The 60,234-nt window shown below is 39.8% G+C and overlaps 2 protein-coding genes across 2 annotated transcripts; one reads left to right on the top strand and one right to left on the bottom strand.

The window, feature by feature from the left end:
• The first annotated feature begins 26,910 nt into the window (after positions 1-26,910).
• LOC119890271 (cathepsin D) lies at positions 26,911-37,000 on the top strand. Its single transcript, XM_038701449.1, has 9 exons — positions 26,911-27,071; positions 30,832-30,988; positions 32,090-32,213; positions 32,318-32,436; positions 32,524-32,723; positions 34,124-34,246; positions 34,717-34,861; positions 36,112-36,210; positions 36,448-37,000. The coding sequence occupies exons 1-9, from the start codon at positions 27,010-27,012 to the stop codon at positions 36,607-36,609; spliced, it is 1,191 nt and encodes a 396-aa protein (XP_038557377.1). The 5' UTR covers positions 26,911-27,009; the 3' UTR covers positions 36,610-37,000.
• A 957-nt stretch (positions 37,001-37,957) lies between these two features.
• LOC119890268 (cadherin-related family member 5-like) lies at positions 37,958-53,852 on the bottom strand. The gene is given in 15 exon segments (XM_038701446.1): positions 37,958-40,914; positions 42,160-42,320; positions 42,877-42,943; positions 43,033-43,146; positions 44,412-44,618; positions 44,768-44,865; positions 46,577-46,667; positions 47,241-47,426; positions 47,514-47,618; positions 49,997-50,083; positions 50,169-50,215; positions 50,218-50,257; positions 50,452-50,511; positions 51,598-51,770; positions 53,626-53,852. Coding segments are annotated over 15 exon segments (2,109 nt in total). The 5' UTR covers positions 53,717-53,852; the 3' UTR covers positions 37,958-40,332.
• Positions 53,853-60,234: the final 6,382 nt, after the last annotated feature.

The raw sequence follows: 60,234 nt of genomic DNA, 5'->3' as shown, positions 1-60,234 counted from the left end.
ACACTATCTTTATCTGTCCATCTCTCCTTTTCTCTATTTATCTCTCCCTCTTTCTCTCTTAATATACATATCTCTATATGTATTGTATATATCTATCTATATCTTCATCTCTCTGTATCCCTCCCCCTCTTTCTCTCCCTCTCTCTCTTTATCTCTCTCCATCCCTCTGTCTCTCTCTTATATGTGCTTGTCTTCTCAATTTAGAGCAGTGTGCCTAACTGCTGGCCCCTTATTACAGTAAAACCTTCAGGAAACTCACAGTTTAACATTCACAAATATATTCTGTCCTTAAGTTATTTTTAATTAAGGCACAATTTTGCCCTCAACAAAGCTTAGCAAAATCCATTTCCACCCATCATTATAGCTGATATAATGAGAGAAATCCCAACAGTGCTGAGTCATTAATTCTGAGGGCAGAAAGCTTAAGGTTTTTCTTGCAGCTACTACATATTGAGGAGGTGAAGTGGCAGATCTTCACAGTTGGTAACTTTTTCCTCCATCACCTTTCTGACTGACTGTTTGCCTTAGTTAGGAGTGTGGTTTTGTGTTCATGTCTTTCCTGTTTAAGTCTCTTTTTGGTTATGTGTTTCTCTGTGTAGCCTTGTTTATTATTTTATTCATTCACATGTTCTAGTTTACTTATCTGTTTTCATGGGTTTGGTTTTGGGTTCTGTGTTGGTTTAAGCTTTGATCTTGTCATGTTTAGGGTTTTGTAGCCTTAAGATTTGTTAGTATCTGCTCGCTCAAGTCAAGTCAAAAAGTCATCTTAGATTCATTACACACAAAGTGAAATATTTCAGGCCTTTTTTGTTTTAATCTTTATAATTGGGGTTTGCAGTTCATGGAAATTAAAAATCCATATCTTAAAATATTACAATAGTAGAATAAAGAATTTATAAACCTTTAATCTCCCAATCTGGTTCAGTGTACACACACACACACACACACACACACACACACAATCATGGGGATTGTACAGTAGGTCATTGCTGAATAGGGCCTATTCATGAAAAGTTGACAGTCTGGAGGATGAGAGGAGAGGCACAAAAGTGACTTGGGTTGCCATGTCATCTGCTGGTGTTGGTCAATGCAGCCGTCTACCAGGAGAATTTAAAGCACTTAATTCTTCCATCTTCCATTCATCTGACAAGCTTTATGGAGATGATGATTTTCTTTTCCAAAACCACCAGTAACTGGTTTTCTGACCATGGTGTTACTGTGCTGGATTAGCCAGATTGTCGAGAGGAAAGTGAGAGACACCAGAACAACAATACAGGCGAGCTGACGGGCCCTATCAAAGCAACGTGGGCTTCCACAACACCTCAGCAGTGCCACAGCCTGATGTGTGTCTCCACGCCACGCCACACTGATGCAGTAATTCGTGCAAAAGGAGCCCCAACCAAGTAATGAGTGCATAAATTAACCTTTTCCATAATTTTTAACTTTTCAGAGGGTCAACTTTTCTTCAGGTATGGCTTACCTGCAAAGCCACAGTTTCTGAACCCAAATCAGTTCTGCTCACATTGCTCACTGCTGCTTTGCACCTCATTTATTCTGTGGCCCTGCATTTCACAAACTCTCGTCTCTGTGTGGTCTGAATTAATAGGGCTCAGTTGGTTGTTTCTGACAGCTGTTCCAGGAGCAAACATCTGGAGTCAATGGAAAGTGAGTCTTAACCCCAGTTTTGATTTAAACAACGGGAGCTTGCAGTTAATGGCACGACTGAGAGCAGCATCAGGTGGGAAGTTATGAGCAGTGGGTTCATTTAAAAATTAAATGCTGCACTGGATGTCAGTGTGACAGACTTTTATAACAGATGTTGCTCTCATATGGCTAATCTGAATAAATAAAGTTACATATCAAAACAGTGTTTACTGATTCATCAGAGGAAACACTTTATTATTCTGCTTCATCCGTCTTAAATAACTGAAAAAGAAGGGAACAGCGCTCCTGTTGTTGTGTTATTTGAGGACTGTAGAGAGACACGACTTGTCATTTTATAGCTCAGAGGCTGTAAATCAACTTCTGCTTCAACTTGATTCAGCACTGGAGGAGCAGAGACATTTCACAGCCCCGTCTGCAGCTGACCTTGTTATGATATGTCAGTGCTGAAGAGCAATATTTTACTTTTATCTATGCTTGTTCTTGTAGCCGACCCGTTTTCAGGCCAGGGGCCTGTATCTGCATCCTGATGAAAGAAGTGTGAGGAAGGGGTTGAGAAGGTGACTGGGGTCATGTGCAATTATATGTGCTTTGCATTTGGTGGCTTTATTGCTGAGGTCTGATAGGTTGGGCCAAGTGACGCAAATTAGTTTGTTTCTATTGGTGGCAGTTAATATATTGAAGAAACAGGGGGAACAGTAGAGGAGAATGGGTTGGAGTATGCTCTTGTACAGTAGTAGGCAGAGTCACTGTTGACAGTGTTTATCAGGATGTCAGTGGTGTCACGATGGGTGATGTGTGGCGAAGGCCGAGGGCCCAAATGCAGGACACGAAGGCTGACAGATACAGTTCAATTATATTTATTAAACAACTATGAGAAAGCACACTTACTGAGAGTGTCTGAGTCTAGAAATTCAACATTCAAAAATCCACATGAACAGGCAGGGTATCAGAAGACGGCACAAAACACAGCACAAGAACATAACAAGCAAACATTTAACAGCAGGTAACGAGCAGGACGGGACCAAGACCAGGTGGAGGCAATCAAGACACAGACACAGTGATCAACAGGGGGAAACGGACAGAACACAGGTTACTCCACAACAAGACAGAACAGATAACTGAACAGAGCAGTGGCCTGTGGCCTGTACTACGAAGCGGGGTAACTGGCTTATCCAGGTAACTTCAGGACGTCGGGTGTAACTTCCCGATTAACCCGTACAACAAAAAGGTGGACAGGTGTTAACCGAGGTCTGTTGCCATGGCAATTTACGCAGTGTTACGTCCCCGCTCGCTAGGGGAGACATAAACATAAACCAGATGTTTTTGGTATGGGTGGAAAGATTTATTGAACAGAGGTAACAACAAAAGTCAAAACAGAAATTGGGCAAGCGGGTGCTGCGTAAAACAAAGAACAAAATAAATGAGGGATTATGAAACTAGCACAAAAAGAATAAACAAAAACCTCTCTAGTCGTGAAAATTGAAACACAGGGAGCGCAGCACCCCTAAACCTAGTGCAACTAAAACAGGTAATTACTAACAGGTGTAAGCAATATCAGTAACAAGTTTCTCCTGGCCCAATTCTGCAGACCAACCACTTAGTTCAAACTAAGGATGTGTTACCGACTCTCAGTAACACACTGACACAACTAACAAGGGAATGGTTTCCACTAAGGACACACACACAGGGTTCAATTTAATGACCAGCACGGAGGCAAACTACATGGAAAATGGTAGCTGCCCCAACACAGCAGCAGTCCAGCCTATTTGAACCGGAGGAAGCTTGAAGGCGGTCTTGCAGGCAGCTCAGGGATTGGAGGAGGGTTGTTACGCCGCTCCAATCGGGGACCTCTGATGTGGGAGGCGGGATCAGCCAGAACTTCCTCAAAAACCAGCCAATCCCCTACCGGAAATCTCAGCCTTATTACCATGTAGGGGAAACACAGCAGCAACAGTGACATACACAAGGGCAGCCGTAACAGCAGCATCTCTAAACTGCTCCGTGCAGGTTTTGTTCGTTGTTAACATGATCAAATAATAAACAAGGCAGGCACTACTAGCACTGGGCAGTCACGCAGACTGTTTCATCAGAGTGTTCAATTAAAGTATGTGGTGACAGGTGTGGGGCTGTCTAGATACTAGAGAGAGGGAAATACAGGGGCATTTAGCAAATGTGCTCTATGTTCTCAAATAATGGTATATGGAAACTCTTTATATAGTATCTGGCCGTACATACAGACAGCTGCTCGCTTTGGGAAAGGTTTTGTACCCTGCACTATAAGAGTGTTAAACTCAAGAAAAGTTAATGATGTCACTTCTGTCTAGATATGTGTACATTGTCTGTATATGTGTACTATATGTAGTTTGTGGGGGACAATAAAGAATGAATGTGAGTCTGAACTCCATATCGCTGAGCTCAATCAGTCTCTTTTCTTTCAACTGAGCAAAAATCTTCCTCTTGTGTCTTCGTGTGTCTACCGTCTCTGTGTTGTGTGTTCCCTATATGTTCATTCGTAAAGTTTCTTGTTTTACTTTGAAGTAGCTCTGTCTTTGGTGTCGTCGTCATGCTTTTACTTGCTGTCTTTATAGTCTCCTTATTGTCTTCACCTGTGCCTCATTATCCTCACGCTTCCTGTGTATATTCGTGGTTGTCTTCCTGTTGTGAGTTGTGATTTGCGTACTCATTGTTTAACTCGTGGATATTTCACCACTGTTTCCCTCAGGGTTGTTCGTAGTGTCACATTTTTAGCAGTATTCTTCATGCCTCTCTTGCTCTGTTGTTTCCCTGTGTCTGCACCATGGCAGAACATAACAGCCTCCCTTCATTTGGCTTCCAGCTAAACACAGAAACAATTTCAAAATTTACATCTTCAAGGCCTTCCACCTACCGCCCCCGCATATAAACAGTAGCAGAGATGATGGGCCCTATTTAAACTCTAGGCCACTCTGTGTTATGGCAGAAAATTGTGTCCTCTTACATTTAATATTTTATGTATGATCTTTTAATATTGTTATTATTACTATTATTGTTATGGCTTATAGATATATATGTATTGTGTTTTTTATTTTTTAACCTTTCCTTCTTCTATCCACCTTATGTTAGTCTGTCCACATTTACTAGGGTTTAAGTCAGAACTGTGAGATTGTTTTGGTGTTTTCCCCCCCTCTCCTGGATTGTTCATTCAAGGACGAGAGAGGATTTCTGTTCCCCAAAACATAGAAACCTAGACTGTGTAAATGATTATGCATTCCTTTGCTCAGGGCCAGACGTTAGTGATTGTCCTAGGAGTAGTGTTGTAGTACTCGAGACCGGTCTTGGTCTTTTTGCAATTTGTCTTTTAAGACCAGTTTTTGATGGTCTTGGTCTCGTCTCGGGCTCGACCGCATTTGTTCTCATTTGTTCGGACATTGAGGATTTTTATTTCAAGACCAGTCAAGACCATAACTTTGGGAATATCAATAAATTGCTTTTGCATTGTCTGATTTTTTAACATCCTAACTTTGATTGGAAGTAAAACATCAAGCTTCAAATGCAACCAATAACCCTAATTAACGACTGTCACCCCTCCCTACGATGCTTACGTTGATTTCAGCTCTTAGTGTTTGTATGTCAATTTGAGAAGTACCTATAATCTCGTCCCACATTTTATTGTGTGCCATGCAATGCAGGGAACTGGTCTTGGTCTTGACTCGGTCTCAGCCTCTAAAAGTCTTGGTCTTGTCTCGGTCTCGATAAACTCTGGTCTTGGTCTTGACTTGGTTTCTGTTTGGGTGGTCTTGCCTACAACACTACCTAGGAGACAGAACCTCTGGTCCAGCTGATTTATGTTGTAGTACTTCTCTGTTTATTCTCTTTTGTTAATAAATTCTTAAAAGTTATTGTAACTCAGTTATTTGCCCGATCCCTCACCAGGAATTTCCATGACATTGATCATCTGATCAAAGCCTTTTATCTCTTGCTGTTTTTAATTTCAATCCAGAGGTGGCCACACTTTTTCAGTTGTAGTTCCTAAACGTCCATCAGATCTGCTGAATGAAAACTTTAATTTCTCCAGCTTTTTTGCCTTTAATTTTGTTTATTTTGGCTTTGTATTATTGATTGATTTTACACATTAATAAGGATAAATTATTCATATACACACTCTGGTGGGGAGATGTCAGAGGTCGGCAGCTGAAAAGTTGCATCAGGTAAGCGCTCTAAAAATAAAAATGTTGGAGACATGATTTTTACCATTAGTGTCAAGCAGCTGTGTTTTTTCGTGTCTTCATGACTCCTGTTCAGTGTTCAACGAGCTGCCAGAAGAGTAATTTAGACTGATTGAAAAAGCAAACCACAGATCAACATTTCACACATAAGATAAATCCTGCCTTTCCTTGACAGACAAAATGATGGATTTTTATTTAAATCACTGGAAATGGCAGGTGCAATGTGTCTCAACATAACAAAGCAGTTTGCATGGTACGTTTGGCCTGTGTTTTATTTTGTTTCCTTTTTAACAAGAACACTAGCGCTTTAACTGTGTTTGTATGCCCACGTAAGCTGCTAATGTTGGCATTCCTGGATAACTAGCTTACCATTCACAATTGGGGCCAGACATAAGCAATGTTATTTACACCGTTAAGAAGAAAAGAAGCGTGCTAGTACTCATTTGAGATGTGTTGAAATGGCTGATCTGATTCACAATTTCATCAAGAGAGCAATTTCAAAGGCACAAGTAATTTCCCCATGGAGCGTTTAAGTGCCAAAGGCCACGTCCAACAGCGTGGGTCAGCTGATGAGCAGTCATTTAAAATTGGTGGCTGATGATGGTGATGTTGTTCTGACTGCTGATGATTATGTTGGTTGATGGATCCAGGATTTATGTTATGCTGCAACTTGATGTATATTGTTTTATGTGGGCTAGTATGTTGGGGTTTTTTGCAATTTGTTCATAGTTTTATTTTTTTTTATGTATATTTGATTGGTAATTTCACATTACTTCATTCTCAGACCTCTTCTGTTCAACATGCTCCCACTAGTTGTGTCATTCAAAGAACATTTCGTTCATTTCTTGTATGTGACTCAGTAGGAACGGGTTGTCTCAGTGAGTAATTCGTTCATTTTCACGCATGCGTGAATAGTCTTGGACTCTTACGTTCACTCGTTACACAGCAGCTGCAAGGTCTCCGTCAGCACAGGGAACAGAATTCATTAGTTCACGACTCTCAACTGTGGGTCTCTGGGTTTGGGTCGTTCATTTGTCACGTGACAGCTCGGCTGCAGGGCTGTAGTAAGCAGGCAGGAAACAGAACTGATTAGTTCACGTGACATCTCGGCTACTGTGGAGCAGGAATTAACTAATTGTTCAGCGCTCACATGGGTCCTCGGAGTCTGTCTTCACTCGGCTGGCTGACCTACTGCCAGCACCGGGGAATGAGAGGCAGGTCTGTTGTCAGGTAACAGTCACTGGACTGACATACAGTATATCTAATATCTATTTTGATCATTTGTGACATTTAATAAAGCATAACGTTATTACAGCGTAGTGATGTCGTGCCAAGTTATAGTTTTAACACAGCTGCACAGTAACTTTAGTTCTACCGGGAGCTGATTTACCACAGAGGTCGTCTCCTCTCCAAAACAAACGACACGGCTCATTAAAACATTAAAACACAGCCACACAGCAACGTTAGTGTTAGCCGTCTGACGTGTTTACAGCTAACAGCTGGTCCGGTTCGCCAGAGAACGCAACTTAACGTGCTGTTGTTTCACAGCTCCTGACTGGTGAACAACCTGCAGTGTTTCAGATTATTATTAAATATGTAAAATTTTAATAAGAGTAAATCTGATGTTAATATATAGATTTTACTCATGGATAGACGTTAGGCTGTTGTATGAATGAGCACTTTATAGATATAGTGATAGTAATTATATATATATATGTGTGTGTATATATATATATATATATATATATATATATATATATATATATATATATATATATATATATGTGTGTGTGTGTGTATATATGTATATGTGTATATATATATATATATATGTATATATATGTCTGGTCTAGTTGTATACTCAGGAAAGATTGTGAAAATGGACGGATTTAGCCGGAGTAGTGGCTTAATCGAATATTGACAACATATTTCTGTAGTTTTTACATGGTTTGAATTTGTTTGTGGCTCCATGGGGCTTTATAGAACCATGATAGAGAAAGATCAAGAGGTGAATTTGTGCTTTATACTTTGTCAATTAGAGCAAGCCAGGCAGCCTTCTGTGTTTGAGAACTGCGCTGTTTTTTTTTTTTAAATCACCCACTGGAGGGCTGCAGCTCCGCAATAACCAGCCTAGTTAAAATGAACGAAATGACACAAAAAAAGATTAGTTCATTTTAATGAACGAGATTTGGTGACTCGAGTCTTTCAAAAGAGTGACTTTTCCCATCAGTAGCTCCCACTTGCTTGGACTATGGAAAACAATATCTCACCATAATTATGCAGATGACACGCAGATTTATATAACGACATCACCATGGGACTATGGTGACGTGAAGGCCAAGCGCAGACACAGGTACCACACAAGCACTGAGTAACTGCATACAACAAACCAGTGATTGGTTGTTCAAAAAAAAATAAAATGGAAAGAAACAGCATCAGTTAAGTATAACCTTTAAAATTACATTAAGCATTTGAGGACTTTTTGCGAATCTTGCATTTCTTTTCAGTCGACTTCAGTCAACTATTGTAATACTGTCTTTACAAGTCGATCCAACAGATGCAGCTGATTCGGAGTCCTCACTAAGACCAGGAGAGGAGTTTTCAGATTTTGTCCCACCGGCTTCCTGTTTGTCAAATAATTTACTTTAGAGCGCTACTGTAGGTTTATAAATGGTTTAGGGCCAAAATAAATTTCTGATCTTCTGCTCTATGATGAACCATCCAAACCTCTCAGGTGGTCTGGGACAGGTCTGCTTTCTGTCCCCAGAGTCCAAATTAAATCCAGAGAGCCAGCATTCAGTTTTAATGCCTCACAGACACCACTGCCTTACACACACTGCATTTTAAGTTAAACTTAGGATTGTTTTTCTTCACATTATGCACAGCATTGTAGCTGCACTGTAATTTTTATTCTTCTGTCGGATTTGTCTTATTGTCATGTGGCATATTTGCATCCATCTCAATTTTTTTACATTGTCTTTTCATATTGCCTTGTGTTTCCTTTATATATTTTCTTAATTCCTTTCTTACGCCAAGCACTTTGAATTGTCTTACTGTGTCTTGTGTTTGGGTCTGTGCGTGCTTCACCTTCCTGCAAGGGAAATCTTCCCTTTGACCAGTAAAGCTTGTAGTTGGAAAAACATCTTTGTTTCCAACAGTGTCTAAAGATATCAGCGAAATTGAAGCAATCAAGGCAGATTTAGAGAAAATGACTTGGCCTCAAATGTAAATAACATTTTAACACAAAATAAGCTCTGAATTCACTGACCAGCATAGATTAAAGAAATAGTCTTGCTTTCTCCTTTAATAAGTTTATATTCTCAACATATATAAAAGTGAAATCATTTTTCACCAGCAGCTGAACCAGTCCGGCTTTGCCACCCAAACGTCTTTTATGTTTCACACACATATTAATCCCAATCCCCAGCAATTACCAGAATAATTATCATTGACTCCCACTCTAATTTAATTTGGAAGTCAGATCTTTAAGTCTTTAAGTCTCTTAAAACGAATTCCCTGGAACATTGATCAGCTATGCAAAGATGTGTGAAGGTGTGCAGCGACGGTGCTGATGAACTATTCAGCTGTGACGTTAAAACTGACAAATTTTTAATTTGATCACACCAAACCTGCTGTTTATCCACCCACCATCCCGCTCTTCTCTCTGTGCCCACATGTACAAACAAACATTTTGTTTTCTTCTACATCTGTTTGTTTTTTGTCCTGTATAATGTTTGAATTAAAGTTGGACTTTTACAGTGTGTACAGACATAACACTTTTGCTCTTAATTGGTTCCAAGCCCTCAGTCACAACCTGGTGATTTGGGGATTACAGGAAGTTTGCATTCAACTTGATATCAGAAAGTTGAGCCAACTTGACCAAGTAAAAACAAGGGAACTATTTGGGAATATTTGGCCTGTACTACGAAGGGAGTTCAACCTACTCCGAGTTAACTCAGGGTTATCAGGCAAACTCAATTAAACGGTACTACAACGGTGGATAAGATGTTGGTTAGTTGAGTCCGTGTTAACTTAACTGGAGTTGGTGCACGTTCGCATAAAAGGGGCGTGTTCGGCCGTGCAGGCAAAGCTTTGTCGCAACAGCGCATGCTCCGTATTTCTCCAGAGGAGTGCATGTTGGTAGTGTCAGGAAATTATGAATGTAAAGACAAGTTAACGGTTAAGTCTAATATCTTGGCGGACGACAAAGCCAGGGAGGCTTGTTGGCATCGCATTGAGTAAATGTGTAGCCTAATTATCTTCAGTGTTCTTATTGTAGTTCAAATCTCTATTATGCGTTTTATGCTTTATGTCCGTTAATAACCGAGAAAAAAAAATCCTAGATGAAAGTGTCAAATTTACAAAAAAGAAAATCGAAATTTCCCTCAAATTAATGTCACAAAAAATAACTCTGGTGTTTTCTTCTGAATACACCCAATCCATGGTAAAGGTGCATGATGAAGTGATTATGGGCTAAACTTTAGCCATATTTCCTCAATGCTAAATCCAATTGCAAACTTTAATATAACTTTCCATTGCATGCATAATACACGGCAGAGGTGTGTGTGTGATGTTGCAGCCTTGCAAAGTGACGTTTCTCTCATAAAATGTGTGACTATAATGTTACTTGTATATTAATCAAGGGAAATTAAATTTTGTCTCGGATTATTACCCCTCTCCACTTGCTCCTTTTTTGATTACAATGAACCTTATGTGCAGTTGTACCTTTACATCTTAATCATATTATTACACATAAAAGAAGAGCCCATAAAATACATAATAGAGATTTGAACTACAATAAGAACACTGAAGATAATTAGGCTACAAATTTACTCATTGCGATGCCAACAAACTGCACTGGCTTTGTCGTGCCGCGAGACCAGGCAATAGTGTGGTTCCAACTTTGTGCAGCCGAAGAAAGGCAACTGCAGGCGCCAAGTCCAGCAGCCGCCTTGCACCCCCAAGGTTTTAATGTCATGTGACATGGTGACGTTTTGCAGCACCGGCGAAAGTCGAACAGACTACTCAGGTTTTATTTCAGCATTGTATTTATATATTTAGTGCTATGTTATAGGGCGTATGTACACAATTAAATATAAATGTTGCAATTTGATGTATTGTACCACTCGGGCTGGGAGTCAATAGCAAATATTTGCTTTCATTCACCAAACATGTGATATCTTTATGGTTTGAACCAGACTTTGCACTGCCGCCTCAGACTCCAGGAGCAGCTTACTGGACTTCACACTGTCTTCGTCTCGTTGCGTCTCCCAAGTAAAAGTCTTTCATGTTATTTCTGCTTCTTGCTCTTCAACGACATTCCCATGAGTTTTACTTTGAAGATGCCTAAAGCGATGTGACGCCCAGCAACATGCTTCCTCATTCTGCGGTGGCGGTGTACAGTTTAGTGAGTCCAAATTTAAGAACTATTCTAATACGATTTTCAATGCTTTAGGTGTGTGCACATGCAGTATTAAATGCAGGCTAGATAGCAAGGCAGCGGGACAACATACAGGAACTGCTGCGGCAACTCTAGCACCAGAGGCTGTAACACTTCATTCTTAAAACACTCAAGTACACAGCACTCGGTCTGTCATCAGCTCAGTGTATTTAAGAATATTGAAGGTAGAACAAACTAAAATAATGCCAGAAAATCAATTCAACCTGTTACGCCAAGTTCTCTGTCAACAGACTGTAACATCCATCCATCATCTATAATCACTTATCCATGCAGGGTCAAGGGGGTGCTGACATTGGGCGAGAGGCGCGGTGCACCGTGGACAGGTTGCCAGTTCTTAAAGACAAACAATTATTCACACTGAAATTGAAACCTAAGGGCATTTTAGATTCACCAGTTAACTTACCTGCATGTCTTTGGACGGTGGGAGGAAGCACGAGCACCCGGAGAGAGAACCCATGCAGACGTCGGGAGAACACGCAAATTCCGCGATGACCAAGGTTTGAACCCAAGACCGTCTTGCTGTGAGGCCACAGTGCTCTCCACTGGATGTCAAATTGTTATAATATGTTATATATGTTCATGGTTTCATATTACAAATTATAAGGCATCCTCTTGGCAACCTTTAACCTCGCCCAATGCATGCTGGGAGAGGCTGCCGCAACCCTGACCCTGAAAATCTAATAAAAGTAGGTATTAAAAAAAATGGATGGATGGTAATATCATTTGATTTTGAATTGTCAGTAATGTTGTTTTCTGTCTGCAAAGAACAAACACACACAAACAAACATATCCGTTACATAAAATCTTTCCGTGCATTAATAACTCGTGCCCCAGCCTCAGCTGCAATCCAAACAGTTGAAGGACACTGGTAGTAAATATCTGCAACCTTAATTTATTTTAATATATTTTTTAATAATGCTAGTGTCACAGCTTCATATTTCACCATGCATCAAACCAGCTAGCCCAGATTTAATAGAATTTCCAATTTAAGGCTATTTTTCAGGGCAGTAATGGATGCCTTCAGAGAAATCACAACCTCATTAGTAAGACACATTACACAGCTGAGAGCCGAAGCTGCCAAACAGAGCTAAAGAGTCCTACAGGCTGCTGAGCTGTGCATTACCTGCTAGCTGGAGCAAATATGGCACTCATATCCACCTGAAACCCGTCAACATGAGCCTCTGCTGTTAATGCTTTATTTACACCGTACTGGCTCTAGTTTTTCACCAGTGTATCAGAAAAACACACACAGTCCCGATGTGCCTGTCTCCTCTGGAAAAGAAAAGTGAGCCCAGGTGTGTGAGATGTTTTATACAGCAAACTATCAGCTCAGCGTGCAAAATGGGAGGAAAAATGCTTTTCAACATCCTGAAAGGAGCGTGCAGAGGAGGCACAACAGCAACAATAGCTGTTAGGGACAATATTCAGCAGGCATTCCTCACATGGCACAATTAAGTATTCAATATCTTATCAGTCGTGTAGAGCAGGAATGAGAGTAACACATACCATTTATTATCGAGTACAACGATGACCGCAGCTTGCCGTGTGTGTTTGTCTGTATTTCACTGACAAAAATAGCTGGAGAAAAAAACACTTTAACCACAGCAGCACATATATTTGTTTAATATAAATACTGTACTGTAGGCCGCCCACATGATGTATACTTTGTCACTAAGTACATCTCCTATATACCAACATAGATGTTTCTCTGTCTTAACTGCTTAACTTTCCTTTCCTTTCCTTTCCTTACAGTAAAGGCTTTTATATTTAGGCTAAACAATGAATGCATAGTGTACAAACATGTACATACCTGGCATTATTTTCCAACCCCAAATGTACGATAGATGAACAAACAGCTAGTGTTCATGTGAGTGCATTTGAACAATTTCTAAAGCTCCTTTAAACAAGTTTGATACTGTGTTTTAGAAACAAAGTAGCAACGAAGAGCTAGAAGTGAATTAAAAGCCTTTAAATGTATCGGTAGTTAAAGCATTTTTTGCCACTTTGGGGGCAATAGACCACTCTGAAAACACAATATCCTGCAGTAACGAAGCAACCTTATTTTTCATTTGTGGTCATATTTGTCCACCTGATGAAAGAAAGTCCAAAAGTTTGCTGTTTAGCTCTGTTTTGGGTCTCTTTATTTGCTAAACACTCCACTATGTTCATCGTCTTCTAACGGTAGTTGCTAACTTTGCCTGCTGTTTGTTGCTGAAACTTGCAATAAGGCTGAGGAGAGTGGTGAGAGAGAAACAAAAGTAATATTAAAGCTGCAATGAGGTGAAAAATGGTTAAAAAAAAATCTCTGTAGAGCTGAGAGGAAATGATAATCCTCTTTAATCCCATTGGTTTTAGCCTCCTTGTCAGCGTGGCCGCCTCCCGTAACCGAGGTCGCCATTTCGACTCTGGACCGTGCAGTATACACTCGGGGGGCAGCCGGTTACACTCATACCTAAACGACAAAATATGTCGACTCCCAAAGCGACAAATACGACCGCTCCCCAAAACGACAAGCACTAACAACTAACAGTCCAGCCACTGGCGTAACAGACCTTAAATACTTTACGTAAGTCCTATGACTCTAAGTCACATTATGTGTAACACGTGGTAAACCTTGTAGATTAGTTAGGTTTAGGCAACAAAACCACTTGTTTAGGTTTAGGAAAAGATGGTGGACTTGGGTTCAAATAAGTACATTATGTAATTCACATACAAAACATTATTTAACTTAAACACAGACTTTATTGCTCTTTTATCTACGTCACCTGACTTTTTCTCACTAGAGGTTGCGGCCTAACTAAAAACTTCAAAATGAGCGTTATAAGCTGCTGCATAATCGACCTACCTTTTTCTGGTGAAGACGGCCTGCATGCATGTGTTAGAAAATTACTGAAATGTTCATGTAATGACTGTTATCATCTGGTGAATAACTCAGAAGGGTCTTGATTTAAGAGGAGGTTCAGACTGTTCAGTCCTGATGATAAGAAAACCTTGGGGTGTTGTCATTCTTGAGATGTGCTATTATGGAAACTGCTTCTGACTGGATTTTGTTGTTTAGGAAAGACGACATGATAGCTAAGAAGAGCCATAAACGCCCCTCTTTATGACCTTGTTCCATGGGTATATCTAGGCGAGTGGATTACTGTAATTTGCATGTGGAATCTGCCGGTGTCGCCGGTGCTTTAATAAATACGTTCACATAAGTTCAACAGAGACTGACAAGAGAGTGATTCTTTATTCATCATGAACAGAGAAAAAATATATTCACTCAGTGTTAACATGCTGTTATTTACAATAATGCAGATAGTCCTAGCCATTGAGCACTTAACACAAAGTAGCCTACAGCTGAGTCTGATGTGAAGTTCATTAGTTTTACAAACCAGTTTTGGCATGAAGGGCCATTAAATAGGGCTGGAAAATTAAGGAATAAAGTACATAATTGAAGAAAATGTGTTATTTGTTTTCAAAGCCCTTAATGGTTGGGCTCCACAATACTTTACAGATATGCTAATTTTATATTCTGCACCTACTTAGGTCATCTTCACAATAACTCCTCTTAGTATCCTTCTCACGCCTTACAACTAAAGGGGACCGGGCCTTTTCTGTTGCTGACCCCAGGCTTTGGAATTGACTTCTGTCTAACATCACGTCCTGCCCCACCATTAAGAACTTCAAATCAAATTTAATACCTACCTTTTTTCTCTGGCTTTTACCTGATTTTGACCCGTATTTTAAATCAGCCACTCACAGCATTTCAATCTGACATTTTTCTTTTATATTTCCTTTTAGTTCCTTTGAATGAGTACTCCATATTTCTTTTATTGATGTGTATTAGTGTACTAGTGTTTTATTGTGTATTTGGATACAATATACAGCTGGGTATGCAGTATAATAGGCCCCCTTTAGGTCACCTCCTCTACATGGATGACATCAAGCTGTATGCCAGAAATGAGCGAGACATCGACTCACTGATCCGTAATACCAGGATCTGCAGCAACGACATTGGAATGTTGTTCGGACTGGACGTGTGGTCGCATGGTATCAAAAAGAGGGAAAATTATCAGAACCGTGGGGACTGAACTACCAGAAGGCCACATTGCAGATGTTCAGGACAGCTTCAAATACTTTGGGGTGCCACAGGCTAAACCATGAGGAGGCAGCAAGGAAGTCCACCACAGCCAAATACCTACAGAGAGTGAGGCAGGTCGTGAAATGTCAGCTGAATGGGAAAGACAAGATCCTAGCCAGTATAAACTGGCCAAAGGAGGAGATGGGGCCACTGACATCAAGACAAGAGAGCTCCTCACAATGCATGGAGGGTTTCACCCCAAATCCAGCACCCTGTGACTGTACACCAAGCGTAGCGAGGGAGGCCGAGGGCTAGTGAGTGTCAAGACCACTGTCCAGGATGAAACGACGAAGATCCAGGAGTACATCAGGAAGATGGCCCCCAAAGATGAAGGGCTTAGTGAATACCTCAGGCAGCAGAAACCCGAAGGTGAGGACAAGGAAGATGAAGAACCTTCATGGAGAGACAAGCTGCTGCACGGCATGTACCACAGACAAATAGAAGAAGTGGCTGATATCAAGAAATCCTACCAGTGGCTGGAAAAGGCTGGACTGAAGGACAGCACAGAAGCACAAGAACAGGCACTCAGTACAAGATCAATAGAGGCTGGGGTCTACCACACCAGGCAGGATGCCCCTGAGACAGTACAGCACATAACAGCAGGGTGTAAGATGCAGGCAGGAAGTGCGTACATGGAACGCCATAACCAGGTAGCTGGCATAGTGTACAGGAAGATCTGCCATGAGTCAAAATGGAAGACGCCTCCTGAGGTAGTTGACAATGACTGAGCTAAGTTCCTGTGGGACTTCAAGATCCAGACTGACAAACTGGTGATGGCGAACCAACCAGACATCGTGTTGATCGACAAACAGCAGAAGAAGCCCTGCAGTGATGGATGTGGCGATCCCAAGCGACAGCAACATCAAGAAGAAGGAACACGAGAAGCTTGAGAAATACCAAGGGCTGAAAGAGGAGCTAGAAAAGATGTGGAAAGTAAGAGCAACAGTGGTGCCAGTGGTAATCGGAGCACTGGGGGCCGTGACCCCCAAACTGGGAGAGTGGCTACAGCAGATTCCAGGTGAAACCTCAGAGGTCTCTGTCCAGAAGAGTGCAGTCCTAGGAACAGCTAAGATCTGGTAGAGGACCCGAGCTTGAGGATGACACATACCACCCCGCAAGGAGGGTGAAAGGGGGATAAAACATGTACTGTTACTTACTGTACTGTTTCACGTAGACACTGTATCACCATTCATAATTCATGTTAACATGTTTGTAGGTGCGTCCTCAGCATGAGCCACAGTACTCAGTAAGTGTAAAAGTGTTTATAGTTTCAACCTAATGTTCCCTGGTTAGTCCCTTTCCTTCCCAAAGTTACAGTTACACAAACTTTCAACATCCCCTGAGTACCATGAATATTTATTACAAAGGTTCACAGCCATCTGGCATCTGGCCAGTGGCGGTCCATGTTTTAGTTTGGGACTAGAGTGTTTTAAATGGAAATCTGGTAAATTTGTTTCTCATTCGACCTGCAAAAGTTTCGCTTTCTGGAGTTTTGCTAGTTTTCATCTGAGTGTATTTCAAAGCACCAAAGGGCCACACACACACACACACGCCAGTCCATTTCAGAAGCGCTGACTGGTTTGGACTGGAAAATAATGTGATCTGAACAAGGACTCCTGTTCACTCGGTCGCTATGGAAACAAGATGTGGGTACTGGAGTGTCTACCTATCCGTCTGCAGCTGTGTGTATCTGCATGTATGTGTGGCGCGTCTGTGTGTGTGTGTGTGTGTGTTACCGTCTTTCTATCTGCCTGCCAATCAGTTTTCGGTACATCATCTCCTTTGAATTTCGATGAACCCGTACGTTTATCCACACGCGTGTCTGCTTCTCCTCGTGTAGTAGAGCTAAAAGGTTATTACTCTTTATTCAACACCACCTTGGAGATGAGACCTGATACTCAAGAGGAAAAGCCAGGTGAACATTTAGTACAAAAAAAACCCTCTCGTGTTGAATTTGTTTTATTTATACACTCGCTCTTCCCCAGCTGACACTCACTCAGTCCTCTTCACGTCTGTTTGAAGATGAATAACAAGCTGTAACGTGTGGAAGGAAGTCTCACTCTGATAAACAGTATTGAGCAAAATTTAACATATGGAAATCATTTGATTTGTGCGTTCTCTTGCGAAGTAATTCTGTAACCTACTGTGTTATATGTCTCAATATGCCAGATTAAGAAGTCAATTATCACGGCCCAGGACTCGAGGTGTTGGCATGGAGACCAATTAGCTGTAATTTTTCACACTCAGCTGTCATGTGGAAAATGCCACTTAATTTATGGAACTCACATTGTGCCAGTCATATTCAATTAATTAATTTATGAAGAAAAACATCTTTATCTCAAAGAAAAATCTGAGAAAAAAGTCTTATTCATGGTGTCATTAACTACAGGCTGAGACATCTGGATGAAAGAGGAAACCGATTTGTTGATTTATCTCTTTCTTCATCACTAATGAGGGTGATAAAGCAATTATAATTAAGCTTACCAACCAAGCAAAACATTTGTGTCAAATACAAAGGTTGAAATGTTTAAAGAAACTTTGATTTTGTGAAAATAATCGATTTATGTACTTTTTTAGCTCACCAAACCAGCAAGTTGAAATTACTCATTTTATGTAAACTCTGATAAAAGAGGGAACCTGCTGATACTCCAAAACAATTATAGTTTTTCACATGTTTTAACAAATAAATATTTAAGAGACCCATGCCAATTTATTTTTTTTTAAAAGTTAGATTTCTTGCGATAGTCTTGTAAGTCATTTTCCAGAAAGTGGTCCATTTTAGCAGACTCCACCCTACTTGTACTTGCAAATACTAGCATGCTAACATGCATAACTAAGATGGTGAACATTATACCTGCTAAACATTTAGCACAAAGCACTGCTATGCCTAAATGCAGCCTCACAGAGAGTCTAGTACTTGATTGTGCTTCCCTTCATGACACAAAGCAACTCTTAGCTTTGTTTGAAACAACAAACCACTTTAAATGTTACAGAGTAAATCAGGACATCATGCAGATCATTTTCAGAAGGGAAACTAAATTGAAGTAATCTCTTTGGGCGTTTTGGTGAAGTGTGACTTCTTCAAGGCTTGCATCCACAGGCTGGGTTCATCACAAGTAAGAAGTAAGTAAATTAACTTTTCAACAGTGAACAAGCCCTGAATAGGAGCACCCGTGCAATTCCCTTCAAAGACGCTGATTTTTCAAGGAGCCCTCTTACATACACCGAGGTGGTTGTGGAATATTTGATGAAAGGAAATGAGCCATGTAGTGTCAGTGTTGGGCTACATTCACACAGGAAGTAAAAGACCATTTTAACATCTGAATGACATCTTTTCATCAAATCTCAGCCACAGAGAGTTAAAAAATCATCTAATTTTACGTGAAGATTTGAAAGACAGGGGCCTCTCGCGCTTTCAGTCAATATTAAGTTTAGGGTTCTTTTTTGTGCCTTTTTGTGAAAGTAACCCGAAAAGGTACAATGAGTCAGAATTTAAGTATTTATAGAGTAGAGGGACGAGCCGAGAGAGAGGAGAGAAAATCAAGAGTTATAGGTACAAAATGAGAGAAAACAGACAAGCGAGAAAGAAAAAGCACTTTCATGTAATGACACATCCACCTCCTTCACAAACCAATGAATTTATAATGGACATGGACACGGTCGGTCAGTCTAATATAGAACACAAAATGTTTCCAAATGACATGGGTGAGATTTGTTCTGTTGCCGAGTTGCCTCCTTGTGAAGAGAGACAACAAGACACAGCAAGACAACTGCAGCTGTATTTGGCCTGCAGTATAGGCTGCAGAGAGGTACTAGTCAACAAGGTGCAGAGAGGAAGACTTCGTACCTAATGGATTTTTGATTAGATGCTCTTTGGCAGGCTAATTGTCCCGCAGCCTCGGCTCTGTTTCCTTTAATAGAATTCAGTGTATTAGGTGGCAGTTTATATGACTTGTTTTCCTAATGGCGGTTTCTGCTAAAGAGCTAACAAGGACTTGGAAGGGTTTTCAAGGCAATTTGATTTCCTAAGAAACACTGCAAGGAGCAGAGGAACTGTAAAATTACAGCATCATTATCATCAGCGTAGTGGAGGAAAATGTGCTGATTAAAAGTCTCAGTGTTCGGGTGGTTAACAGTCTAAAGAGAGTGGAAATATGTTAGACAAAGGAGTGTGTCTGTGTTTAACTGTCATGTGGTGTCATGAGGTTTTGTGCATAAAAGGGGAAGTTGTGAGCGCACGATTTATGATTCATCACATTTGACAAAGAAACAGAGTTTAACAACAAAGCATTTGGTAATTTTAAGCCTGAGTGCACGAGTGACAGCACAGAAACATCTTGCTTTGAACTATTTCTGGTGCAGGTGGTCTTTTTATAGCTGCTTAAACAGGGAGAAGTCACACAAAATCTGCTGTCTGTTTTCTGGGAAAGGGTGGTCAATGCTGGGAAAGGCTAAAATCCAATTTCAGAGCATGAATGATCTTCTGCTCTCATGTTTGTGCTTGGGGCCGGATCAATGGCTCCACACACTGGACCATCTGTTATCGTTCCCTTAATTCCACACAAGATGCCTCAGCACCTGCTCCAGGCAAATCACAACACCATGGAGAGGTTAATGCTCACTGCATTGTGTGCATTCAATAGTCAGGCAGCAAAGCTCCGCAGGACTTTTAAATTTGCCTTCCAGTGTTACCGCTCATCCTGAATAGTGTATGAATGAAGTTCTTTATCCAGTGCAGTGTGTCTGAAGGGTACGATATTCAGCATTCTGACAGATTGATGCAATTATTGCAGTATGGGTATACTTTGTTGAAGGAGAGGGGGAGGCAATGAAAGATGCAGCAACACCAGAAATATAAAATACAGATATTTCACCAGTATTTTTTAAGGAGCCGTGCAACGTGTTGGGAAATATGCTCTTTTGCCATTTCACAAAGATCCAATATGTGATAGTTGAAAATACTATAGCAATAATCATAGTTAGAGTTAATCTGCTGCTCCCCACTTCTCTTTTCAAGGGATTTGCTCCCACTCAGCCACAGGAGCATTAAGGCATCAGTATGCTTCAGACGAAGTGCTTGCTGGATCGTCAAACAGTGTCTGAAAACCCTTCTCTCTCTCTCTCCACAATTTTTCAGCATCAGAATTAGGGCAAGGCTGTGTCTGACAATTTGTTGTAGCTTTATAAAAACGACAAAGCGACATTAACACCGGCTTCACAGAGCGATTGAGTAGGTTGTGCAATCAGCCGTTAAAAGGGAACGGGCAGTTATTTTACTTTTAATTTGCAGCTTTTATTCATAAGGAATGTGTAATCAGGCGTTTAAGGGGATGGAACATTTTTTCATTTGCAATAGGTGGTATCAAACAGTTTGATTTACTGTGTTAAGCAATTTCTACCACTATAGCTGTTGTGGGTGAATGTGTGACTGTTGGGAATTATGAGGTAATCTAATGTTTTTGTACTCTGATTATACATGTAGATGGCTGCTAAATGTTATACTTGTGCGATTGTATATGATGGCACAGATGGATGTGTGCTGCCAGACACTTTGTTCTTTCCAATGCCCAAGGAAGACGATAAAGGCTAATCCTAAATGGGAAATGGTCTGCGCTTGTATAGCGCCTTTCTAGTCTTTGCGACCACTCAAAGCGCGTCTGCACTACATCACATTCACCCATTCACACACTGAATGGCTAAGGCCAAGATGCCAACTGCCATTAGAAATGGAAATATACATCCACGCGCTGATTGGATAATCATTGGGAGCAATGTGGGCTTCAATATCTCAAGGATACTTCAGGTTGCAGACTGGGGGGAACCAGGGATTGAACGAACAACCGCTCCACCCCCTGAGCTACAGCTGCCCCAGCATGTGCAGAGGTGAGACAATACAGTATATTTTTGGGGGGTATTTTTTATGCACACTACAGACCGTAGGGAGAGATGGCAGGAAACGAGGGGGAGAGAGAGACGCAACAAAGATCCCAAGCCAGACTCGAGTTGTGATTCATGGTTGGCGTCCTAAACCCTAAACTGCAGCGTTGTCTTGAAAGTAAGATTTGAACTTGGTGTCGTTTTTAATTCCTCACACTATCCTTATAAATTCATCACCATGATTGCCTTTGAGGAGAAACTCTCCAAAGGTTATTCCTATTTAAATGATTAATGCGTCTCGGGCTCGACAGGCTTTGCCCCCCCACCTTCTAGTGTGACCATTCAGAAGAACTTTAAACTCTTTTGTCAGCATGCGTGTTTGTACAAAGTAGCTAATTTGAATCGTGCTGAACCCTTTGGTGAGGTCGGCCACTGATGTTGGTGATCAGGTCTGGATCAGGTCAAGTCTGTGTTCCAGTTCATCACGAAGCTGTTAGATGGGGTTGAGGTCAGAGCTCTGTGCAGGCCAGTCAAGTTCTTCCACAGCAAACTAAAAAAACTTTCTGCTGCTGGCTTTATGCACCGTTATTAAAGCCCGACCGATATGGGATTTTTAAGACCGATACTGAATTTGATACTTGAGGATTTTAAAATCCCATCAGCTGATCTCTTTTTTAGTGATTCTTTTCAGAAACAAATAACATAAACAAAGATTATCCCTGACATGTGTAGCTATGACACCTGACTTAGATAACATGACATAATACAGCTTAAAAATAAACCTTTTTTATTGTTTGAACAAAGAACAGCCCTCACTATGATGACAGGCTTTGTCCCCATCTGAAGTGTGTTGGAGTTGCAGAGCGCTCTCTGGTGGACAATCTAGGCAAGACAAGCAACGGCAACATGATTTAAGGCTCCGTCTCTCCGTTCCTTTTTTGTCATTTATCGGCTGAATACCCATTTATCTGCATTCAGCTCATATCAGCTGATAATGATTAATCGTATGAATGTAACGATTTAACGGGTAGGCCTCTAATTGTTATGTTGAAACAGGAAAGGGAAAAATATAAACTGTTGCCTTAAAGAAAACAATAATAATAATAATAATTAATAATAATCACACAATGGTGTGCAATGAATAAAACATAAAACAAGTCGATATACAAATAATGGAGAAATAAATTACACATCACATATTGAAAGCTATTTTGTGTTAATGAGCCTGAAGAAGTGAGACAATTTTATTTTATAGCATTAAGACCATGGAAACCAGGACTAACAGCCCCAGACCAAAGGTTTTCCAATCTCTGGTTGAAATTTCAAGTCAAAGTGTTACAAAATTAAAGAATCGATTCCGGTGTGAGGTGAAAGTTTTATTAAACTGATTATTCAGTGTTTTCTGCCTGATTCAAACTGTTTATGAATATTTTTTATCTGGTCAGGAGTATGTGATAACTGTTGCAATCAGTATTTGTCAACCCGGTATTAAAGTAAAAATCAGTCAGATCCCTGTTGGTTAGTTTCAACTTGTGACCCTTGTTCCTCTTTGTTGTTGCATTTTATCGAATGTTCTCGTGATTTCCAAGACCTTTCCCATCAGCACTTAAAGTACTTTTTTCCGGCTGCTGTCTCATGTTGCTTTAAACGTTCACGTCAAAATGCTGATTGTCCGAACTGTCGACAAATGCCAGTCATCCCCAAACTGTGTGACACAGCTTTGGTGCAACTTTGTAATGATGATAAAGTTTATTTAAAGCTTGTTCTTTCCTTAAAGTGTACATAATGAATAGCTGTTTCAGATATTTCAGTCTGAGCGTGTTCGTTACCAAAGAGCAACACAGTTATTGTTAAACTTTTCAATTATGCAATTATACTTTGACATTCACAGCTGTTGTCAATCCTGTGTTCATCAGCTGAATGGAAACATTTCAGAGGCATGTGGCTCCAATCCAGCTGTGTTTAGTGTCATCTCTTGCTCTGAAAGACAACTTCTAAGCACTAATTTCTGCAAGAGCAGGCCAATGAAACATATGACACTGCTGGCACGAGCACCACGACCGATGTGCTCCTACCACGTGCATACTGTAAATCCTGACTGAGTCATCAGCTGAATTTCCATATTTCTAGTATGCCTTAGTCATACTCGGTAGTGAAAGTAACCATGAGGGTAATGGCAGGAATTTATACCTAAGGCATTTAAATCTAGTCAGAAAAAGGAAGCTTTCTATTAGCTTTCTAGAGCCTTTTGCAAGATATTATCCTAAAACTGAGATAAAGAGAGAAACTAAAATCGATTAATATATGATTATGTTTATTTCCACTGTATCTGTATCTGGTCATGTTAAAATTCCCCTTTCGAACATTTTATTGCATTTATCATTTTCATTCAGTGTAGTAAAAGATGAAGAAATCGATACCACTCTCTTTCTGTGCATGAAGTGTAAAGGACGATGGATTTAATTAGATATCTGTAGAGGTGTTGGTAGGCGTGTTTATAAACTTTGGACAGAGCCAGGCTAGTTGTACTTACATTGTTTATGCTAAGCTAAGCTAATCACCGCCCACGTCTAGCTCCATACCTAACACAAAGACTTAACAGTGGTATTAAGTGGAATCATCCAATAATTTACCAAAATGTCAAACTATAAGGTGATACGAAGGACCACAGCAGTTAATTATGAAACAAACCCAAAGCTACATGTGAAAGCTTTTAAAGAAGAGATTGGTTGTGTTTGCCTTCTGCTTTTTTAAGGCTTGTGGCTTTACAGACATCCTCAGGCTGGTGTAAAGCTCATCAAGATGACTTTCAACGGTTGATGAACTGATAGGGAGGAGGGCGGCGCTCAACATTTCCTGCCTTGAGAAGACAAACGGAAGAGCTCTAAATAATTCACGAATAGATAAAGATAATGCTCCGACCCTATTTTTGTTGGTTTGGTATTGATTTATTTGCCTTCTGATCTAGACTGGAGACTGTGGGGTATAAAATGTAATTTTACAGTATAAGTCTCTGTTTTGTTTAGAAACACAAATGCAAATGTTTCCCAGTATGTTTTAGAATTTATTTTAACCTCTTACTGTTGACTTTTAAGGCTCTTCATGGCCTCTCTCTCTACTATATATCTGACCTTGACGTAAACTCAGTGTGGGCAGCCATCTGCCTTTACCGGGTTTTAAAACTTAGTTTTATCTGAGAACTTTTCCTGATTTTACTTAATTTGCTGGTTTTATTTATTTGGTTTTTTGCTTGAAATTGTTTTATGATCTGCTCATTAGAAAGTTTCTGCCTTGTGTGAAGCACTTTGTAACATGGGTTTAGAAAAGTGTTTTATTTTTTGTTTTTATTTAACCCGTGTAACCGTGTATAAATAAATTATTATTATTATTATTTTTACATATGTAATCATACCCCCCGCGTCCCTGTACGCAGGACAAGCGGTTGACGATGGATGGATGTAATCATACCTTTCACTTATGTGGATACATTATTGATTGGGTTTTCAATAGTACTGTAATTTTCTTAAGTTATTATTAAGTGAAGCAATATGATAACAGCACAAATTCATGCACTTCACGAGGCAAGTCAGGAGACAGTGGAAGTGACAAACTTTTTATTAAACGACAGATGGAGTTTAAGGTCTTGCATTTTTGAATAGTCTGGCTTTTTTGCATTTGCAATTTATTTTTTAATTTTTCAATTTCAATTATACCAAGGCAAATGAAAATGCAATAAATGCAATAAATGCAATAAAACTGATTCTGCTTAATTTAATAAAATCTAATTACAGTATTTTCTTCATGCTGTCAAGCTCTCAGACCTCAAACCTGCTGTTTAATATCCCATTATCTGTTTTTGCATATATTCACTATCAGTATAGTAAATATGTTAAAAAGGAAGAAAGAACGTGTCTGTAATTGTGATCTTGTAGTAGCTCAGAGTTGCCCCTTGAGGTTTTATGAGAGAATGGTTTGATTGTACGCTCAGGCAGGATCCTGGACGGTGGGCTCTGATTTGTGGGACGAGGCAGCCACTCGCTGTTCAGTCCTCGTCATTGCAACTGTAAATTGGTGTGGCTCCAGCAACACGCCTGCTAAGACATCAGCAACCTGGACAGTGGTGGTTTTAATTATTAACATCTCATCTGAATAATGACAGAATGACTTGCAAGGCAGAAAAAATATAAATTAGATAAAGAATATATTTGTGAAAGTGCCAGTGGTTGAATATAACCAATTCAAACGTGTATTTAAGTGCAAATTTAAGATACATCAGAATCAGAATTTGGTTTATTGCCAGGTACATTTTTACATACTAGGAGTTTGCCTTGGTATAAATTGCTTGCAGTACACATAACATAAATAAAAATCTGACTATATAAAAAGTAAGGAGATTCAAAAAATGTACAAGTATGCAAAAATTACAATAATTATAGGTTCTGGAGAGATGGAAGTGACAACCAATCACCTTCTCTGCAGACCGAACGATGTGCTGCGGCCTGGACTCGATGATGGAGGTATTGAAGTGCACCTTGTGCCTTGTACCTTACTTTAGTATTTTCTATTCATGTAAAACATTTAATGGTTCCAGCCTCACAAATTTGAAGTTTTGCTGCTTTAATTGTTTTAATTGTTTTGATATAATGTTCATAATGTTGAGGTTTGGACTCTTGGTTGGACACAAGAAGCATTGTGAAGGTGCACGCTCTGGGTAACTGAGACGACGTTTGTCACTATTTTCAGAATTCTTTACAAACCAAACAATCAGTCAATTAATGGAGAAAATAATCAGCAGATTAATCATGAAGATAACCGATAAAAAATAGTTCTCCAAAAGAGCTCCAGCTCAACAATTACAACAACATGCATGAGGAATAATGATATGGTGGGATAGTATATAGTATAATAGTCAGGGAGCATTTTTTTATTTTAATTTTAGGTACATTTTCCTGATTATACTTACATACTTTAACTTAAGTAACATTTTCAATGCAGGTCTTTTACTTGATGTTGACATAATGAGGAGCACTTAACTGTATTTAAGTACAAATTGAGGAACTCAAACTTTACTTTATTAATTTTAATTAAACACTTTCCAGGCTCTACTGAGAAATTTTACGCACAAATTGATCTGTCGGCTGAATTGACCTGAGAACAGCATTATCAAGTTGCGTGCAAATCCTAGTTATAGTGCTGTACGATCCCTGTCACCTCTGTGGAAGCATTGGTAGGCTATATAAGTGTCATTTATACAAAAAAGTGCCAATGTTTATTTCATATTTTATTTGTGCTTTATTTTTTTTTTGCATGTGTTGGGTGTCCATAATGTTTTTCTAAAGTACCCTGAGTCTGACAATAAAATTGAACTGAACTGTACTTAACTAAAGTACAAATACTTCTAATCTGCACAGGAAATATACTTATTATACTGTCCACCACTGAGTATTACTTAAGGAAAGTATCTCCCTCCATGCTCTTCATCCAAACATAAGTCCCATGATCCATGAAGCCTCCATAATCTCCGGAAGTGACGTAATTCCCAGCCTTCACGTGACGGTGACTCGGCTCCTCCTGTCAGCTGATAAAAGTCGGAGCTGGTGTGTCGACAACAAGCCGAACTTGCCCAGTCATCGCCGTGTTTTCTGATTTTGTAATTCTCCCGGCTGTCAACGATGAGGATCTTGTGCCTGTTTGTTTTCGCGGCGTTGGCGCTGACGAACGACGCGCTTGTTCGGTAAGAAGAAACTTTAAAATGTTTTCAGTGTTTGCGAGCAGCAACGACAACAACAGCTTAGCTTACACAATGCAACGGCAATGGTATCTGTTACCCAACGCTTTAGGACAGAAAACGGCCTGGTTGCACGTTTAAAACCCGAGAATAGGCAACAGTATTGTTTAGTTATGTGATCTGTGTTGCAGCTGCAGTGAGACACTTAAACGTGGTTTAGTTATGGCTGCTGTGGCCGCACCGCTTCTCTGCAGGCTGAAGTGTCTTCCAGGAACACAGTTATCATCACATTTGCTGGTTTGCAGTATTTAAAATTACAGTGTCATTTTTTTTTTAAAAAACGGATGAAACATGTCAAATAAGCAATTTTCTGAGTCATGATAGGACAAGAACCAAGCAGAGAGGTGGAGAAATAAAACTATAGCCTAGTGATTTTAATCACTTACCCTTTTTTTTCCCCCCCTCAATAACAAATGTTGTAAATAATTCATTTGAATCACGTACAAATTAGCACTTTTCGTATTTTATAGATTTATTTTGTTAAGTATAAGGGTCTGAAAAAAGATTTTACTCGCGCGTATTTGTTGAAAAAAGGCGTTATCACAATTGTTTTTAATAATAAATAATTATAAATAATTTTTTTTAATGTTCTACCTCAGGATTTGTGAAGTGATCCACTGTTTGTCATCAAGGTGTTTGTTCTGACCATAAAGAGAAGTTTAAAACCACAATTAACAATTTGGTTTCTTCAACTTTCACTCAGGAGGAAAAAAAAACAGCCTTTAAACTTGAAAGAAAAAATAATTTGACAATTATTGTGCCCGGCCCCATCTATGAGGAAGCATTCAAGTAATTCAATCTATCCAGTAAAAGTAGATTAAAATACTCCATTACAAGTCAAATAAAGGGCTTGACTTGTTCACACCTTAAACTGTCCTGCACTGTCAGCTGTTGCGCTCACACTGTGTCAAACCCCAAACATGGGGACATTCATTTTGTTGGTTCATTGTTGCCCTCTTTTTATTTGAGCCAGTCAGAGGAGTTAAGGTTTTAAACTTTTACAGATCACAAGACAAAACGCTTTTTCAGCTGTCTGGCCTTGATAAACGTCACAGTCATGCAGCACAGCCTGTGGTCAGCAGAGTGTACATTTAGATCTTAAAGAATCTCTTTTTATCAGGTTAGTGCTTACTGCTCCCCCTGTGTTGTGCCTCTGTCATTACAGTGTGAATTAACATTTGATATGTGGAGACATTAAACTGGTTTCTGCCTCGTTCTGATGCTAAATGCTCCTTTCCTTCAGTGGATCACCTGTGGTTTGTTTAAGAAGCATCCTTGTGACATGATTGTGACACTTGATGATGGCTGAAAACATTTCTTCTGCAAATAAAGTGACTTCCTGTCATTTGTCGTCATTATTCAGCATAACGAGGATAAAGTGGATCGTTTTGTGAGTGCGTGGGAAACACATGTCAAATAATCAGGCACCAAATGAAAATGAGTACATTTCTGAATCATCGATGATTTAAGACCATTTTAAAATAAAGGCCGACTGTGTGCGTTTGAACTTTGGAATGTTTTAACAAACTTTTTAAAAGTTACTTGTAATACCTCGACATTGTAAACTGATGTCGTGTTATTTCTGTTTTGATTAGAGTTTCTTGCTAGTAAACTGCCTTTTTTGTTCTACAGGCATTTATTGGTAAGCAACTTTTCAAATCAAAAATAATTTATTGATCCCTGAGGGGAAGTTCTTTGTTACAGATGCACTCTTGCACATCAAGGCATAAAAGTAGAAGTTGAATGGATTAAAAATGTATTGGGACTGCGTAATCAATGTATTGAAACATACAATATTGCACTTTTAGTATTTTGTTCTGAATAATGCCACATTTTAATTTTGCACAATGTATTTTTTTTAAATATATTCTAAACTACATGATAAACAACTATCATATTATATGTATGTAAATGTATTTGATGGATTCATTGACGTTGACATCTCTCTTTAGCGACACACGTCATGTGCTTCCACTCAGTCTGTGGTGAGCAGTATGACTGTCTTCTACATCCTGCTTTTATTAAAACCACAGGGTTGCAATATGACGGCCGGTTGGTCTATTTAGTGAACTCTTTCTGCCACATTTACTTTATTTCATGGTCTCAGTTGAATCTAATGTTGATTCCTGTAAAAGCTTGTTGGTGTCCATCCAAAGACACACAAAGCTAATAGTATCAGCTGTCTTAGTTTCATAAACGGAGATGAAGCCTAATGCAATTAGTTGAATCTTTATAAACTCATAGCATTTTTTTTTTGTGGTGCTGTTGCTCTGTGTTTAGCCTAACCTCAGATAGATAGATAGATAGATATGAGATTTAAACACTATTTTCAAGAAACTTTTAATGCTGAATTACATTAATCTACAGGTTAATAAAACATTTTAACTTTTCTCATGCGATGTCATCTCTGATGAGTCAGCACACATGCTCGTGTGATTTTTAGTTTCCCCTTCTCTTGGGGAAGTAACCTCTTTAAATGTGATTGTATGAGAAATGAATTAATTTTTATTCAGTTAGAAACTCCTGGACTTTAAAAGCTCCTGTGTTTCAACTGTTGATCAGCCACCCAAACGAGCAGTAAAGGGAGGCTTCGGCAGACTGTGCTGGGCGCAGCGTGTGGGAGAAGCAGATAAACAAAAGCAAGACAAGCGATCAAACACCACAGCGAAGCAGATAGCTGCATGCTGGTTAGTGTTGGGGAAGATGTCGGTCTGAGGAACGTTCTTACTTTTACTCATACTCAATGTGTTAAAAGATTTTATCGTCGTTTAGAATGTCTTACCTCAGATTTGTGATGTGATCCACTGTTTGGCATCAAGTGTTGCCCATAAAGACGAGTTCAAACCACAATTAACCATCAGGTTTCTTCAACTTTCCCTCAATAGCAAAAGTCAGCCTTTAAACTCAAAAGAAATAAAGATTTGATACTTATCATGATAATTATCGAAAGATATGAAACTTTTTATCTACCTTCATCTAGTTTCGCGGGGATGCTCTCCATGCGAATTCCCTCCTGTTGATGTCCTATTTAGTAAACGGTAATAGACTAGTATTGTGATCCACTGTTTGGCATCAAGTGTTCTGACCATAAATCCACAATGAACCATCTGGTTTATTCAGCTTTCACTCAGGATAACCCTTAGAAATGCTAAGAAATAAAGATTTGACATTTATTGTGACGCCGGTGTCGCATCAGCTGGGTAGAGATGATTCATTCGGCGAGGGTTGTCTGTTTTTCACTGCATGAAAAAATGTATGTGTGGCATGACCGCATTTGTGAAAAATGTTAATTGCGTGACCGTTTCACCGACACCCTTTGGGTCTCTGTTAGAATAAGACAAGGAGGTGGAAACCGAAACTAACCGGCCACACAAATCCACAAACTGAAATTCCTTCAGTACCACACGGTCACGGCTGTCCGGACTCGCAGCGTGAGAGCAGGTTGACTCGATTTCTTCACGTCGTAAGCTGGCGTCACATCAGTGATGTACAACAAAATTTCAATTGTGTGAGAAGTATGTGGGTCAAAACCACCAGTTGTGTTTTACAGATGAATGAATTATGTTAAATTAATAAATTTCCACTGTTTTATATATTCAGATTACAAAAACAGAATCAGTTGTTTGTGGCGATTCACAGATCTGGAACCAGGCTACAGATTAATTCCTCTAAATCACTTTTTTTTTTTATGTTTTTCCCCTTTCAGAATTCCCTTGACTAAGTTCCGTACCATAAGACGGCAGCTGACTGACTCGGGGAGAAGAGTAGACGAGCTTCTGGCCGACAAGCACTCCCTTAAGTACAACTTTGGCTTCCCCTCCAGCAATGCACCCACTCCAGAAACCCTGAAGAACTACCTTGACGTAAGCATCACTTTCCAAACCACTGACCTGTGGACGTTCAAGTCTTCACTTTCCCTAATGCACTGTTCAAAAGCTGAGCGCCCAGCCGGGGGGAGAGCCACAACAAAGGTCTTCTTGTGTTGTGACCGCCTCGACCTTTTTTTCTGTAAATCCTCCCGGCTGAATGACAAACTAGACTTTGCCTGTGAAGACCAGGAAATCCTCTGCAAACGCAGCTTTTTAGACAGGCTGAGCAATTCTGATGTAGATTAATACCAGCGTTTAACTGTTGACACAGAATGACAGAAGAGGGAACCATATGACAGCTGAGTCAGTGTTACCACCTGATCTGTAAGCCTCTTGATCCTCGTCAGCTGATAGAAAGTTTGTTTGTTTGCTCTCGGTTTTACTTAACACATCGGCCAATCACCTTTTTGTATCTTCAGTAATGACATCAGACTTTCATTGTAAGGGAGGGAAGAAGCAAAAGGTATTGTGTGGCTCAGGCTTTCAAGTCAAACGCATCTAGCTGTTGTGCTTCAAAACGTTTTATAGCTTTTAAAAGTATGAGGCTGAAATCTGAAAGACTGATGCCTGAAAATCTGGCAAAAAAAAAACCAAGCTTTCAAATCTTGCTCAGAAAAAGGAAGTACTTTGAGGGCCTGCATGACTTGACAGAATTACGACAACGTGAGAAGTTTTGACATTGAGTCACACGAAAAAGAAGTTTGCTTCAGCTCCTAACTTTTTTTTTTTTTTTTTTTTCTTTTCTTTTGTGGCGTAATCATTTGTGTCACACTGACTGAACGATAAGAAGTGATTTATTGACTTGCCTGAGTAACTTTTTGACCTGCAAATATTCCTTGACACTAGCGGCTGCGAGGCCTCGTTTGCAATAAGAAAACAACAGACTGTGATTGTCATGTGTGAACTTGCTTTGTCAGACCTTGTCGATGTTGTTGTTTTAATCATTAAACCTGCTCGGCGTCTGACCGGTTTTCTGCCTTTAGGGATTATTGTAATCTCTTTTCCTGAAAGTCCACTAAATCTCCACAAAGTTTCAAGAAACTGGTTGTTGTTGATCATAAACATGTTCTTTTCCTTTTTTTTTTGTTTGAGCAGGCCCAGTATTACGGTGAGATTAGCCTGGGTACCCCTCCTCAGCTCTTCACTGTGGTGTTTGACACAGGTTCCTCCAACCTGTGGGTGCCCTCCGTTCACTGCTCCCTCTTAGACATTGCATGCTGTAAGTCCTACTGAGGTTATCACAAATACAGTCCTGCATGTCAGCTGCAGTGTACTCTGTTTTATTTAAATCTTTTAAATGTTTATTTTTTCTCTGCTCTCCAGTGCTTCACCACAAATATAATTCTGCCAAGTCCAGCACATACGTGAAGAACGGCACCGCCTTCGCCATCCAGTATGGATCTGGCAGTTTGTCTGGCTACCTCAGTGAGGACACATGCACAGTAAGCTCATCACACACATTAGCAGCACAGTAAACTGCTCATTTCAGTGAAATTCTCTAACTTGGGTGGTTTATTTATTTTCTCAAGATTGGAGACTTGTCAGTTGAAAAGCAGATTTTCGGAGAAGCAATCAAACAGCCCGGTGTGGCCTTCATCGCAGCCAAGTTTGACGGGATCCTCGGCATGGCCTACCCACGCATCTCTGTGGACGGAGTGGCTCCAGTCTTTGATAACCTCATGAGCCAGAAGAAGTTGGAGCAGAACGTCTTCTCCTTCTACCTGAACAGGTGGGGAAACAGAACTGTAACTACAGTACCTTGAATCTTTTGTTCATTCCAGTCTTTAACATCTGCTGCTGCCCAGGCTGTGTTCAAGCCTGTTTACCTGTAGGACGTGCGGGGGGGATCTTTATTTAGTTATTTTTGTTTTTTTTTCCCCATAGGTATCATTTACACTGGGGATGCTTTTTGAATTGGCTGATTTTTGGAAAGCATTTGTTAAAAATGTTCTTTTAAAAAAAAAAAAAAAAAAAAAAAATTGCTTTCAACAAGAAATGTTAAATAACAAATGAAATTGCTTTGAGAATTTTTATTTGCAAAATAAAAATAAACTTAAGCAACCAAAAAAAGCTACTGCATCCTGCATTATATTCGATTATATTTTGAATTGTCACCTGCCACCTGAATTTGTTTCCCTTCATATAAAAAAAAAAACATTTAGACTATAAATCAGTGCAGAAATGTCTCCAGAATGCAGGAAATTAAGAGTTTAAAGCTCAATCTTCTGTGTGACGTCACGTCTCATGAACCAAATATATCATCACGCCCCTAATCTGAACGCTTATGTCCTTGTTTTTTTTCCCCTTCATAAAAGTGAAACTTTTCAGTTAGTTGGTATATTATTTAATATTTCATATTTTTTTGTTTTAATCTTGATGATTACAGTTAATCTCCATGGACATTAAAAATCCATATCAAAAAAAAATATAGCATGTATAATACAGAAATGTCGACCTTGTGAAAGGTTGAAAGGTTCTGAAAATGGTCAGTTTATGCACTTGGTATTTGGTTGGGGGTCCTTTCGCAAGAATTACTGCATCACGGTGGCGTAGCATGGAGGTAATCAGCCTGCCGCACTGCTGAGGTGTTATGGAAGCCCAGGTCGCTTTGATGGCGCCCTTCAGCTTGTCTGTTTTGTTGGTCTGGTGTCTCATCTTCCTGACAAAACCCCGTAGATTCTCTGTTGGGTTCAGATACAGGGTGGCTGTGTGAATGAATGTTCTGTAGCACTTTAGTATGTGTGTGGGAATGGGTAGTGTAAAGTGCTGTGAGTGGTCGGAAAGACTAGAAAAGACTCTATACAAAAACAGACCATTTGCCATTCCGGTCAGGTGAGCTGGCTGGCTGGCTAATCAAGCTCAGTAACACCATGGTCAGCAAACCAGTTCCCAGTGGTTGTGGGCAGGTGCAAAGTCCTACTAGAAAAATTTTTGAAATGCACCTGTGTGGTTCACATGTATCCCTTTTTTCCACTGTGGGAACCTGGACTACACAAATGAGAACTCCTCTTTTTTTTTTTTTTTTTTTTTTTTTTCATACTGGGTTTACTTTAACAACCTCTTATCTTCCTGATGTTTGCCGTCAGTGGCAGCGATGTTTGTTTGAGTTCATGTCTTCGCTCTTGTCAGGAACCCGGACACCCAGCCCGGCGGCGAGCTGCTGCTGGGAGGAACCGACCCCAAATACTACAGTGGTGACTTCAGTTACGTCAACGTCACCCGCCAGGCCTACTGGCAGATCCACATGGACGAGTGAGTGCTTGCACTTAAAAAAAACATGGAGGTCATGATATTGATCAGTCTAATAAACCAGGCACGCTGGTTATGATTGACTAAAGATTTATCCCCATACTTTGACAAGATTAAGTAAAGATTTGTAGACCAGTCATCTGACAAAATAATAATAGACACTAATTCTCATTATCGTTTTTACTTATATTTACTGAAATGTAAGGGTTCTCCACTTTTTTTATTTTTTTTTTTTTTATGTCATAGTTGGAATAGATTTAGACAGTCGGACAAAACGAGCTATTTGGAGAAATCCCCTTTAGCTCTGGGAAACTGTGATAGGCATTTTTGGTTAACTGATAAATAATCACTATATGAGAGAATAATGAAAATAACATTGCGGCCTTCATAACCTCCATGACACAGTGATGCTGTGACTGCACTTTGAGTACTGAAACATGTGGTGTGTGTGTGTGTGTGTGTGTGTGAGACAGGATGACAGTGGGCACCCAGCTGAGTCTGTGTAAGAGCGGCTGTGAGGCCATCGTGGACACGGGGACGTCTCTGATCACCGGCCCCTCTGCGGAGGTCAAGGCCCTGCAGAAGGCCATTGGAGCCCTTCCACTCATCCAGGGAGAGGTGAGAGAAACTGTCCAACCTGCTGATAAAACAGGCCATTCTGATGACATATTGTATAACATTGTAGGCCAAACTATTAATCTAGAAAATAATCGATAGTTGCCCAGTGAAATTGGTATTTTTCAACCTGGACCTTACTTTCTGTACATGCAGCTTGTCGTGGAAAATTGTGGCATTACTGTCGAAGGATTGAGCAAATAATTGCGTTACAACAAACCGTTTTCTTCTGAAGAATTTCTTAATAAAAGAGAATAAACAGACGTACTATAACACAAATCAGCTGGGCCAGAGGTTCTGTCTCTGAGGACAGTCACTAACGTCTGGCCCCGAGCAAAGGGATGCATAATCATTTACACAGTCTAGGTTTCTATGTTTTGGGGAACAGAGATCCTTGACTGGTCCCAGTCAAAGCAAGGAGAAGAACAGCTGGCTAACTTCACATCCCTGACCTAAAACCCTACAGACTAGAATGAGTATACTAATAAAAGGAACGGGTTAAATATTAACCTGTCTTTTAAAGCAAGAAAATACTCTTGGTTAGTTAAGTCCCTTTTCCACCTGATGGTACCAGCTCGAGTACCCAGAGATGGTACTCCTCAATGTAGCCGGCTCGCTGACGTCCATGTGTTTGCCGAAGAGACAAATCATTTATAATTTGTTTTTACACTTTAATTGCTTTATTCAGCTCCAAAACTGAGCTTATGTTAGCTGCTGCTAACATGAAGGACAAGCTGCACACCAGCTCATAGCTAGGTTGTTTGGCGGGAAGGATTTGTTGTTGATTCTCTCTGACCAATTGGTTGTCTGCATTGTTTTCTTGTCACGTTTTGGTATCGCCTCAGCTTGCTAAAACCTCGACGGAGGTGATACCAAAACAATACTAGGTACCGGGTCCCAGATTTGCTCAATGGAAAACCATCCGGTGGAAAAGGGGCTATAGACACACAAACATGGGTCCTTTTTTTTTTTTTTTTAAGTGTGTTGAAATAAATGCATATTCAAATAAGTTTATTGTATTATATCTGTCTAGAGTTAAAATTTAATGAATTGGCAGGTTTTATTGTACAATTAGTGTATATTATCATTGTGAAAAAATGAAACACCGGCTACAAAATGCCTGTGTGTGTGTGTGTTTTTTTTTTTTTTTTTTTTTTTTTTTTTTTTTTATAGCTTCATGTCAGTTTGTAGTTTAAATAATCAATCGAACAAAAGAAGTGTGAATTGAGGAGTAAATTCTGGTTGTGTTTCAGTACATGGTGAGCTGTGACAAGGTCCCAACGCTGCCTGTCATCACCTTCAGCGTGGGCGGGCGGTCGTACACTCTGACCGGAGAGCAGTACATCCTCAAGGTGAGACTGTGTGCGTGTTATCCAGCAGGGGGCGTCAGACCAGGGACCTCCTGCAGTAACAATGCAACACTGTGACGACCTAAAACTAAACAAGTGCAGCTTTGTTTCACTTGGCAGGAGGAGGTCTGAGGAATGATTACTCAGAGACGCGTGTAGTTGTCTGTTTCTCATTCCTCTCTAACATTTCAGCAGCCCTGTCTCTGACTCTGTGTCCGTCTCCTCCTTCCAATTTTTCAGGTAAGTCAGGCCGGAAAGACCATGTGTCTGAGCGGCTTCATGGGTCTGGACATCCCCGCCCCCGCCGGGCCCCTGTGGATTCTGGGAGATGTATTCATTGGCCAGTACTACACCGTCTTTGATCGAGAGAACAACAGGGTGGGTTTTGCCAAGGCCAAATAAGCACATCCTGCGTTGGAGCAACACGTTAAAGTACAAAGCTAAAAGTTTTGAAAGACAAAAATCTGTGCTGCACATATTTTCTGTTGCTTTGCAATCAAACAATATTTAGCAATAGATTTTGTGTAGAGTTGAAATGCACTGATTTGAGGAATTTTCCAGCAGAGTTTGTGAGACAGACTGGAGACTTTATAGGTTGTGTGATGGCTGTACATGATCAGGGATCCGTTGATATGTATTGGTACTTCCCTTTTTAAGCATCTGAGTTTATTTTTAATCAGGGATTTGTTTTAAAAACACTTAATTTTAAAAGGAAGTTGTTCCTCCACTACTGACTTTAAGATGTATCTTACCTATGATTGGCCTGAATAAACAGTTTTTAAAGTAATCTGTATTTACTGTGTTGTGTGGCTTTAACAATTAGTAAATTCTTGGCTAGTAGAGCTCTTTTTTTTATTTTTCTTTCTTCCCTAACTTGTGGTCCTTAGCTGCGACCAACACTCATTCATGTGACATCACTTGAGGACAGTTAACAGACTTCAAACAGCTCCCTCAGTAAAAGGCTCAATACTAAATTTAGCACTCCCCAACAGCTGGAAACGCACTTCGATGTGTAAAATCTGTGGAGCTCTGCTTTAAAAATGTCTGTCACATATTGCACAACTTCTTCCAGAAAATTGTTGCAATTACAAATGCTATGGTACTCTCCCACAGAACTCATGGAAAAAGAGAGTTGACATGAAATATTTGTATTTTAAGCATCCTTTAATTTGACAGGAAAGTCCCATTGAGACACAGTCTCTTTTACAAAGGAGTCCCGATTTAAACTCACCTGTTGCAAATCAAACAATAAATAAACATGAAATGCCAAAGCATTTGTAATTGCAACAGTTGTCTGGGAGAAGTAGTGCGTCATGTGACAGACATGCAGGGGTGCCCATATTTTTGCTCTTGACTATCACATCTGTTTAAACCGTAAAGTGCGAAAACTGTTTTTGGTTGGGGTTTTACTGGGGGCTGGACAGATGTTTCTCTTTTTTGTGCAACCTCATTGTGACGACAGTTAACAGACTGCTCACAGCCAATAATCCAACACATAACCTCCGTCCCTTTAAAAACCTGTTTGTCTACTTAATGTTTGTAGCCATTTTCCTACATTTCTAGTCTTGATGCTAAGCTAACCAGCTGTTGGTTGTAGTGTCATATTGAACCGACAGACATGAGGGTATCAATGTTCTCATCCAGCTTGCTGCAAGAAAAAAAATCTCTTCCAAATAGAAGTGTGCCCCCCCCCCCCCAAAAAATCAAAATTGGTGTGCAAGAAAAATTAAGTTTACCAGCGAGGCAATCACAAGATTCCTTCAAACTTTTATTCCCTTAAACACTCATCAATCACTTCAATGTACAAAAAGTAAACTATACACAGATTTATCCATAAAAGTAGTTATTTTACTAAACATTCTCAATAAAATACAGTCCACATAAAAACATCCCACCTGTTTTAGTATTCGGTAAATAAGTTTGTCTTCACATATATTCTTCCAGACACTTCTGGTTCAGTTTAGTAAAGCATGTACAGATAGTATGCAGAGTGAAATCATCAGTTTTTGGCCTGTTGGTTGTCAGCTGACTTCCTGACCTGACTGCCGGTGACACGTAGGAGTGGATAATGTAGATCAAATCTTTCGTCACGGTACTTTTTGCATTTTAATTGATGTACTGTAAACTGTGTAGTACAGATCCTGAAAATTCAATTAGGAAACAAACAAAATAAGCAGATGGGCATGTCTGTTCTTGACTAATCGATACATCATCAAAACAATAATAAAAATCCTGTAAATCCAACATTGCAATAACCGATAATTACCACTTTCTAAAAAGGCATCCTTTTGATGTCAAGTTTATTAATGGTTAATAATTACTAATGCTTTACAGTGTGTTAATAGGAACAACACTTGTGTCTTTTTAGTTCATCAGGTAGACGTTTCCAACAAACCATTTGACCACTGGACTTATTAACATTGATAATTGCAGACGACTCACTAACTTTTGCTGACGTCGTGTTAGAAGTTATTAATAACTTATTAGCAAGTCGGCACTTCTCGAATGTGACAATTTGCTGCATCTCCTTGTCTTGTGTTAGATTAAATAAAATGTTTTGGGTTTTGAACTGTTGGACAAAGCAAGAGATTTGAAGACGTCACATTTGGTCACAGTTTTAATAGACAATTATTTGGTTAAAAAATAGTGGGCAGATTAATCTATAATCAAGTGAGTCACGACCCTCGCAAACCCTTTTAAAATAAATAAATAAGGAGCCTTATTAGAAAGCAATATTGCTTATCGATTTGCAACGATTCCCACAGGCGTTACAACTTTGTTGGGGGGGGGGGACTTGTATCTGATGTTTACGGTCATCATTCAAATCAGGAGCATCCACTTAAGCATTTGCCACGACCTTTGTGATTTCAGTTTAGTTAAACAAAGACAAAATATCAGCTCCTGTTAAAATTTACAAGCGTGGCAGAGCGGGAACTTATGACATCGTAACTTGGTTTTCATCCATTTTCTTAAACCTCACCAACGCTGTCTTCAAGTCATTTTTCCAACTTTCTTCTTGTTCTCTGCTGTCATTGCACACCCTCAACTCACCTCTTCTGTTGAGCCCTGACCTTTAAGCAGTGATGGCGTAAGTGTGATGCTGCAGTGGATAAGACACATACCTTTGGTGTGAGAGAATAGGGTTCGACTCCCACTGTGACAGATCCAGCAAGTTGCTCCAGGGGCGTGTGTGCATATACTTATATAGCAACTGTAAATCACTTTAGCTAAAAAAATATATCAGCTTAATTAATGTAATGTTATGGTCTGGGAGCATTTGGGAAATGGTGTTTGTTAAAGCCGGAATAAACCACCCTTCAGTTACCATCCTTATCCAGATTTATGGAATGAACCACCTAATATACTTTTAGTAATGTTTTGGCTGGATTTTTAGTTAAGTTATTATAAATTTAAATGGGAATAGGATTTTACTTCTGGAACAGAACCTGAAAATTCCAGTTTCACTTCCCACTCCCTGTTTTTTTTTTTTTTTTAACCCAGTTACCTGAATTGTCAGTAATAATCCCTCATTGCACAGGAAAATTGTGTGTTTTAAGTAACTGAAACACTGGGTATGTGCGGGTCTGTAAACTGTAATAGATGTTTGCAACAGAAGGTTTATTGTTAACCTTTGTTTTCTCTCTTCAGCTACCCTGCAGGGTTTGCAACGTGTCTTTTGTCCTGTCTGACTGTGTTGTAGCAATATCACTGCAATTCTAGCAATTAATTTAGTGAGTACAATGTATTACCAATAAAAATGATAACAATACAAAAATAAGTTTTGTAAAGAGAGACTAACCTTTAAAAAGGAGTGGTCAACTTGCCGTAAGTGTTATAGAAGAATCTCATCCCATAGTGTATGCTTGGCCAACACTAGTGAGAACTATGTGTTTTTAAACATTGTATAAAGTTGTTACCTCAGACACTGTATTCTAAGATACTCACAGTAGAAAATAAATACTTTTTGGATCCTTGACTCTATACTTGAGGTTATCCAGAGATGATGGAAGTGTCATCCTGGACTGCCGAGACCTATCCTGTAGGCTGCTTTCTCCAAAAAGCGACGAGAAAACAAACAGCTGAGTTTCATGAACTTTTTCTCCGACTCCAGTTTGACCTCTACTGTCAGGCCTCTTCCTCCTGACTTGCCTTCTTTTTTTCTGAGCTGGTATTTTCACGGTCCTGCTCCTCGCTTTGGCTCTCCTGTCCGTCGTCAGACTCTCTCCGCGGGGCTGCCGGGTCTCTGACAACCCCTTCCATCTCCACCTCCAGCTCCTCCTGAGTCTCCTCCTCCACCCGGCCCACAGTGTCTGGGATAATCTCCACCTCGATATCAGAGGAGTCCTCGCTCTCCTTGAACCACACCGTCTTCTGGCCCTCCTTCCTCCTCTGCTTGGTGAGGATCGACCTCATGCTGTACTCATCGCCGTCTCCTCTCCCTCTCCTGGACGGTCTCACTGAGGGGCTCCCCTTGGGGACGTGGTTCGTGTAGACACCACAGGAGGAGCAGTGGCGGCTCCTTCTCTCCAGGGGGATGACCCGGCCTCGTGACCCAGGGAAGGTGCTCCGTCTGGGCAGAGCGTTGTTCCAGCGCCTGGCACCACCGCGGCTCGCGTCGCCCTCATTCTGGAAGCCATCATTGGTGTACTGCAGGGAGTCCCTGTGGCCGGACCGAGGCTGGTCGGACTTCAGGCAGGGGCCCAGGCACTACAGGCAGGAGAGAGGCCCCTCATTAATACAGCAGTTAATGAAGCATGGAGGATATCGAGGCATTGTTCAATGTTACAGATGCCACCGTGGTTCCAGAGAGTGAGCTAGGTTCATTTGTTCTGTTTTAACACAGAGCCCTTCTGTGGATTTCAGCTGATAAATATTCATCAAAGCCACACAGGAGGAGTTTTGCACATGCAGCATTAAACAGCTGAGTCTGTTTCTGACGTCTAAACCGTTACAGTACGGAGGTGCTGTTGTAACGCAGTGAGAATAAAGGCTTCAAAACTGTTAGAAAAAACATGAATAGTTTCAAAGGAAAATTTTTATTTTGACTGCTATTTTCAATATTTCTTTAGAAAGTCAGATGAACAATAATATTGAAGGACCTTTGAATTAAAGTTTCTTTCACTTTGCTTTCAGACCTTTTACCGATTTTAAAAAGTAATTTTTCCCTCTATTGAACTAACTACTCTGCAGTAATGTGGAATCATTAAATCTTATTTTTATTCAATCTTTACTTACCTTGGAAGTCTTGAGACACATTCTCCCTTTTATAAGAGATATTATTTTGGAAAATCAGCTTATTTGTTTCTTGCCGAGATTTACATGACAAGTTTCATACTACTCTCGTCATGTATGGGCCTGGTGCCAATTAGCTTAGCTTAGCATAAGCTCTGGAAGCAGGGGGGAAAGGTAACCTGGCTCTCTCCTAAGTTAAACATGTTTACCAACACCTTTAATAATTAACATGTTAGATCTCATTTGTTTTGCTGTACACAAACAAATATAAAACAGAACTTTGTGGTTTTAAGATGAGATGCAACACAGAAGTAATGGACGGATGAATAAACTGTTCATCAAGGGACAGTACAGTTACACTTAAACACACAAACAATGTTTTACATTTTTGTAAAATTCAATGTGTTAATAATTTTCACTTTGGATGGAGCAAGGCTAAATTTCCTCCCTCTTTCCAGTCTTTATTCTAAGCTAAGCTTAATGTCTTAACTTCTTAACATAACTGAGTGGTAACTGAACTAATCTTCTCATCCAACTCTTGGCAATAAATGCAATATATCTAAGAATTCTTTTAATATGAGCACACACACAACTCAACCATCACTTACAGCACATAATACAAATAGGAAACCAAACAAACCCTTTCCTGTTTAAAAAAACATTCCTCAAGATGCATTTGTGGTGTTAAAATGCTGAAAACATGAGAAACTCTTCACTGACCTCACATATTTTGTCCATGCCGGCGTTTCCCTTATACAAGCGGGAAATCAAGAAGCCAATCACAATGATGCAGAGGACCAGCAGAGCTGCCATGACCAGACCCAGAAGAGCCATGTCGCCCGGACGGTAGCCGACGTTTGAGGGAGACGGGATGGCCACCGCTGCAGGTGAGGACAGATGAATGACATAACATCATCATTAGGATTTACCCAGGTCCGCTCATTTGAATATATAAATAATTTAATGCATTGTGACATTTAAAGTTTAGTTACATGCATCTAAGCTAACAAAAAATAGGCACATGACTAATCCTAAATAGAAGTTTTAGCTAGTAATATAATCTATATATGTACTGATGAGAAGATAAAAGCAGAAATATAAATATATCGATGAACATAAAAGGAAAATATATTTAAAAAATTTTAGATGACAAAATACAATTAAAGAAAAACAATCCATGAAAACAAAAGCCGAAATATAAAAAAAATGCACAAAAGGTGGAAGGTTATGGTATTACAATAAAATGGAATAAGATAGCAATTCAGGTGGCGCCTTAAGCTTACCCAACCATAAGCAGTACAGCATGATACCACCCCTATATATATACACACACACTATATATATATACACATACATACACACACACACACAGCTTTTAAAGTGGCTATTTACTCACTAATCCGTCAATATCCCAGAGAATAGCCGTGATGATCTTACCAGGTATGACCTGAACAGAGAGGGCAGCTGTTCCAAATTCCCCTGTTGTTGCGTCCACTGCTCTGAGCTGTATTCAGAAAAAAAAGTATAACTTAAAATATCAGTAAATGTAAGCAAAGATATATTTATTGTGCTTGACTTAAAAAAAAAAGTCACCTGAAGCGCGAAGGACTCCGTCTTCACAATTCTCTTCAGGATCACAAAACCGTCTGCAGTCACGTTGACGTAGCTGCTGTACTGAACTTCATACTTTACATCTGGATTTGTACCCTGACACACAAAAATGCAAAAATAAAATTATTGAAGGCCACTTAAAGCTGATTTTAGTGATTTCTGACCACTAGGGGGCAGATAGATACCAACTATCAATGTTATGGCTAATGGGTTAGCAAACTCACATTGAAGGACACAGAGAAACATTATCTTTCATTTGGAGACACAGGTGTGTTAACCTGATGACCATTTTGCCCTTTTAGCTCAGTTTAAAATTATCTGGCTCTTTAGCTTCTAGGTTTAGACACAGACACTGTCCAGAAGTACGCTTTGGTTGTCTGAGGTGGTTTTCTTAAAAAAGCAACCTACAGACTGAAAGCTGACAACATCATAGATGAGAACCAAAGCAATGAGGTACAAAAGCTAGAGCTGAGTTTGGTGTTATTTTTGGTCTCCACCACTGGGTTTCCTCACTGAAAACAGCTGCCTGATGCGGATGAAAGCTAAAAGCTTGGGGCTGTAAAACCAAAACAATTAACTGAAAGATGCAAAAATGCTCCAAACAGCTATGAAGAACCTCAAAGTTGGCGATAATTAGGCCTAGCTGTGGGTTTCCACTACAATATATGCCTTTTCACATTACACAAACTATACTGATCCATTGTTAGAGCTGGAGTGCGGGACTTTAACGTATAAATGAATGATGTCAAGTCCTTGCCAAATGAGTTCACACAATGCTGATCACCGCCAGGCAAATCTCTCTCTACTCGCAGTACACCAGAGTTTTAACATCTGATGTATGTGGCGATGTTCCCTCGCTGGTGAACCGGTTAGGTTACGCCAAAAAGCAATGATTGGTTTGCAAGAGCTGAGCTGAAGGAGGAGTGAACAAGCAGCTCACTATGACAGAGCCTCTACGTCATAAGGAAGAGAAAAGTTCAGCACTGCAGGTTTAATATAGAAATACTGATCAGGGTCGGGAAGAGAGCCTTTTTATGGTGTATGAGGATTGTCATTGTCATTTCACTACAGATTACACTTTTAAAAATGATCTTCTGAGTGCTTAAATTTAATGTAATTTAAAAATGTGTTTTACAGTACTTGGTAAGTGATTGGCTCACTTAAACTCAATCAATCAACAGTCAAGTGTCCAACCAATCAGGACAGTATTGTGACAAGCTGGTTTTCATATTTATCTAATTCAGCGATTAACTAAAGGATATCTGGAAAACAGGTTCATAACAAGATTAGTTTTGAAATTCAGTGAAAACCCAATATTAGTAGTAATTATTAAAATCAACACACACAGAAAGATCACTCACAGCGGCGAAGTCCTCGTCCCGAGCTCGGACCCTGAAGGGCCGGTTGGTGCTTCGGTCTCTGAGGATCATGCTCTCAGGGACAGAGTTGCTGTAGATAAATCCTTCGTATCGCTCCTTCTCAAAGCGAGGAGGGTTCCTGCTCTTCTTCATCACCTCGATGGTCACCTGCGTCACAGCGAACTGATCCCTGTTGGTCACCTGCGACGCCTGATGTGCCGGCAGAATGAGACCAAAGTTTTATCCAAGTTTATGCCTCTCTTAATTTAAATTAAGGATTCTTTCTTTGTCTTGCAGTAACTAAAAAGCTTAATTTGTTTGTTTTTCCATTGAATATCTATCTAAAATTTTTATTTTACCAGAACAGTAAGGGTTATTGGGCCGACGATGTCAGCAGCTTTAGCCATGGTGATGTTCCCCGTTTCCTCATCAATCTGGAAAATATTTCCCTCATTTCCTGATGATGAAAGAACACACCGTAAGCATAAACGACCAAAAGCAAACGCCACATAATTTCTTCAGCGCATCATTCAGAGGGACCAGCTCACATAAGCAATACAACAGTCTTGTCATAACGCTTCCTTCATTAAGGTTATAATGTTCAGTTTATTTATTTTATTTTAGAGTGTTTATTCCACTCATTGAGGAGTCTGTATTGAGCCAACCCTCACTAATATAATTGTGGTTGACAAACTTGTTGACTACCTGACTGATTGGTGACAGGGGACACACACTACACGAGCTGACAAGGACTCTGTCACCCGTAGTTTGGCAGAGACCACGTTTTGTCAAGAAAACACAGTGAAATTTGAAACGGGAAATGTGCGAACCTGCACATGAAAGGGCTGTTTATTATTATTATTATAAAGATAACAATTACAAAGAATCTGGGTGAAAGAATGGATTGGCACATGCAGGTAGCAGGGATTGTCTGAGCTACAGATAGAGCTGGAGAGGAGTGAAACGTGTTTGGTGGTGAAAAAGTAGGCTGGATGTGGATGTCGAGTCGGCCGACTATTCCAGATATCTGGCAGACGTCAGTGAGGTATCAGGGAGCCGTTTTCATGCGACCGCCGATCAACCGCTGATTTATACCCGACCACAGCCTGACGGTCGCCGAGCTCACCGAGTGGCAAATCTGGCTAAAAATTGTGTAGTGTGAACGAGGCTTAAGGGGACTCCAACCCTTTAACCCTAAGGGGACTCCAACCCTAAGGGGACTCCAACCCTTTAACCCTAAGGGGACTCCAACCCTAAGGGGACTCCAACCCTTTAACCCTAAGGGGACTCCAACCCTTTAACCCTAAGGGGACTCCAACCCTAAGGGGACTCCAACCCTTTAACCCTAAGGGGACTCCAACCCTAAGGGGACTCCAACCCTAAGGGGACTCCAACCCTAAGGGGACTCCAACCCTTTAACCCTAAGGGGACTCCAACCCTAAGGGGACTCCAACCCTAAGGGGGATTCTAACCCTAAGGGGGATTCTAACCCTTTAACAATTAGGTAACATGATTTATGCAACGTGGGTCCAGTCAGGAAGTGAAACGCCACCTGTAGGGGCACTATTGCAGGATACGCTGGTATGAATGGTATTTGTAGGTTGCTTAAGACGACCTATGTTGTCGTTTAGGTTGGAGGACTTGTTGAGTTGTTAATGTCCAACATCAAATGTTCATAAACAAAGAAGTATAACTATAGAAGAAACAATTATGGTTGAAGCCTGGAAAAAGATCCATTAATGTTGATTATCAGAACTATGTGGATGTGTATTGATCAGATTTGATTGGCAACAGCAGCTTATTTCACCTTATTTCAACTGAACCCAGTCCTCTTCAAACCAGTGAGAAAAATACAAAAGACAGAAATCTGTCATGTGAAAAAAACAAATGTTCTAACTTTGTGTAGGACCCCGTTGCCAACAGCAAGGAGCCGATTGAGAAAATAGGTTTTCAGGGCCTTTAAGATTTGAACTTTTTAAAATGTTTCCTGATTAAAGGAAGTAAAAGCCCATAAAAAGGAAGCACTGCCAACTCTTTTTGTTTGTTTCATTTTCACGGCAAATCCTTCCTTTTTATCTAGCACTTCGTAACTGATGGTTTATAAAAGTATATTATATAGTACCAGTAAAATCTATAATTCATGTAAATAAATTATGTTCAATTCAAACCTCGGAGTATTCTATAGCTGATCTGCTCGCTCCTGTTCTTGTCCCCGTCCCTGGCGAACACCGGACCAGGTTCCAGCACTAACGGCCCCTCCTGTGGATTAAAACCATCATCAATAATCCTTAATCAACTGGTGGGGATATTGAGGGTTGTAGAGCTGTGTCCTTTAAATTCAAGGAGAAAAAAAGGCTACGTTTGGTGGAGCCTTTGAAAGTACATGGCTAAAAGTATGTGGATAATGATGCACATGAAGATGAATGTTGTATTATTTATAACAAGGAGTTTTGTGATTTACTGTCTTATCTTTAATTGCTGATCCATTAAAGCGTCTTTTAGGCGAATAGGGGGGAAAAAGCAAGCAGTGGAGGTGGAAGTAGTTTTTCCAGCACCAGATAGTGTCTGTAGTTATTCCTTTCAAGCTGAATCCACCAACAAGGTAGGGCAAGGTAGTCTGATAAGCTCTCGCTGCAGCACCCTCTTGCCTTAATTGTAAAGTAATGACACAGATGACTTTATCAATATTTTTATCAACTCTGATCTTCTCTTATCTGGACTGTGGTGGCAGGACAAAGTTCAGAGAAATTTTAGTAAGAGAACCAATCTGAAACTATAAAAGTGAGGGGGGACAAATCTGTGAGGTGAAACTTTATAAATTCAGACACTCGCCTCCTTCTCAGTGAGATTTACTTTGCCTCTGTAGCCGGAGCTCACACACAGTTTGGCGATTCCTAAGTTGGTCCTCAAACAAGGCTGAAACCACGGGGGCCGGTTATCGATGTCCTTCACGTGCACCGTGATGGTGGCCACGGATGTGAAGAAGGGCTCGTTGGAAGCCGAACCATTGAACGTGTCCTGCAACATGATGCGACACATTTCACAGGTAAAGGTAAAAAAGAGAAACGGCCACATTGATGTTGTTTTTTTTACCGATTACTGTACCTGTACATGTAAAATCAGAGAGATCTTCTGTACAACATCGTAGTCCAGGATGCTTTTAACAAGTATCTTTGGAGTGTTGATGTTTTCCAGGCGGAAATATTTATCCTGCTTTAACAGACAGAGAAAAGGAAGATATTATACAAGATTAAATAATATTATAATAATAAAGTATTCTTATACAGCATCTCTCAAAACAAAGTTTCAAAGCGATTTACATGATCAACAAGTCGACACGTTTAAAACCACGACAATAACATGAACTCAGGCAAATAAAGATATAGAAACAGAAGAGGAATGAAATAAAAATAGAATCAAGGCTCTGAGAAGGATTTTTTTGGGACATCTGATGGTGAGAGAAGTCACCTTCCTCACTGGTTTTTAATAGGACATAGGTCTAAATGTCACCTGCATAACACACTGGAATCTGAAGGCAGCGGTTCCTAAAGTGTTTGGCTTAAAAGAAAGTAACATCAGAATTCTGTGGCATCTTGCGACGTGAAGCCAATGTATTAAATCAACACCCAATACCATTTTAAAAAGTTTAGCATGTGTTCTAATCAAATCAAAAGAGAATATGCAGATAACACATTCCTGAAGGAAATGACAGACATATTGGTGCTCTTAGTGTAAATTCTTTGAGACAATCGGCAACTTCCTAATGTCGGACACTGAAAGTCCATTATTAAAAAAAAATAAAATCACCTTAATTCCTGTAAAATCTAAAAGAATTTTCTTAAGTTAGTAATTCTCTCGGTTATGGATGAATGAAACATTGCTAACTGAACATCAACAAATAGTCTGTCTATATGATAATGATAGTTTTGATGCAATTATGAGAAATTAAGCAACTGTTATAACAGGCCTATGTGATGTTATGCAGATAGAAAAAGAGTTAAATGCACAATCAGAATTCCTGACTCTAATTTATTTTACTTCACAACAAACACAAACAATGCCTTTTATCCTGCCTTCTCTCTCATCCTTTCCCTGATTCTGGCTATCGCTCTCTGTGTGAAAATCTCTCTGTCGCCACTAAAATTAAGTGGATTGGCTTTATTGTTTTTTAAATTCAGAGATTTTTTTTTATTATAATGTATAATATATAATTTTTATTTTAAGACACCTACTCCCTTCACACACACACAACCACAAAAAGCCTTCAAACCTCCATCCAGAATAACAATTTCCCATGGCCTTAAACGTGTATTGTGCATAAGACCACTAAAACCCTGTAAAAAAACAAAACAAAAAAAAAACAACTTACATTTGTCCCACAACCCACAGTTGTAAAGTACGTCAGTCACTCAAGTGTAGTGGGGCACTTTTTTGAGTGACTGAAGTACTTTACAACTGTCCCACATTTGGTTAATCATACTGTCCCACTTTTCAAAACCACATTATATCCATACTATATATAGTTTAAAAATACAAAGTTATATTAATTTTTGATGGACAAACATTTTATTAGCACAATAGGCCAAAAGATTGTTTTATTTAAAAAAATTAATTTATAATCCTTAATATCAAGTTTGTCAAAACTCCAATTCAATTCAAATTAGCTTTATTGGCATGAATGTGTAACAATATTGCCAAAGCATCATACAAACTACATAAAAACAATCAACCCCATATACTCTGTCACTGACAATTGGGTTGTCTTTACACAAGGTGCCTCCTGTTTGATGATTGCTCCACCCTTATGTGACTGGACATTTGAGAAGTCATGTGATTTTGATCTCCATAGCTTTGGCTAACCAAACCCCCCCCCCCCCCCCCCGTCACAGAGTTTGGTCTCAGACTTCTTCTCAGATTGTTGCAGAGGTAACAGTATCAGGGGCATAACATACAATATAGTAGTAGTAAAGTAGTAGTGTTTGTACCCTGTATACTCAGCCCCCCCTCACATTCAGAGCCGTAGGACTGGGGATGGTTTTCTATTTTACAAAAAATAAACTGAATTGTGATATAAAATATTCTAAATTTAAGTGTTCACTCATTAGTTTTTTTTAGACCTTCTTTAGCAATTTATGTCAACCTTGAGTTTTCAAATTTTAATCACCGATATATTCTCCCTCTTATCAATCACCTTGTGACCCTCAAGCCTTAATGCTTAACAAATCAGAATATAAACAAATCAGACTTTAGTCACTATGGCCTGCTGTCTGAACGCAGCCCAAGACATTCGTAGGGACCCCGTGTGGAGTCCCACCCTGCAGGTTGGGAACCACCATCTTAAGAGACAGAGCTCTTTTAATTACATCAGGATTCTGAGTGCAAATTAGCTGCTGAGCTTTATCATTTACTAAAATGTCAACATTTATTAATGAGCATTATCCCTAATAGATTAACAAATAAACATAACGTACATATATTTTTGGTATTTCCATCCGAAATCACTCAGATCTCTTTATATTGTTGTCCTCTAAAAGAATATAACCACCGACTGCAGTCCAGTGTCACTACATAGTTACATTTGTTCTTACCGTTGCAGACTCTAGGCGATAGTACAGCGGCTCTGAATCGATGTCTGTTGCTTCTATCAGTCCAACGCTGGAGTTGACCGGAGTGAGCTGCAGGAGACCAAACTCAAGAGTCAACATCAGGTCAAACCTGAAACATGCTGCTCTGCAGCTGTGAGATACCGACGTTACTCACCTCATTCACTTCTAGTACGAAGTGGTTTTGTGCAAAGTTCGGGGGTTATCGTTCACATTTTCAACCAAAACCTCAACAGACTCGTTCACCTGGAACACAGCGAAGCAGCGACCGGATCAGCTCAGTTTGTAATCAGACACAGATTTTGAAATAGTGGTTTTAATTGTGCAAGAGTCTACATCATGAATTAAGTGAAATACAGAGTCTTGAGCTTGTGAATGTGTTTACAATCCATTCTTGGCTTCTTTGTGATATTGTGTTTGATGTGACTTGTTGTACTTACAGATCTGGAGCCTGCTCTGCTGCACTGCACCCACACCACCAGAGCTGCACTGGACAATGACTAACAAAACACAGACATTACATAAAAGACATTAATCTAATTTAAACACCAGCACTGATAATAATTAAGTTGCCATAATGTTGTAAATTAACGTTCAAAGACTTTTCTTGTGGGAAGTTACATTTTCCCGGATTTAAAATTAATGATGAAATATATTCATGCTGAAATTTGATTTAGTTCATTTTAAAGTTACACTATGATATATTTAATACAACAATCTTCATGTTGTTACATCCTGGCTATACAGGTCCCACACCACAGGGCGTCAACGTGTCTTCAGTTTATGATGATGCAAGTAAATCTTAACAAGATACATAGATAGACATAGATCTGTAACAAATCTGAACTACATGTCGTTCATCCTGAGCCACTGTGTGTCCAAAACTGCACCTTGAAAACAAATGATAACCTCCATTTTTCATGCTAGGACATTACACCACTCAGCCATAACATTAAGAACACCTGCTCATAATGTAGGTCTCCCTTTTGCTGCCAAAACAGCCCCGACCCGTCGAGACCTGGACCCCACTGTGTATGCTCTGTGCGTTATCAGAACCAGCATCAACTTCTTCAGCAATTTGACCTACAGTAGCTCATCTGTTGGGTCGGACCACACGGGCCAGCTTTTGCTCTCCACATGCATCAGTGAGCCTTGGCCGCCTATGACCATGTCACTGGTTCACCAGTTTGTCCTTCATTTGACCACATTTGAAAAGTACTCACCACAGCAGACTGTTTTGGAGATGCTCTGACCCAGTCGTCTAGCCATAACAGTTTGGTCCACGTCAAACTCACTCACCTACCCTTCAGCTACGAGGACACAATGTTCACCTGCTGCCCAATATATCCCAGCAACTGACAGGTGCCATTAATGATATAATCAGTGTTATTCATATCACCTGTTGGTGGTCATAATGTTATGGCTGGTCGGTGTATTTATATTACATGTAATTAAACTGTATTGCAGGAAAAAAATGTATTCTTAACTAAAAGAGTATTGGTATATATTTCAAATCAAATCAATATCACCATTACAATATCAGTTTTAAACTCTCACATATCCAGTTTCAGTTTCACAATAATCACCTCATAGTCCAGTCCTTTCTTCACCATCAGGGCGTTTCCTTTCAGGTAGAACAGATCTTCGGGGTTCACCGAGACCGTAAGTATTACGTCACTGCTGGAGCTGATTTTTACCAGCTGGACGTCAGCCGTGTAGTTTTCTGGGACCGTCACGGGGCCCGGAGGAACCGTGCAAACTGAGAGAGGTGAGAGTAATAGTCAGCATCAGGCCCCTCACAAGATCCTGATCAAATGTGTTGAAGATTTGTGTGAAGAAAAAACAGGAACTAAAGAGATAAAGAACTACAGAACATGCAGGGATGATTATTACCAAGTGTGTTGACTTTGGGAAACTACATTTACTCAAGTACTGTACTTAAGTACAAAGGTACTTTTGAGTATATTATTTTCATGCCTCTTTCTATTTCTACCCCACCAATCTCAGAAGGAAATATTATAAATTTTACTTCACTACATTTAATCCGACACCTTTAGTAACTAGTTACTTTACAAATATGTTTTTTTGCACACAAAACATATGACAATGTCCAAGTACAGCTGAAACGATTAATCAATTAGTCAATTGACAGAAAATAAAGTAATTTTCCCTGTAAAAACGTTTCATGGTTTCAGCTTCTCACGTGTGAAGATTTGCCGTTTTTCCTTTAAATAACTGTAACGTTTGTTAATAATGTTGAGGTTTGGACACAGCAAGCATTGCAAAGATCAGCATATTAATCCATAATGAAGGTAATCATTCAATAATCAAAAATTAGCTCCAGCTAAACAACTACAAAAGTAAAATCCTGCTTTTACATGAACGCACGAGGAATAATAATCTGACGATAGAATATATAGTGTAACAGTCACAGGGGACATTTTACTGCACCGAGTACTTTTACCTTTAATACTTTAAGTACATATTCTTTTACTTAAGAAACATTTTCAATGCAGTGTGTTAATAGTACTCTTACTTAAGTAAAGGACGAATATTTCCTCCACCACTGCCTATTACACACACACACACACACACACACACAAATACATGTGTATAACATCTACGTTTATATCCTAAACTCTTCATGCCACAACATTAAAACATTATACCTTAAAACTGAGTATATTAGGCTGTATAAAGTATATAGATGCAGTACTTCCACAGTTGCATGAACCGGATCCCCGCTCTCCCACCCCATTATCATTGTGTGTACACGCAGCAGCCCAGAATACCACGTGAGACTATAAACTAAAATCGTGAATGTTTTATTACTAGACTTGGACACAGGGCCCCTCTACATTTTAGGGCCAAAAATATTCTATAATAATCCTGCCTGACTTGATGATGTACTTTAAAGGAATAGTTCAACATTTTGAGAAATACACTTTCTGAGAGTGAAGAAGATCGTCATGCCTGTGCGGTGAATACAAAGCTACCACAAGCAGCCCGTTAGCTTTGCTTAGCATAAACACAGGAAACAGCTAGTGGTAACAAAGTCCGCCTACTAGCACCTCTAAAGCTCACTAATTAACACGTTATATATTGTTGTTTAAACTGCGCAAACACCTAATCTAAACCTAGTTTATAATGAAATTCTAATGTTATTAATTATTTATTGTGTCATATGTCTGCCTACATGTTGACACAGTGTACTGAGGGCTTTTCTTATGGTGTACTGAAAATACTCAAACATTAACGCTTTCAAACAGTTACAGTTTTTTCTGTATTTTCTGTCCTTTTTAGTAGTGGTTCTCAATCTGGAGGTCAGGAACCCCAATGGGCCCAAGTTGCACAGAGTAAAATTTTTTTCTGACTTTTGTCTAATTTCTGCTTTTTTTCCCCCTGTGAAATACTGGATTCTTTGACCTCTAAAAATCCTTCAGAAAAAGAAAAATCCCTCTTCACAAGTAGGTTGGGAACCACTGCTTTTAAGGAAGGAAAGAAAACATCAACTGTCTCTCTCACTCTGCAGCTTCATCAACATCCATATCTCCCCGTTGCCCACGCCAGCGACAGAAGACGCCCTCAACAGCAGAAATCAGAGCTCTACTCACTTCTTTGAGCCGGACAAACCGTACAAAAGCAGACGGCAACGATGCATCCGAGGAAAACATTCACAGGTTTGCTCTTCCATTTCAGTTCCATGTCCTGATTTCAGAGGCACCAACAAATGAAGTCCCGAGGAGGATGAGGAGCCCGTGGTACCAGCTGGTACTCGTCCACATAATGCCCCGTCTGTGCTGCCCGGCGAGTGGGAGTCGACTACAGTTGCAATGTTTGTGACTTCATCTTACGGGCACATATTGCATCAAGCGCCTGCCAGCAGAGGACTCGCAGCCTCCTACTAAAATACTTGCATCTGTTTTAGCTGGACGGGTCATTCTGTATTGATGGCCCTGATGCATGCTGGGAGGAATTCAGCAGAGGAATGTTTGCAGCTGGACACTTTTCTCACATGGACAAATACTCTTCAGGTTAGTTGTTGGATTACTCTGTTTGTTGATGTAAAATGTACACATACAGTACATACAATACATATGTAGACACAAATACATGAATATACACATTGGTACAGTTATAGTTACAGTATAGACAAAGACTATTCAAACCTACAGATATCGAATATGTCAAGATAGATTTTTGGCCACATGATGCACACAACAGCTACACCAATCAGCCTTAACATTATGACCACCTGCCTAATATTGTATAGGTCCCCCTTTTTCAGCCATGTTATGTGCAGCCCTGATCCGTCGAGGCCTGAACTCCACTAGACCTCTGAAGGTGTGCTGTGTCCTGTATGTTGCGAGGTGGGGCCTCCATGGATCGGACTTGTTTGTCCAGCAAATCCACAGATGCCCAATTGGATTGAGATTTGGCGAATTTGGAGGCCAAGTCAACACCTTTTAACATGTTGTTGTGTCTCTCAAAACATTCCTGAACCTGTTTTGCTTTGCGGCAGGGCGCATTATCCTGCTGAACGAAGCCACTGCCATCAGGGAATACTGTTTCCATGAAAGAGTGAATAACATGGTGTGTAACAATGCTTAGGTAGGTGGTATGTGTCAAAGTAACATCCACATGAATGGCAGGACCCAAAGTTTCCCAGCATCACACAGACTCCGCTGGCACATGTGATGCACATGCACCCGGCCATCCACGTGATCTAAAAGAAAACGTAATCCATCAGACCAGGCCACCTTCTTCTGCTCTGTGGTCCAATTCTGATGCTCACATGCCCATTATAGGTGCTTTCGGCAGCGGACAGGGGTCAGCATGGGGCCTTATTTATATTTTTGAGGTCATTTTAACATCTTCAATAGGAACCAATGTGCTTGACAGAAGTCTGAGAAAGTACTGAGAGACGGAGATGTTGATGTTTTTTGTCTTATTTTTTCTGACAATAAGAAGCCTTATCCTTTAACACACTTGTTTCTATATTTGTGTTCAGAGAGGAAACAGCATTTTTCTGGTCAACAAAACAATTATAAACACAAATTAACGGGTCTAAAATGTTTTCCCTCTCCATCCTGTCTGATCCTTCACACAGTAACAATGACAGAAAGTTACACTGGCACAAACTGGGACACATAATGGCTGCACATGTGGACAAAGCACTGCTGTGCACACACCAGGCGGTCATACATTGCACTAAGTACTCACACACTTACATACACACTGCTGTACCCCCCCCCCCCCCCCCATCTTGTCTGTGTGGGAACAACAAGCTCACAGTATCATGAAGCTCATATGTTATGTTTCCATGCAGAGATGCTCCTCACTAACACTGAGCGCACACAGACTCTCTGTGTAGCTTTCACATCTGACCACCGGGAGGAGCCTCAGCTCTGAAGATCAGAAACTCTCAGATCCTCAATTTCAATTTTCAATACAACTTTATTTATCCTGGCAAGACTAACTATATGCAGACCTCAACAATAGCAGTCTCAGTGCTGTGGTGTGATCGTCATCCTGACTTGAAGACATCAAAACAGATGTTTACTGTCAAGAAGTTGTTCAGCTGTTGGCCAACAGCATTTTATTTATATAGGCTTATAAATGTTCATTAGTGATGTGTCTAAATTGTTCTTTTTTAAGAGTAGCTTAATGACTGCAGTTTTCAGGGCCAGTTGTCAAATTGAGTCATGCTATTTGAGTTGATTTTAAGTGGACACAGGGACAACATCTTGTACTTGATGTGAAGGCACTGATTGCTTGTCTAATTATTTGAATTTTGTCAGTGAAAAAGGAGGCAAATTCATTGCAAGCCCTGGTGGGATAGAAGTTCAGAGGCTACTGGCACAGGAGGGTTTGTTAACCTGTAGACAGTAACAAACAAGGCACATGCATTATTATTGTTTTTGGCAAGAATGTCAGAGAAGAAGGGCCGCCATGCGATATCTTGCTTCTAGATGTCATAATGAACCTGGAGATTTGTTTTTCGCCACCTGCGTTCTTTTTCCTGTTCTTCTCCATGGAGATCTTTTCTTACCAAAGGTTGCCTTCACCCCAGTGTGCACAATGGCATAAATAACATTTGTCATTTTAGAATTTTTATTATCTGCATTGACTGAGACCCAAGAGAGGGCGAGTGTGGAGGACAAAGCCTGAATAAACACGTAACTGGTGTTTTTCAGTGAGATACCGTTTAGTTTTCACCTCTCTTTGAACATTTTGTATGCACTCTCAAAGAAAACACAGGAATGAAGAGAGCGAGCAGCATCCATCACCACAACCTTGAAAATGTTCAGGCACTTGGCGATGATTAAGTCCAGAGTGTGCCCCTTATTGTGTGTGGGCTCAGTCACATGCTGAGTCAGTCCCTCTCTCTTGCAATAACTTCACAGTCAAAGTCAATACAGATTGTAGACTGCAGCAAAGTCATTAAAAAAGGTTGCACTATACACTGTAAGTACCGGGACACCCTTGATCCAATGCATTTGGTAGGGGGTTTGTTCTTTCATGTTGTGGTCTTTGTTACAGGAAATCTTAATGCTAATGCAGCTGAAATTTTAAACATTTGCTCTTCCAACAGTTTGGACTTTCCTTGTTTCAATATGACCACGTGCACAAAGCCAGCTCCATAAAGAAATAGTTTTGCCAGTTTGGTGTGAAAGACCTTGACAGAACCCTGACCTCAACCTCATCCAACACCTTTGGGATGAACTAGAACGGAGATTGCGATGGGATGTCATAAAAGTGATGTGTAGGTGTCCCAGTACTTTTGTCCATATAGTGCAGCTCGAGAAGAGGGATTCAACGGAAGAGCCACATATTTAAAAGAAAAAACATTTATATAAGACATCTTCTTGCATTAGAGGGAATCATTAAACAAAATGACAACTCCGCGTCCTTTCTTATGCACCACATGCAGCTGAGAGCCACGTGTTCAGTGCCAACAATCTGCTGAATCTCTCAACTCCTCTTCTGACCGGTGATAGAGCTGATAAACACTAGCTTAGCATAAAGTTTGTAAACAGAGGGATACAGTCAGTCTGACTCCGTCCAAGGGCAACAAAAATCCTCCAGGCAGCACCTCTAAATGAAGAGCAACTTCCTGTGAGTCTCTGATGGTTGCCTGGCAGCTCGTTCTGGCCAACGCAAAACTTCTTGGTAAACATCTAGTTATCATTTTTGTGCACATTTATACAATTGAGCCAGCCTAGTGCATAAACAGCTAACTATTGATCTTTTCATCTAACTCTCAGCAAGAAAGCACATAAGTGTATTTTATCTCTGCACAGACAGACTTTCACATGTCTGCGCCCAGCGGACTGTTGTCTCCTAATCCGTCCACGTCGGCACTGTAACACAAGGAAAACACACCACAGGCGGCCTTATTCAACCACATTCAACCCCTGCAGCTCTGAGAGAAGCTCAAGCTCAGTTAACTGTGAGTGAAACTCGTTTTCTAACTGTACACACTGTTAGCGTGCCAGATGTTATGTGCTAAAGTGCAGTATTAAAACGTTTACATAATTTAGGACAAGAAAGAAAAGGTTGTGACCTTTTTTCTTCCTTACAGGGTTGGTCATTTGTCTATAAACTTACTCTTCTTCTTGTCTGTGTTTAGCGGGTTTGTGACGTAAAACAGGACTTTTAACTTGACCCCATTTGTATCTAGTAATTTGCTCAGTGTTGGTGATTTAACTATAAGTTGGAGTGGGAGGGGTTTAGCAGAGAAGCTAATCTCATTAGAGACCTACTTTAATAGTGTTCTTGCTCCACCTAAAGCAGAGACGGAGACAAAGCTGTTTGTTCGCAGGATTTTTTGTTGGATTTACAGACCGTTAACCATCTCCAACAAAAACAAACCTACCAGCATCACACACACTGCCTCTAAAACAACTTACCTGCCCACACCCAAACTCTCAGACATGAACGACAGAGGCATTACACACCTATAGCAATCACATCCTCATTCATCACTTCACAACACTGCCATCGGGATGGAGATACAGGACCTTAAAATGGAGGAGAGCTCGTTTCAGCAGGAGTTTTTTAGCATTAAACTATACTGTGATATGAATGTATTCACAGAGAGTCTGTGTATTGTCTTTATCAGTTTATTGCTGTGTTTCAATGTTGAACTGGCTGTGAAAACAAATCTCCCTCTGAGACCAAATTATGTAAATCTAAATGCTGCTTTCTTATCCATTATTGAGTGAGTGCACTGCAGTCAGGAAACAGGGCTACAATATAATCATTGTGAACAATTGTGCCCATCAATGTACCACTAAAGTGCTTATTTTTGCCAGCAGTTAGTTTGCCAGCTAACAGTTATTATAAGTGTCTGACAACATTGTGGAAAGGATCCCTACAGAGATAGACTTTTTTTTAAAGAGCAAGATCATTTTTGTTTAATCGGAAACAGCCACTATGCTGCTCTCATCAAAGCCACCAGACTCCATTGATAAAACTTTACCCCACCGAACACAGCAGTTGCTAATTGCTGTTATTGTGTGAATTTGGTGTTTTTAAAGGCTTAAAGACAGCAAAGTCACACAATTGCACAAACAAACTAATTGATCGGGACTGCAAGGATCAGAGAGGTGAAATTATTATACTTTAATGTGGTGCAATTGCCCGCAAGGATTATGTTGCAGTAACTGCAGCACGATTGCTCAATACTGGACCAATTTCACAAAATGTTGTCCCAACAAATCACATACACACAAAAACATGCGGAAACGGGGTCCAGGCTGAAAAATACCCTTTAAGTTACTGCTTTAAGCAAAGTAGCTGTATCTGTAAAAAGTAGCTGTAAAAATATTGCAAATAAAGAAGTATTATCAGCAATGTGTGCTTAGTATCAAAAGCGTGTTATGTTATCATTTATTTTACTATATTTTTCTATTATTGCATCAGAATTACACACTTTAATGTGTAAGTAACATTTTTGTGTTGCAGTTCAGATTATTATATTTCATATTTTGTTTTGTATTTATGTTGGTAAAATCTTAATATATAAAGTAACAAGTAACAAAGTTGGTAAAAGATGCAGTGGAGTAAGAATTTAAAGTAGCATTTAATGGCAATAAAAATTTTACTTTAATACGCTAGTTGAGTAAATGAGCCACAGTCCATCACTGCTGAAAACATCCTGAAATCCTTCCTACCAGTGATGGACAGTAACTAAGAACATTTACTCAAGTACTGCACTTAATTACAAATTAGAAGTGTTTATTACTTATATTATGTATTTTCTACTTCTACTCCACCACCACTCACAGGGAAATATTGTACTTTTTACTTCACTACATTTATCTGACAGCTTCAGTTACTTTACAAAGTAAGATTTTTACACACAAAACATATGAAAACAAACAAGCGAACATTTTGTGGTTCACAGATGTGAAGATTTGCTGCATAATGTCTTTTTTAATCATTTTGAGGTTCACACTAACAAAACAAACATTACGAAGGTGTCACTTTGGGCTCTGGGCAATTGTGACAGCATTTATCACAATTTTTAGAATTTTTACGATCGATTATTGGAGAAAATAAACAGCTGATTAATCGAGAATGAAAATAATCATTAATTGCAGCCTGATACAAAATAGTTCAACCTCAAACAACTACTAAAATACTACTTTTACATTAATGCATGAGTAATAATAATAATACTATATATAATACTATAACAGTCAGAGGGGACATTTTACTTTGAGTACTTTTACTTTTAATAGTTTAAGTGCAATTTCCTGATTATACTTACATACTTTTACTGATAACAGGGTATTTTTACAGTAAGGTATTAGGTCTTTTACTTAAGTAAAGGTTCTGAATACTTCATCCACCACTGTTTTAATGGCAATACAAATTTTAACATCCTAAATTCCTTCCTACTGACATGTCAAGATAAAAATAGTCAATTTGAAAGCTAAATGCATTGAGAAGCAAAACGTGAAAAGTCTCTCTCTCACACACATGCAGTTCATCACATTCATTTACAGTTATCTTGTTCACAGCAGGAGTGTGAACAAATCAGCGTCTATAAATGTTACATAGAAAACAAAAACCTGACAGTGAATCTAATGACTTCTCTTCATCCATTCTCAAAAGGCCATTTACATTTTCATTGTTTTTGTCAACATGCCTCGCAACAAGCCTGAGTTCACATTTAGACTTTAAAATACAGGTTCACAACTCTTTCGCAACTT

The sequence above is a fragment of the Micropterus salmoides genome, unplaced genomic scaffold (genome assembly GCF_014851395.1).
Source record: "Micropterus salmoides isolate LMB-PRFRI ecotype aquatic unplaced genomic scaffold, ASM1485139v1 Ms_hic_scaffold_6, whole genome shotgun sequence".
Classification (NCBI taxonomy): Eukaryota; Metazoa; Chordata; class Actinopteri; order Centrarchiformes; family Centrarchidae; genus Micropterus; species Micropterus salmoides.
Note: the sequence above shows the minus strand (reverse complement) of the source record. Positions and strands in the feature narration are given on the sequence as shown.

What these genes read in the sequence shown, in the direction of transcription:
- LOC119890271 (XM_038701449.1), top strand. Translation starts at nt 27,010, where the DNA reads ATGAGGATCTTGTGCCTGTTTGTTTTCGCGGCGTTGGCGCTGACGAAC. An exon ending in TCAGTGAGGACACATGCACA is followed by an intron (nt 32,437 to 32,523) that starts GTAAGCTCATCA and finishes TATTTTCTCAAG; the next exon opens with ATTGGAGACTTGTCAGTTGA. An exon ending in TTCCACTCATCCAGGGAGAG is followed by an intron (nt 34,862 to 36,111) that starts GTGAGAGAAACT and finishes GTTGTGTTTCAG; the next exon opens with TACATGGTGAGCTGTGACAA.